The sequence below is a fragment of the Tyto alba genome, unplaced genomic scaffold (assembly GCF_018691265.1).
Source record: "Tyto alba isolate M040663 unplaced genomic scaffold, T.alba_DEE_v4.0 Super-Scaffold_1, whole genome shotgun sequence".
In the NCBI taxonomy this organism is placed as follows: Eukaryota; Metazoa; Chordata; class Aves; order Strigiformes; family Tytonidae; genus Tyto; species Tyto alba.
Genome location: NW_024881261.1, coordinates 11780691 through 11851644, shown reverse-complemented (window position 1 = coordinate 11851644; position 70954 = coordinate 11780691). Strand labels below are relative to the sequence as shown.

General features: G+C 43.1%; 2 protein-coding genes across 2 annotated transcripts; both read left to right on the top strand.

Annotated features, from left to right (window-relative positions):
* The first annotated feature begins 12599 nt into the window (after positions 1-12599).
* On the top strand, positions 12600-22995 carry DUSP5 (dual specificity phosphatase 5). Its single transcript, XM_032988773.2, has 4 exons — positions 12600-13124; positions 17442-17584; positions 18990-19209; positions 21348-22995. Exons 1-4 carry the CDS (start codon positions 12731-12733, stop codon positions 21746-21748), a joined length of 1158 nt encoding a protein of 385 aa, XP_032844664.2. The 5' UTR covers positions 12600-12730; the 3' UTR covers positions 21749-22995.
* A 14321-nt stretch (positions 22996-37316) lies between these two features.
* SMC3 (structural maintenance of chromosomes 3) lies at positions 37317-67419 on the top strand. The gene is made up of 29 exons (XM_032988551.2): positions 37317-37469; positions 42184-42259; positions 43891-43929; positions 44753-44820; positions 45196-45267; positions 45454-45533; positions 46064-46142; positions 47490-47607; positions 48167-48342; positions 48534-48614; positions 48856-49020; positions 49268-49389; positions 49806-50019; positions 51654-51757; positions 51976-52075; positions 52533-52693; positions 54062-54203; positions 55433-55583; positions 56563-56715; positions 58514-58665; positions 58876-59034; positions 59738-59845; positions 60221-60329; positions 60982-61229; positions 61344-61556; positions 62270-62461; positions 62628-62805; positions 63384-63490; positions 63796-67419. Exons 1-29 carry the CDS (start codon positions 37455-37457, stop codon positions 63865-63867), a joined length of 3654 nt encoding a protein of 1217 aa, XP_032844442.1. The 5' UTR covers positions 37317-37454; the 3' UTR covers positions 63868-67419.
* Positions 67420-70954: the final 3535 nt, after the last annotated feature.

Here is a 70954-nt window from a genome sequence, read left to right as displayed (position 1 = left end):
ATGATCTGATCCAGTGATTCCCAAGCCAAACCCAGTAACTCCTACTTGACCAGAGCATTTTTTGATTTGAAGACATCAAGAGAGGGAAACTCCACCACTTCCTTTGGTAGTTTGTTCCAGTGGTTAATCATCCTCACTACTAAAAATTTCTCACATTAAGTTGGTTGACTTTTGCTTCCCATCAACTGCTTTTTGTGCTGGTGTCATCCACCGTGTGCGGTGGAAGCGAGCCAGATGACTGAGAGCATTTCAAGTTCAAATTCAGTAACCCTGCAAAATTTTCTATGGGACTGCAACTTATTTTATCCAGGGAAGTGATGGGCAAAATATTCTGCAGCAGCTGGTGAGAAATAACCCTTCTGACTTGAAAGAATTGACCTCCACACTCTCCTCCCTTTCTGCCTCCAATTCTGTCACAGCTTTTTTTCTGCAGCTAATTAAGAGGGAATCCCCCGCTGGAGATAAAAACAGAAATAGAAAAATCCCTTTTCAGGAATAGGCACTATGAAACTAATCAAGCTGGGATTGCATTGTTCAGAGGAACCTTTCATAAATCAGGCCCACAGCAACCCACAGCAAGAGCATCTTTTTTAGTTCTGCAGAATAAGCTGGCTGACAGCTTGCTGTACAGATGCAATCCAGTTTTTATGTGTGAGAGCAAAAGAAAATGCCTCAATATGAGTTTAATTACAGTTGTTTTTCTAAATCCTTTGCGATGCACATTTCAGCTAAAACACCCTTGCAATTAATCTTGTAGACAGAAGCCTGCTGTAACCAAAATCTGACATCAAATGTGTCTCTACTTCCGTATCCTTTCTTGAACTCTGATCTAAAAAGAGAATTAAAAAGTTTAAGTAGCTGAAAGAGAGAATTCCCATATCTGGATGTTTTTGCAGTGTGATAATGAGGCTGAAGTTACAAGTTGGAGCTGTTAGTATTTAACAGCAAGGAAATACCAACACAATTGCTGCTTGCTGACGGGCTTCGTCTCCCACTGACCTGTGCTCACTGGAGAATTAACAGGATGGCATTTGACATGGCAGCAATGCACTCGTAATGTCTCAAAATCTCAAATGTCAGGGTCAAAACTCATGTCAATCTTTCTTCTCGTTTGTCTCTAATATATCCAGCTGACATGGGTACTTGAACTGCCTGGAAGGGAGGGAGGGAATCATTTGCAGCAAAGTGCTTAGTGAATGTCCACCACAAGACAGGGTATATTTCTGGCTGTGTGGCCACCTCCTCCTGCACTAAACTCAGCATGTCACATCACCTCCTGCCTCCCTGGACCACGTCTGCATGGTAGCCAACGTGACAGACACTCACTGTAACTTCTCCCAGGGTGTCCAAAATGATCCGATTTAGGCTGACAGCTACAATACACAGCAGTAAATATGTATTGTAATGATCCTGTCAGTCATGACTGGACTGGAGAAATGCCTTCTACCCAAGTACTGAATTTGCAGACAAAGAATGGAAGCTTCATAAATGGATAAAATTGCCTGCTGTGAAAAATGGTTGGTGCTAAATCCTGGCCCCAGTTAAGTTCTTTGGGGTTGGGGTTTGGGGCTGGGATTTGTTTTGTTTTGGTTGTGGGAGGTTTTTTGCGTCTTTGTGTGCTTGTGTCTAGATATGGCAGCCTGGAGGCTGTCAGGATCAGCCTGCCCAAGTCATTAGCTGGTGAGATAGAAAACTGCCCCATTTATGGCTGGAGGAAGGCATTTCTCACAACAGTTTCAAGACTTGCCCTAGGTCAGATGCCTGTGTGGTCCCCATCACTGCATGCCCTGAGCTCTTTCTTCTCTGAGATGTGCAAAGTGGTCTGTGGCTCCATGTTCCCACCTTCCCTCAGACAATGCCACAATTTTCCCCTTATCTTCTTAGGTTCAACCTTTTTCAGCTCTTTTAACTCAGAGGTGGTGGAACAAGGGGACCTTTCCACCCTCCAGGAGGGCAGTGGAAGAACTTTGTTGCTGTCACTGACTGGTATGACTTGTCCTGGGAGAGACAGTCCAGTGTTTGGTCCCAGGTATCTGATGGCTTTGGGCATGGGATCCCTCCTCAATCTCTGCAGGACTTCATATGCAATCAGAGGGATGTTTGGATGTCCCCACTAATTTCTGTCTTGGTTATCTTGCTGCATAGCAGGAGGCAAGAGTTTCTGGATGCTTTTGGAGTGCAGAAAGCATTTGGAAAGAACAACACGCTGTACGTTGTCCTCTGAAACAGGCAGAGCAGTACCAGCATCAAAGGGCTGGAGGATCACAGGTGTTTTTTCCAGACATCAGGCTTCATTTTACCTCTTGTGCACTAGGGTGGATGTGCAATGCAGGAGGCTTCAACTAAATGTCAAGTGAAACACTAAGTATGTTCATGTCTGGCTCTGGAGTATCTGGAGCACTCCTTTTGTTGATATATGCCATGGGAAATGGAGAGGACCAGAGCAATAAGGCCCCAACACCTCTCACTTTCACACTGTCCCAGAGCGTGTCCTGCTGAAGGCAGACAGCCTGACCCCCACTCCCCTGTGCCCGCAGCTGATCACCCCATTGTCTTAAAATCCAAAGTGTCTCAGACAGGGAGATGGGGGAGAGCGGCTTTGGCTGCCTCCAACCCCCTCCTGGTTTCCAGCTCTTTCACAGGGTAAATCAAGACTTTGTCCTGCTCAGCATCATGAGGCCGGGCTTCCTCCAGGCAGGGACAATGCCCTCTTGTTAAGAAATAAGGCTGAAGGGAGGAGACTGAGCCTGGCAACAACTTCCAGCACCAGCCCCAGGGTCATGATCTAAATAGTGTGAAGGTGAGTGTTAAATGAAGGAAGGATGCCTACCTGCTGCTCCTTCTGGGGAGCAATTGCCCCTGGTATCTGCACCATCTCCCTCTTGCAGGTTTCTGTCCCTGCAGGAAGAGCAGCAGAAGCAGACACATTTACCTCTCACTTGTTTGTTTTTTTTGTTTTTTTTTTTTACAATCAGGGTATTATCTTAAAATAGACCCACCTACCTCACGCCAGGGTGGATGGCCAGCATGAAGCAGACACACAGTTCCATCTCTCTAGGCTTAAAATTGCATTGTGGAAAGGGCAAAGAAGGTCCAAAGTGTGAGCTGATCAAGCTGAGCCCTCTGGAAATTACAGTCTAACCTGTGTCAATCAGAGTAAAATCCCACACTGAAATGTTTTTCCTGTCCCAAACTTACTGTAGGTCTGCCCTAGGCAAGGAGGACTCATATCTCTGCTCACGGCCCCTGCAAGTTGCTCTGTGCAGCTCCAGGCAACCTTGAGGAGAGGGCTTGGGCAGGTGTTGGGAAAGGGGAGCAAATACTTAACCTGCCTTTGGGAACATCATTGGGGTATTGCCAAAATGTTCAAATAGCTCCCTTGTGGTCTCCCTGCTGCCGTGAGGGTGGGTTTTCCCCTCTTTAAATGCATCAGTAGAAAATGCATGGACAGTCTTGTCACACTGACCTTGTGACAAGGTAGAGTCACCATATGGTGACACCATATGGGAAATACATGCTGAGCTATGAGTCTCTAGGCCTTTCTCATCCCACTGCTGCATTTCTGTGGCTACAACTTTCCCCTCCCTTTGCCTTCCCACCATAAGAAGGGAGCAGATGGAGGGAACCCCTGGTAAGCTCCATCCCTTCCCTTCCTGCCTCTGGAGGTTTGTGTCCAGAGGCATCACACCATGGGTGTGCTTCTTGATGGGACACCTATATGGTCTGATGGCATTTCTGGCTAGCTAGCAGCACATGATGTATGGAGGGTGCTGCTGCAATCCATGTGGTATAGGTATAGAAAAGAGAGCCCCTGTCACCATGCATCCATAGTGGATCACAGTGCCAGGCACAGCCCCAGGAGCAGGCTAGCAATATCACAAATGTGGTTTATTCCTTGAAAATCTTTAGCTATCCTTCATGGCTAGTCAGTTCCTGGGGTTGTTATGATTAAAAAAAAAAGAGTGGCAGCTTCAGCAGCCTGTTGTCTGTAGGCTCAAGTGGTACAACGGGAACACCACGGCTGCACAGTGACCAGTTTCTCTAGGACTGAATTCCCTTGGTGGAACAGTTTCTAAAGGCATAGCTGTTTCATGTATCTCTAAGTCCCATGGGCTCAGGTGCCCAAGACCTTTCCAAATCAGTCCACATAAATATTTTTTTTCCCCTTCCTGGTAGATAAGAGACGTATTGTAAACAACCAAAAACTGTCAGTGATTCAGCCAGTGGAATATGTGTCAGATGTCCCAATTCCCAGAGTAGCACCGCTAAGGTCTGGATGATGGCGTGGCCCAGTGACCAGCCTTCCCGACCAAGAAGCTGCCCCTCAAACCACACTGCCCAGAGCGCTGCCTCTCAGTGCAGCTCCCAAGAGGTCCCAGAAGTGCAGGGAAGGGAATGTGCATGTCTGTACCACACTCCTGGAGGAGGACAGTGATGGGAACAAGAGCTGAGCATCACTCATGGAAGGTCATTTCACCACCCCATCCCAAATTGGGCTTCCAGTGTCACCATGAGCAAGGCTGGACAAATCTTCTGGCAAGTCACAAATTATTTTCCAGCTCAGCCCCGTTGCATTCTCAACCCCTTTTTCCCTCTGAGTCAACTTCTGCCTACACAGATGCTTCCAGACCAGCCTGATTGCCCATTTCATTGCACACTGATGGGATGGTGAGTTTGTGCTGATGAACACTTTCTTCCCCTGGATTTCTACATTTTCCTGCATGTAGGCAGGGAGCAGCGTGACACTGTATGACTGAAGTCCCTGCTCACAGTTCATGGATAATAAAGGCTCCCAAAGCTCACAGCCCAAAAGCCATGTTTTGTAAGGCCTCCAGCAAACATCTGCAGTGATGTGAAATGTGACAGCCCAGTGCTGATCTTCAGCCAGGGCTCACACTCCCCACCCTGGAGTTGGATGAAGGGATGGTGCAGGATGGTCGAGCCTCGCCAGCGTGATGACCTCTGGCTCAGCTGGGACCTTTCTGCAGATAACCTAGCAAAGGAAAGCAAAGCAGAACCCTCTGGGTGCAGGAGGGATGGAGCGAGCAGCAGTTTATAGGGTTAGCATTTTCCTCCTGCTCTAGAGGACTGGCTGTTACTCACTTTATCAGGACTGTAGGATAGGACTATCTGGTAGCCGTGGGCTGTAAGGTAGCCCTAGAGATCCTTCACCATGAGCAGTTCCTGTCAGAAGAGGCATTTCCTAGGAGGAATTTAGGAAGGGATAGGGGAAGGGCCTGGCTTTGAAATTTTTTCTTTTTAATTAAATAAGAGAGTCTTAATAAACCTGGAAATCCCCCTTTTAAATTTGATACACCAGCCCCTTCCAGGCCCCCGAGCCCTCGGGGAGGATATCATAGGAATTGAAATTAAATGCACTTGAAGTTGAGGGACCAGAGAGATGAGGACCCAAGGCTTGTCTGCACTTGTATAAGCCAGTGTATCAACTAAAGGAGCTCATTTAAAAGTAAGCCCATATAGGAACAGCCCCTTTCTCAGAGGAGACCATCCTTTCCCAGGAACGTGAGCTAAATAAAAGATGACTTTGTCTGTACTACAAGGACTTGCCGGGGGTGCAGCCTGCAAACCGAGCGGCAAGGCGGTTTCTGTTGCAAGAGTTCCTGTGCAACAGGCCGTTTGCCATATCTGCAGAGGAAATCAGCTGTGTCACCCCACAGGCTCTTTTCTGCCAGAAGGAAACTGTGGCAAAGACCCCTACTATAAGCAGCAGCATTATATTGGGAAGAGTTTCCAATACAGAATTGACTTAAGAGAAGCCACGGTGCTGCACTGGTTCAGCTGTGTGTGTCTGACAAAAACAGTGTAAGTCAGGTCCTGCTGGTCTCAGATCATTCCCTTCCTACAGGACAAAGGTGGGCAAATGCATGGCAGGTGCCATCCAATTGTTTTAACTCTCCTGGTTTTAAATTAATGACATTTTTGTTGGTATTTACGTCCACATTTACATCAGCTTAAATATGGCTATGTATTTTGTGGGGTTAGTGTATGATACCCTCTTACTTTGCCTATGAAATACAGGGATGGAACATAGTCCTATTGGCCTGAAAGAGTTTGGTGCATGGAATGAAAACTCTAATGGGCTGAAAGTGATGGGGAAGTTCTATTTTCTAAAGATGCTCAAGTGGGCTATGCCATCAAAAGGATACAAAGTCGAAGCCACATCCTGCCCACTTGGCTAATCCATAAAAGAGCTTTCAGTGTTTTCCCTTGGAGTAACAGCTTTAAATTTTAATAAGCCGTAGTGTACTTTCGCCGGATGTCATAAGCTGATACAGAGTTTAAATGGGGTTAAGCAAGTCGGAGCCTAGGAGAAATTAAAATAAAAGACGTAAATTATTTCCTCTCTTTTACAAGTTTATTTCACTAGGCTTATTTTGGAAAAAAAATATTTAATTAAAATTATTTTTTTCTTCTCTAAATGATTCAGGTGCCTGGAGAGGGAGACAACACTTGAAGTAACTATAGAGCAACTTCAGCAGAAAGGACACACAGTACAAAGAAGTAAATTAATCACGTTATTAATTCATCTTACTTTGTCATTTAAAAGATTTTAGGATAGTTACCAAGTCACAGACTTGTGTGCCTGAACGTGATCCACACAAGCCTGTAAAACAAGGTCTTGTAGGAAGATTCCTTGGAAGGTTACCCAGCCCACCCCTACCACAGGGCAGGATCGACTCTGCGAGAGCCTTCCCAGACAGACTTTTGTTCAGCCTGCTCTTGGAGCCCTCAGAGGAGGAGAACCGCAGCCCGCTGCAGCCAGGGACCCCAGTGCCGGCCCTCTCTGCCACTGAGAAGCGCCCCTCCACCTACAGCAGGCGTGCCCGCCGTCACTTTGAGCCCACAGCCCCTCGTGTTGCTGCTGGTGGAAAAGGAGGTCTGGTTTATCTCTTTCCTCTTCGCAGCTCTGGGTGGCGTGTTTGCAGGCTGCTGTCACCACAGCCTCCCCATGCCCGCTGGCTCCAGCTGCTTCCTCTTTCCCCACAGCTGCCTTCTAGATACCCTGCAGCAGACCCAAATACCATCCAGAAAAATCACCTAGGGTGATACCCAGAGGGTAGACCAAAGCCTAGATCTACTTTTTGTTTGTTTTCTCTTCGCAAAGGTGTGATAAAGAGCTTTTCAGGCATGGGATGTGCAATGCCGTGCTCATGCTGGAGTAAGAGAAGGAGTTTGTAGTCTGCATCATGACCTGCTGGTTGCCCTGTCTGTGCTGTGCCTGGGGACTCCTGAAAACAAGAAGAGGGTGTGGGGTGGAGTTTTTTTGATGCTGACAATCCTATAGAAAACAAAGGTGGAATAGTTTTTACTGAATGAGTTTATTTTGTTTGCTTATATCTGTGTAGCCCACTGAAATGGCTCAAAAACATTCTCGGCTAAAAGCGTGAGCTGCTCCATTTTGAGCTTAAAAAGTCATTTCTGTACCCAGGAGCTGAACTCATTCTCAGTGGAGTGGGCATAGTAACACATACTGTGTGGTGGATTATATTTATGTGATTATACCCTCTAGGCAGCAACCTGGTGCTTAAGAAAGGAGTCAGTCAGGACCAAGGCAAAGGGAATCAGATTCAGCGATGATTAGGTTTGCTTCCAAAAGATCTGGACCAAAGTAACCAGTGTTTCTCTGAGATATACTTGCCCTAATAGCAAATTAAACAGCACATGTAAGACTATTTTATGTCATTTGATGGCTCCCAACAGTCTGAAGAAACAGTAACCACACAGAAGGACTAGGATTTTCAGCCTGAGAGGGTAGTTGGGTACCGATGGGCAGGAATAGCCAGGAGACCTTAGTGAAAACCCAGCTGGGCTGACAATGGCTGTGGTAGCAGGGGGAGATCTGCTGGTGTGGAACAGGAGCAGGTTCCTGGGAAATACATCCGGGAACAGGGAAGAGACAGGACGGAAAAGGCAAGAAATGCGTGTGGGGAAATAGCGGCAGGAAGAGGAAAGAACAAATGAGAACTGGCAAGTTGATAAAGGAACAAAAGGGCTTTGTCTCACATTAAAGGCAGCTAACTACACAAATCATGTTCCCATGTAAGCAATTACTGCAGCTACCCTGGGGTATGTGGCTGCAAATGGAAAGATGGGTTCTTTACATTTATAACTGGGTCTGGCAAGTGCTCCATCAATATGGCTCATGATGCTCTGGGCCATGTCAAGCAAGCGGAGAAATTGAAACTTGATTGTGCAGATAGCTGGAATCTCTGTTTTAAAAATTGCCTGTCCATCTGTACACAGGAGTAAGTAATCAGCTCATGGAGCAGAAAGAATAGTGGCTTCTAAAAGGAGGCGGAAGGTTTGGTTTATTCCTCTTTCACTCCTGACAGCAGCTGTTGACAGCAGCTTGAAGCAGTCAGTGGAGTCACGTAGGCATGAGTCAGGTAAAAATCAGACGTAAGTCTGAGATTCCCTTTCAGCCTGATTTTCAGAAATGCTGAGCGCAGGCAAGTCCCATTCAAGCCAATACACCATTTAGCTTAATTCTGTTTTACAGCAGCAGAGCTGGGAGTATAAACCAGGTCTGAGAGACACTAGGGCTACAATAAACTGCAATTTGGTTGGTTCTTCTTAATTGTATAGGTTGTTGCATACATCTTTTTCTAATTCTTTGGGAGTAGTCACCTGGGATTATGGATTTGTTACAGAATGTAGATTTGAAGTGAAAAATATATGAACTCTTTTTTATTGAAAATGCCCAAGCAGTTACTAATCTTTTAATTAGCTTTCTGGGGTAAGAAAAAACATTCCAGCTTAACATCAGGTCACATCTGTGGGGCCATTAAGTGAGGGGGGTGGTTGTCCTGCCACAGAATCTGATAGTGCTTTTCACCCTCTAGAATCAGCTTTTGGCAATATGTTATTCTGTTGAGACTGAGAGACATTCATAACAAAGCTAATGTTCATGATTTGTTTAGTTAGACTTTGTCTCAGGAGTGATCAAGTCATGACACCGATGAGGTCTCAGCTTGACAATGTCCTACTGCCACTGCTCAGCTGTTCTTAGCCCTGGGTGTAAATTTACCTGTCTTCCAGCTCTCCATTTACTGGCACAAACTTATCTCACTGCTTGTGCTGTAAGTGTTTTGACATCAGCCACTCCAAAATTAGAAACTGATGTTATGGAAAATTTAATAACATTAAAGAAATGCCAACCCGTCTTCTCTGCTACCTTGTGCTATGCTTTGTTCATCTGAGGAATTTCTTGCATTTCACAACCGACTGGAGGATGCGGGTTCGGGGTTGTGCCCCAGCAGGGATATGATGCAGCTCAAGCCCCAGACGGCATTTAGGTTTCTCTCTATACCTCCTTCCTGATCGATCTCCTGTGTGACCCTTGCTCTGCCTTCCATTCCATCTCCTTTCCAGCAGCCAGGGCTCACTGGCTTTCTCTCACCTTTAGTCTTGCTGAGATTTTGGGTTAACTCTTTGGGGTGACAAGCACACACCCAGCACAGGACATACTTTGTCTCAGCCCAGGCAGATCGAGCCCTAGAAACTTGGCTGATCCTGCCTCTTTTGCCTCCCAAGAAATGATGCTCATTTAATCACCTAAGCGCCTTTTTAAAGCTCCTTTTCAGTTTTATTCTCTCCAAAAGGCAGCATTTTGTGGTTGAGCAATGCCCGCTGGATGCTACCCCATGGATGCTGTGCTCTGGAAAGTTTTACCTGGGCTGAGGGTCCAGCTGTGACCCCAGGAGCTGGGGCCACCCCTCCCCAGCTGCAGCAAGCAAGTTTCCCTTTGCAGCACTGAGAATAGGCAGAAACAAAAGAATCTGGAGGAGATGGGGAGGGGAGAAGGGAAGAATGAGCTAGTTTAGGGGAAATACAGCCTGGAAGAAAAGGAAAGGACCAGCCGATCTGAAAGCCCCGATAAAAGCCCGAGACAAAGGACAAAAGAGCCTGGGAGATTATTAAGGGGAAGTGGGAGGAGGAGCAGAAAGATGCAGCAGAACCTAAATGGGAATGATGTAGTGCTGCAGGGAGGAGGGGAGTTTCCTACCTAAAGCAGAGGGTGGTTTAAGTTACTCAGCCACCTCCACTGACAGGAATCGAGCCCCTTTCTCCCTCCTGGCTGGGAGTACCTGGCAAATAGAGGAGCTGCTCCAGCAGGGAAAAGTATCCATGTCCATCCCACAGCCCTGACAGCATCCGCCCGGATTGCTCATCTATTTCCAAGTACAACCGAGTCATTTTGCTGGTGGGCAGAGAAGTCAGGGACACTCTGCGTCCAGTACCCTGCAGCGGAGGAAGCATTAGTACTGCTGTTGTTAGCCTTGTTATTTTCTTCTAATAAAAAGGTGGTCATGACTCACTCCATTAAGAAACAAAAGCAGAGCTGTAATCTACTGAAAGGCAGTTGTTTGGATGCTCAGCATTAGGTGTGTAAAAGGAGGAAGGTCAGCTGCAGGTCAGCTCTGGTGATATACACCCTGCTGACAGTACAGGCCAAACTTCAGGTATTCCCCAGAGAGTTTATTTTCTGGGCTGGTGTGATTTGCCCTCTCCTTCAGACTAGCACTTCAACCAGGAGGAGTGGGGGGCGGGGGGAAAAAAGCTCCCTTTCTCACCCCTCCACATTTCACTTGGGTTTCCTGAGAGGAAATGATGCTTTTGTGTGACTGCTCTGGCCCCCTTCTTCCTCTCGGGAGGGAGGAGCACGCTACCCTCTGCCCGAAGCCCCTCTTCCCCTCCCTGTGCCTCACTGGGACCAGTTCACCAGCTGGGCTGTTACCGGGAGCCGAGTCCCAAGGGAGCCAGGCCGCTTCTTGGGGAGGAAGAAGTGGATCCTGAATCTGTGGGCTGGGAGGCAGGAAAGGCAGGTTGTGCTCAGGCAGTGCAGAGGTTTCTTGTGTGAGCGGGAATAAGTCTCTGCATCCCTGTCCCTGCCAGATTCCCCACTTGGTGAAAAATAAAGGGGTGGAATTGGCCTGCCCGTGGGATGAGGGGAAGGTTTTGGGCATGGTCGTGGTGAAGCTTCTCATGGTGGGGATCCAGTCTGGGCAGGGACTGAGCTGGCATTTGGGGATGTCTAACACATCCCCACGGCTCTGGCCGTGCCCGGCTGCCTCCCCGGGTGGGCGCAGGGGGAGGGAAGGAGCCGGGCTGCCGTGACGGCTGTGGCCAGGTGAAGTCAACACCCACGCTAAGACGCTCTGTGAACATCTGCCCCTACCCACAAGCTGTTTCTATTCTTGTTCCATCTCATACCCTGACTGACTCAGAGGAGGGGCATGAGGGGGGTCAGAAGGAGCCAGCCAGGGACTGCAGGGGGGTTGAAAGAGGAAGAGGAGGAGGTGCTTCGAAACTAAGAGTTGCTCTTCTTTCAATCAGCTTGAACATTTCCCTCACACAGCCTCTTTCCTCCTCTGTTTCAGCTGCAGGCAATCCGAGGCAGGGACAGCACTTCCTGCCTGCCGTCGAGGTGAACATACTTTCAGGGCACCATCAGAATAAATGACACCCTGCTCTTAGAGAGCTCCACTGTAATCTGCCCGGGCTGTAATGAGCTTGGCTGGAGCTCATCCTTTTGCCTAACTTCTTCCAGGAATTTCCAGTTCTGTTTTTTGGTCACTTTGCAAGACTTATCTACAAGGAAAGGGCAAGTGCCAAATTTCCTAATTCCTGTGCGTCTTAGTGTCATGACTTCTGAACACAGGCTCAGCCTGAGAGCTGTAGTGTAAGTCTTGCAGGTCCTTGAGGCAGCCTAGAAATTTGCCACAAGGAAAGGGACATAAGACCCCCCCCAAAGAGTCACGCCAGCGATTTTGCTGTTGCAGGGGTCTCCCCATCTCCAACCCCCCTTGCTCAAAACCATGCGTTAATTCTACAAAAGCGGCACATCTTGCTTTGTCTTAAGCTATTAGTCCTTGTTTCCTCCTTTGCTGCCAGGCTGTAAACCTTGGGCCAGGTAACCACATCCTTGGGGGTGTTCCCCGGGGTAGCCCACGCTCATCACTCGGCTACCGGAGCTGCCTTGATGCAAACCGTGGCCCCGGTCAGGGGACCCGGCTCTTTCGGGGGGCCGGGGTGTCTAGAAGCCCCCACCCCCTGAGCAGCAGTGCCCACCCAGGCAGGTCTGCCTGCGCTCAGGCTTTGCTGGGGCGGGGGGGGTGTGCGTGGATATGTGAGGACGTACACAGTGAGGCGGGAATAAAGGGAACTGAAACCCCCTTTGCAACCTGGTGTGAGAAACCTGCCCCAGCGCTGCCCTTCCTCCCCTCCCTCCTCCTCCTCCTCCTCCTCCTCCCCCCCCCCCCCGCTCGGCCCGCTTTCCAGCTCCCCTTGCTGACTGGGGAGGGGGACCGGTGATGCTGGGATGAGCCTCAGGCCGATGACTGGGAGAATTTTTGAGGCGTTTTTCAGCTTCCTCTGCCTCCGAGCCTGACTAACGCTGCCTGCGCGGCCGCGGCCCCCGCCCGCTGCCGGGGAGGGAGGGGATCCCCGCCAGGGGGCGGTGCGCGGGGCGGGAGATGCCCATATTTGGAAGGCGGGCGCGTCACTCCCCTTATATGGGCAGTGTCGTCAGGGCCCGGCCTCCCATTCATATAAATCCCCGGCGGCGGCGGCCGGGATTCCCTGCCCGGGCTCGGCGCGCTGCTGCGGTGCCTCCGTCCCTTCCCGGCTCCGCTCTAGCACCGGGGCTGCCTCCTGCCGCTCTCCCCGCTCCTGCCCCGGCTGCGGCGGGGCGTGCGGCACGGCCGGCATGAAAGTCACTTCCCTCGACTGCCGCCAGCTGAGGAAGCTCCTGCGGAAGGAGCCCTCCCGCTGCCTGGTGCTGGACTGCCGGCCCTACCTGTCCTACTCGGCCTCCTGCCTCCGCGGCTCGCTCAACGTCAACCTCAACTCGGTGGTGATGCGGCGGGCCCGCGGCGGGGCCGTCCCGCTCCACTTCGTGGTGCCCGATGCGGCGGCCCGCGCCCGGCTGCTGCTGGGCGGCGAGGGGGCGGCGGGGAGCAGCCGCCTGGCAGCCGTGGTGGTGCTGGACCAGGGCACGGGGCACTGGCAGAAGCTGAAGAAGGACAGCACGGCCCAGATCGTCCTCAACGCCCTGCTCTCCAGCCTGCCGGAGGCTGGGGCCAGGGTCTGCTTCCTGAAAGGTAAGGGGGGGGGGAGGGGGGGGGAAGCGGTCCGGGGGCTGGATCGACCCCCAAAGCCCTCCCGGGTGGCAGCGGCCCCGCCGTGCTCCCGTCCCTTCTTCTCCGCCACCCCCGCCCCGCTTTTAACCTGATTATTGGCGGAGGGCAGGGAGGTAACGCCGGGATTTTGTTTCTTTTCCACCCACTGGAAATAAATCCCGGATAGGCTCTGCGAGGTGAGCCCAAATGCCTTTCCGCTCACCCCCGCCGCGCGTTTAAGAGGCTGATGAAAAGCAAAGAATATTAGGGACGAAGGGCTGAAGTTGAAGATTATCAAAGAGAGAGAGGGGACGAGAGAGATCGGGGCTGCGGGGAAGATAAAATCAGCCCCGCGGGTAAGAGGAGAGCCGAGGCCACCGCTCCTCGCCCTCCGCCCGCTGACATGGGGCGGCCCGCGTTGGGCTCCCGGGACCCCGGGACCGGTGCCCGCTCCTCCGCCCAGAGCGGAGAGGTTTGTGGCTCCATCGGGCACATCGAGTCTGGCAGGGGAAACCCACAGCCGAAACCCCGGGGCTTGTCGGGGGACAGAAAAAGCTACACACGCACACACGCACCCCCCCCCACGTGTATTACAGCCCTTTGCATGCGGTTCTTTGTCTTCCTTCCGTGTAACCTGACGGTAATAAAACGATAAAAAAAACCAGCCCGCCCTTTCTCTGCCCTCCCATCCCTGCCTCCCCTCCATTTCTTCTCGCAGCGCTTTTTTTGTCCTTTTGCTCTCTCTGTTTTGTCAGCCCTCCCCCCCCCCCCCGTGTCTCCCCTCAGTGGGGACCGTGTACGGCCGGGACGCTCCTGCTCACAGCACCCCACACGCGGCTGCCGGGGCCGCGGGGGCTCCCCCGAAGCAGGAGTTCCTAAACACCCTCCCTTGCCATATCTTGAGGTCATAGAAAAGCATAAATGGAGGGGAAAACCAGGCGGTGTTTCTTTAATAGACTCTGCCCCTGTGTCCTCACCGGCCAGAGTTAGTTCATTATTATTAAGGCTTTTATTACACTAGGTTTTGGTCTGATGCGCCAAAATTTGTGCCTCCTATAACGAACAGTGCCTGGAGGGCATCCCTGCCGAGGTAGAGGCACCTCCAGCTTGGGTATTGCCCAGTACCAACGGGGAGGGAGACTCCCAGGGTGGTTTGCCACCACCCTGGCTCTGTCCAGGCACCGCAAGCCTGCACTGGGGGCTGACAGTCACCCCAGAAGCACCAAATCTGGTGCAGGGCAGCGATGCTTGCACTGTGCTGGGCCAGGCAAATCCTTGGGGACCCCATTAAAGTAGGGATCTACTTTAATGTACATCTACTAATGTAAAGAAATGTCTCTAGGGTCACACTGGGAAGTCTGTGGCAAAACAGGGGCTGAATTAAGCTCTGCTGACTCTCAGCCTGTTTGTTTAGCCACAAGATTGTCCTTCCTTCCTCATGTACCAGTCCCACGCTTTGAAGTGGTGACTGTGGGCAGTTTATCTGGGGTGGGGGTTTCATGTAGGCTCAGCTTTGTACCTTTTGTTTATTGCAAAGTGTCTTATCTTGAAAACCTATCGATTTGAGGCTAAAAAGACACCCTCTCAGCGGATGAGAAAGTTTCCTCCTTTTCCTTACTACTGTTCCCCTTTGCTTTGCTAGAAGTGCTCTGAGTTACAGGATTGGGCCCTTGAAGTCCGCAGCTCTGTTTCAGATCTGGTGTGGCCTGAGGAGCCAGTGACTCAGTGGGCAGCGCTGCTGATTCACCAGGGCCAAGGACCCCCAGGAAGCTGTTGTGGTCCAGGGGAAAGATCTCGAGAATAGTGGGGATATAAATCACCCTGAAGCACTGGGCACTGCTCAGAAGAAAGTGTCCTCTGGAGGTCTGTAGCACTGACCTTGAAAATAATGGGCTGTAAAACCACCAGGAAGAAAACCCCTGAGGTTCTCCCTTATATTCCTGCTCTCCCTAGGTGTGGGGGAGCTGGGAGGAGGTACTGGCTACTTAAGGGCTAAGGTGGTCTTGCCTCGGAAGTTGCAGTGATAAGGTATGAGCAGGTCACCAAGAATCCTGGGGATCTGGCTCCAGGCAGGGCAGCTAGCACAGAGCAGTTGCAAGCTAAGTTTCACACCAGGCCCCATTCCTTCCCTTGCTTTCCGGGTTTCAGAGGCTGAGCGTGTCACATCTTTTGTCTGTGTAGGTGCAGTTTCATCCTGGGTGAGCTCAGCCCCAGCACAGCAGGAAAGAGCTTGCAGAAAGATAAAATAACGGATCCTCCTTTGGTGCTGACAAGGATTCTATTATTTATTGATTAAAACTGAGGCACAGCCCACCTCTTTGTGATGAGCAATCCAGTATTTGCAGAAATGACCTCAGGGAAGCTAGGTTGAGTGGGGAGGGGGAAGAGAGGAGATTGCTGGAGGAAGGGATGAGATGACTCACTGTAAGAGTGGCCTGCAAATATCCTGATCCCCAAGGCTTGTAATTAACCATTCACCAGCTGCATGTGTTAGCTGCCCCAGAGACATGAGACATGCATGTCTGTTCAAACACACGCTGACTTGGCTCAGGCAGATTTCTGTTCATTCAAGAATAAAAACAACAACATGGGGTGTAAATGAGGATCATGACTATTTATATAAACTGAACATATTTTTCTTATGTGATGGCAGTGGTTGGGGGCAGAGGTGAGATAAGGTCAGCTGTGCAAAACAAGAGGATCTAAAAGTCTACCCCATGAAGGGCAGTTGAAGATGAGAAGAGCAGAGGAGTCTGGAGAGCTGCTTGTATTTGTTGGCTTTTCACGCTGCCAGTTGTTAGGGATATCATTTTATCAACCCAGTTGTTGTGGATATCACTTTATCAACCCCCCCTCATGGTCTCCACGGTCACTTGGCTGCTTGACCCACTGCCTTGCACGGTGAGCTCTGGGGTGAGCTGGCTGCATGTGGCTGGGGCGCAGGGAGTGGGAGGAAAGGTGCAGGTGCTGAGCGCCAGTTGACTGCAGAGTCACCCTCCTGCCCTCTGTCATGGAAAATGGACTTTCATTGCATTCAGTGGGCTTTGGATCGTGCTGGCCACTTGCAATTCGAGGACCCCACGGCAGGACTGAGTGGGCGATAGTAGCACGTCATGAATTTGAGCACATATCTGCTCAAACATTGCAAACAACTGAGACACCGGCGTTACGGGGCTGAAATGTCAGAGGTAGCTGTAGTGGGCAGCCCTGGCAGCGAGGGTGGCAGGAGCCCTGCGGCTGCTCAGATCTTCAGCACTTCCTTTGTTTCGAAATCCTTCCCTGCACTGGGGCACCCGCATGGCTTATTGCCGCTTATCAGGGCAAAACAGTTGCAGGTGAACGAATCACATCGGAGGGTTTGCTTTCTGAGCCTTATTTACTTGAGGTCCACACTCTGAAGGATTAATTATTGAATCTAGCTGTTCAAGAGCTTTCACCGTTCATTCATGTTCTGAAAAAGCCCAGGTGGCAGACATGTGGCACACCACTGACATTTCCAGGCTGCTTCTGCTACCTGACTTACTACTCTCATTCATTTTGGAGATTGTATACTTCCATGCAGCATATTCTCAACCTGGAAACAGACAACAACTTAGCTGACAACAAACTTAGAGCAACAATGTAATAATAGGATTAATTCCTTTTCATTAGCAGTGCAATGAATGAAACGAATGAAGTACTTAACCATGCAGAATAGCTCATGTGGGGCTATTCAGTTGTCAAATGCTGTCACAGGATTTCATTAACTTTTATAGCTGTTACTTAATAGATTGGTTTCAGTGGGGCTGTCTTTGTTACTTTGCTGCCTAGTGCATTGTGGTGATTAATGACACGGTTGCAAGCACCCCACTCTTGTGCTTATGTCCATTCAAAAATGTAAATAAAATATTTCTTATGTTGTCACAGCATATAGAGTAATGACAGATTTAGAGAGGATGACTCCCGAGTACAGAAATCTGTCTCAAATGCTGGAAATAGTGCTCATATATAAAACCTGGGGGAGGGAGTTTAGTCCCTGCTGTACTGGAGTTAATGGTTGCTACACTCCACAGAATTACATTTGCTAAGAGTTTTAATCTGGATCCACCAACTTTTGGCAAGTTAATAATTGTCAGTGGTATCAAACCCTTTTCCCCAGGGGAGCACTATCCCTCATTAACTCCCTGGGGCCCATCACTCTGCAACACTATCGCACTGCATTGCAAGTGCTAGAGCTTCATTTCTCCTCTACTTTAAGTAAACCAGTTTTTTTTGGAAAGCACAAACATTCATGGTTTGGTTTTGTTTTTTTTTCCCTAGGGGGATATGAAACCTTTAACTCACAATATCCTGAGTGCTGTGTGGATGGAAAACTCATTTCCCCGGAGAGGACGGAGGCAGAGAGAAACTTCACCAGCCACTGTGAGAAGCAGAGTGCCAACCACAAACCCGCTTACGACCAGGTGTGTGTCACGGCTGCTGCGGTGTCCTTCCCCTCGGGCCTTTTCCTTCCTGCCCCCAGGCTCTGTTGGAGGCTGGCAGGATGCTGGTGGCTCTCCTGCTGATGTGGGCTGTCAATAAGTCTTCTCAGTCCAGGTTGACAGCCAGCCTGTGTGTTGAATAAAATGCCCTGTGGGTGCTGCTGGTCAGCACTGCCTCCGCCTGGTTTCAAAGTTAGGCAACAGGAGGAAAAACGGCCTGTCTAGCCCCAAAACTGTATTTGTGACCCGTCCTTAACACAGCTGAGCAGCATGAGCTGTGGCTCACACCTCCCCAGGAGACTTAAAACGGGCAGGGGAGAGGCTGCCAAGGCTGTCTCCTGGCAGATGAGGAAGCACGCTTTGCCCGTGCCTCCTCTGACACCCCAGGAGGGACCTGAGGCTGGTGGAGGGGGCCGGGGGGCCACTTCTGAGAAGAGGCAGTGGCTCTTGAGAGCTGCCCTTGGGCAGGGTGGAGTGGGGTTTCCATCAGGGAAAGTCATCGGTGCCCCTGCACCCCCCCGGCCCGGGGAATACGTGTGTGCTCCGAGATGTCAGCCTGCGGTCGGGCCGCTTCCGCCGGGGTGCGCGTTTCCTGGCGCTGGGGGAGCCCCCAGGTCATGCCCCTCTGCTTCCCCGGGAGCACTTCCCGCCCCAGGCTCTGTCCCACGCCCCCAGCAGCTCCCGGCGGTGCCCAGTACGTGGGACTTGCTGGGTGGGCAGCTCGGCGCAGTGGAAAGCCAGTTTCTCGCAGCCGGGGGCTGGCAGCAGCTCTTGTGCATCACGGAAAGTTACCCGTGATCTCGAAAACCCTTGTGTCAGGTGGTGGCTTTTTTTTCTTTTTGTGGTCTCATCACCCAGCCTTTGCTTGCGTTGAGGAAGGAGGAACTGAGATGACATTTTGGGGAGGGTGACGTGGTGGGTGCTGCGCTCCAGGGAGGTGCAGAGGGACACGGAACCTTGCTCCAATTTTTTTGCTTTGCTTCACCTTTGGAGGTGTGAGTGAAGGGGCTGAGCTAGAGCTCTCTTCCTCCCTGCTCAGACATGGCTCCCTGCCTTGCCTGTATTTTAGTAAAGCCTCAGAGGGAATGCCCTCAAATGTTAAAGTGTTTCAGGTGCATCCAGAGGGGCTTTAAAGAAATTCAGAAATATTCTGCAGGCAAGTGCACTGGATTTGACTTTGTACCTCGCAGATGTGGACAAGAAAAATGAAAAACCTGATTCCTGCATAGGCTTTTCCATTGCAGTGATTCACTGGCCAGCAGTGCTGGGGCCCAAAAACACCAGCGAGGGAGGGCATGGGCACCCATGCAGGCTCCCTCGCCTCTCAGGTATCAGGACTCAAATACCCTTGAAAAGAAATTACATGTTTCTTCTTCTTCTCTTCCAGGGCGGTCCAGTCGAAATACTGCCTTTTCTCTACCTTGGTAGTGCCTATCACGCTTCCAAATGCGAGTTTCTTGCCAACCTGCACATCACAGCCCTGCTCAATGTCTCCAGGAAAAGCTCAGAGTCCTTCAAAGACCAGTATTGCTACAAGTGGATCCCTGTGGAGGACAGTCACACAGCAGACATAAGCTCACACTTCCAGGAAGCCATCGACTTCATTGGTAGGTCCAAATTAACAAATTTCAAATACAATTTAATGTATTTTAAATTCATCTATTTGAAAATACATATTGGTGGGAAGGACACGTCATTTTCTGTATATTCCCAGATGTCACAGCAAAAGTTTAAGCTCCCTCCCGGCAGAGGGATTTCCTCAAGGAAGGAAGGAAGAGGGACATTCAGAGCAAGTGCTCTCTGATTCTCTTTAGGCTGGGAGGCTGAGAAAGGAAAATGTCTACACTTGAGTGCCACAAGGCAAGTGAGCTGGTTAGCTTTATTTTCTTTTCAAATCAAGCTCAGGTGTAACATCAGCATGACAGGGAGCAAGGAAGTATGGTTGAATGACACCTAAGTCTATCTATTGATTTTTGTAAAGAAGAAAACCATGTTCCTTGGACTTGCATGCCAGACCCTGTAAAATCCAGCTGAAGCAGAGTAAGCTTATTGCCTTGCTGAGATGAGATATCCCAAAGCCAGAGTCTTGGAAATCCAGTGTCTCCACTTATCACAGAGCTCTTTCTAGTTTTTCTTTTGATCATGCTGGTATCTCACCCTTTAATCAAACACCCCAAAGTAAAAAAAAAAAAATATATATGTGGAGGCCTTTAGAAAACTTTGGACCATCCCCTCCCAAATCTTCCTGTGCTAGGCTGCGTAGATGAGCAGCACACCAGCCATGCCTGGCAGAGCAAGATCTTCTCGGAGAGGCACAGGGTGGCTTAATGGGGTGGAGCAGCCCGAGCCTGGGCGGAGATAGTGTTGAAATCAATGCTGTTGCTCTCCAGGAACATTTGAGAGAGAAATGGAATAAAACCCCAGTTACAGACTTGCTGGACTCATTGCTCAGCTGAGTTCAAGTCCTTCGGTAGTGCAGACAGAATTACAAAAACCTGATCTGAGGGTGCCCTATGAGTCTTCACACTCCTTTCCGTGAAATGCTAATTCACAGCACTTTACTGTCCCATCCCCAACCCCTTCTGATAGTTGTAGAGTCCCTTGGAAATTTCCCAGATTTTCAGTATGACTTCAGTTTTCACTTTTTTTCTTAAAATTGGGTGTGTGGTGTAGATGCTGGGGATGACTCAAACCCATGTCTTCCTTATTTTGTGCAGTAGTTAAATATAACCGGTCATGGTGGCACCAGTCCCCCAGCAGACAATCGAAGACAGGCAAATGATAACTTGTTCAGCTCTGCGTTGTTTCACTGAGCACTACATTCAGCACAGTTATCCGTAAATTGGAGCTTGAACATATTGCTCAAGGCAGTAGAGCAGAGAACATCTATTTTTGAACTGTATTTTTGTGTGGAAAGGGCTTATTTTAAGCACATTCTCTTTAATCTAATAACAATCATTGTGTTGTGTGAGTAACCACAGTGGCTCCTGTTGTGTAAAATGGGTGCTTTTCATAAGCCTTTTATATCCTGACTTAAGTCCAGGCATCCTTTAACCAGGCTGTAATTAGCAACTCCCTACCAGTCCTCATGTGCTTTGTGGTGAGGCCCCAGGGAGTGAGCTCAGCCTCTCCACCCAAGGGTACCCACCAAGGGCTCAGCTCCTGGTACTGTCGCTGGTACTGCTGTTTGCTGCTAACTGGCCAAGCAGGGACTTAGGTTCAGACTTTAAACAAAAGTCCTATATTTCTAGCAAAACTGATGAGAGCAAGGCAGCCCGGCAGCTTTTGAAAGACCTGACAGTGGAGGGCTGGCCTTGGGTCAGTGCTTTGGGTCACAGGCAGAGAAATTCAAGTACAGCATAGAAATGCAGGTACAGCAAACACAAAAATTGCCCACATACCTGTTCTCTGTCTCGATGCTCTGCAATGTCAGTTGTTCCAAAGAAAGAATAGGCATGTGGGAAGGAGACGGGGAAGGATTTTCCTAAAAATTGCAGAAAGAATCAAATCAGGATCCACACATTCTGAAACCAAGTGTCATCCGCATCTCAGCTCCATCTCAAGCTGGATTTTGTTCCCCTTCTCTTTTAATCTTCATGTTATCCTTAGTACCCAACAGAAGATCAAGAGTCTCCTTGCTGGTGGACTGTCTGTGTGCCGTGCTCCAGCTCTGGGTGCATGTCACAGTGTCCTCTCCATCCCCAACAACAACTGATGTCTAAAATTACTGCTTTTTTTGCCCTAGATTATGTCAGACGAACAGGGGGCAAGATCCTGGTGCACTGTGAAGCGGGGATTTCACGCTCTCCCACCATCTGCATGGCGTATCTCATGAAGACAAAGAAGCTCTGCCTGGAGGAAGCCTTTGATTACATCAAGCAGCGCCGGAGCCTGATCTCACCAAACTTTGGTTTCATGGGCCAGTTGCTACAATATGAGTCTGAGATCTTGTCTTCCACTCCCAGCCCCCCTGTCGCCTCGTGTAAAAGAGAAGCTGCGTCTTTCTTTGCAGAAGAACTGACGTTAGGCAAAAACTTTGAAGGCTCATGTTTCACCTTTCCTACCTCAGTGTTGAGTTCTGTGCCCATCCACTCTCCTGTCCACCAGCTGAAACTCAGCCCAATGACGGCATCTTCATCCTGCTGAACACCCTGGGGAGACCAGAGCTGGTGTGGTCCTCTGATCGGAACTGTGACCCCAACAAGAACATTTCATGAATGTGCAATAGAGAAACCTCATCGACTTAGTCTGAGATGGAGTGGTTGTCGTGGGTCATACTTCCCGTATGCTGTGACTGTGAGACAAAAGTGCTCTAAGTGTGACAAGTTTTCTGAACTTTTATTGTCCTTTTTTTAAAAAAAAAAGAAAAAGTGCTTTTTTTAGGTTTTTATCCACAGAGTGTGCACCCACTACTGTACTTCCAGATTCCTGGGGAGCAATGAGAAATCTGTTTAGTGTGTTCTCAGTTCCCATCTCCTTCCCTTCTTATTTTTGAAAAGACCCTTATTTAAAGTTTCAAGCAATAAATAGCAGCAGTGGGGAAGAAAGCAAAACAAAAGGCACCACCTATGCAACTGCAGAGGTGGTGGGAGTGAATATTTGTTCTGCTTTTTCTCTGGCTTTCCTCCTCCCCTCTCCTGTGTCATGTTTCAGGGAGCAAAGGGCTGGGGTGGCGGGAGGGAGCTCCTTTCCCAGGACACTGTTGCGCAACCAGGTGAAAATCCCCTCTCCTCCTCCAGCCTCTGAAGTGTCAGGTATTGACCACAGTGTAACTGGATACCAATCCGGACCGTGGATCCATTCAGGTGTGGCATTTCCTGTACTTCTGCATTTGCCTTTGTACTGGATGTGCTTTTAACTAAAGCAGGGGACTTAACCTATCAGGTTAAGCTATCAGGCTACCCTGCTGAGCTATTATCTTCCCATCTGTTATTTAAGAACAGCCCCAGAATACTTGAATGTCTCCACAATCCTCATCTGAGTTACTTCCCATCAGATAACACTGTAACTGCTGGATTTTACACCAAAAAAACCTGACAAGCTCAGCTCCAAGCCAACTCTTCCTCCATCCCTTCCCAAGTGTTCCCAATGTGTATCGTGTGTGGTCAAGTGGTCTTGTTCAGTGTTATGTGGCTTGCTTAGCATGTGTGGTCACCTCTAGCCAGCATTTGTCCATGAAAACTGGTTTCTCTCTCGCTCACATTGGCTTTTGTGTCCACAGGGAGTTCGGAATGAGCAGCTCTCTTTGTCTGTTGACCTTTTTATTTTTTTTAATATATAATATGTATGGGAAATGGCAATAATTTCCAGGAGATCTCGTGAATGTGAAAGAAAACCTGCAATGGTTTTTATGGAGTGTAAAAAATAATAAAAAAAAATGCCAGGAAAAGAAAGCTGTTTGTACTTGGAGTGAGCTGCAAAAGTGCTTTGGCAGACCTTGGCGGGAGGAGAGGTCACCTGAGAAAAATACCATGCCCCAAAAGTGGTGTAAGGGGGTAGAAGAGGAGGGTAAGCATCCCTGGGCTCCGTGCTGAAAGCTTTCGAGGTGCATCTCTACAGGGGGGAGAAGGTGAGGGGGAGGATTGTTTTAAACAGAATGACATGAGTCATGGTGGCGTCACTTCCCAGCAGCCAGGCAGGCACTTCTGTTTTGATTCACACACGTTTTTATATAAGATTTGCCATCTTGCTGAAGATGAAAATCTGAACTAGGCACAGCCCCCACTTCCTTCCCAAGCATGTGCCATGGGATGCTGTATGCCCCGGTCCCTGGTGGGATGCTTGCAGGTGGCCTGGGACATGTGAGTAATGTTCATCTTCTCACTTTTTTAAATTAAAAAGATTAATTGGAAGTGTCAACATCACTGAGCCATTTCACACCCCTTTTCACCTGGAAGTTTTTAGGTTCTTCTGGCTTATCACTGCAGCACATTTATAATCTGCATTTCCAAGTTATTGAGTTGAAAGGTTTATGGTAGATGTCTGGGTTACAAGGCATCTGTGCCCTGTGGAGTTCAACCATTTGTAACTTCTTATCCCCAGGGAAGCAAATCTGATAGGTGAAAAGCTATCGTTGGACGTAAGCCTTGGATCTCTTCCCTGTGTCAGGCAGACATGGCAGCAGCTCTGCTTGAGCTCTGGGAAACCCAAACGTGGGAACCAGCAGCTGAGGATGTGAGGCAGGTGATCTAATAAGAGCAGATCAATTAATTTTCTAAGAGATCTGATTGCTCTGGAAACCCAAGGCCAGCTGCAGTGAAAAGACCTCTCAGTCCCCAAGCAGAAAGGCTGGCAGGCTTAGCAAGAGTGGCTGCATCCTGACCACGGAGACCTACAAACTTAGCAGAAACAGAGCAGCCAACAGCTCTCATCAAAGCAGCATAAAACCCCTTCTGGGGGAATGATCAGCTTTGTTTCTCAAGGATGAGGAAGCTGAAGAATTCTGCAGAGCTTATGTTTGCCATGGGAACCTGCAGAGCATGAGGCAGTGGGGTGAAGGGGTTAGCAGAAGGACTGCTGCCTTGGCAGATTTGACCACAGCAGCTGGAAAAGATCACAGGCCAAGTGGAGAATCCAGGTATTTAGCAGAACGGGAAGGCAGCTGCTCTGGTTTTGAAGAGGGGCTCTGATGCTGGGCTTTAGCACAGTGTGTTGGTAGATAATGTTGGCAAGAGGAGGTGTTGGGCTGGGATTCAGCAAGGAAGGAGGACCAGACCCCTGTGGGAACCTGAAAGGGGATGGTTGTCACACCTGGGAACAAGAGTTGGAGGTCTGTGCTCCTGCCCAGGGTACCGTTCCCCTCTGCTTGCCTGGTCCCAACCCACATCTCCTCCCCGCAGATGGAAGCCCTCCCCAGCACCCCGGACAGAGTGGGATCTAAGTGCTGCCTCCCAGAGGGATCTGCTCCCATGCTTGTGCTGGTGCCCGCTTTGCTGTTTCAGCAGTAAGACCTCTGCTCTTAGGTTCTCTCTTGGCCAGTTTGGCAGATCCCACCTTTCTGAGGGGACATCACAGCCATCTGACTACAGGGCTCTGATGAGAGTATGTGCCCTCCTCCCTCCCTGCCTGTCCATTCTGCTCCCGTGGGCAGGGAGGAGGTGAAGACCCAAACACCAAGGTGTGAAGGTGAGTGTGACAAATGAGAATGGCACCTACCTGGGACATGCAATGTGTGAGTATGAACCTGCATGGGCAGGAACCCTGGCTCTCTGCTTCCAGACACTAGCACACAACAGCTACCCCCATCCTTAGGGAAAGGAACAGCTCTGACTGTTTTGTAGCTGATGTGCTGAGAAAATTCACCAGATTGGGTAGGATGGAAGATTTAGGGGGCTTTTATAGCCCAGATGGGCTTGGGTTTGGGTAGCTTACTCCTAGGGATGGAAGTTCAGACCAGGCAGGTGCGTGGGTAATGTCAGAGCTGAAGGATGGGGGCTGACAGTGATGGGGGCTGAACTGGCTGGTTTCATGTGCCTGTGTCCATCTGCCAGCTAAGCTTGGTGGAGGAGTAGGGATCTCAAAAACAAAGTTCTGATGGAAAGTTGAAACCTATGTAGCTGTAACAGCAGGGGGAAGGCTATAGCAGGACACTTTCAGACATCAGAAAATGCAAGTGAGGGAAAGATGCCAGGAATGATGTACCCTTAGGCAAAATTTTGATTAGAGCTTATCCTTTATGATACCTGAATCCAAAGAGAATGAGAAGAAATGTCACAGAAGGGGATTTTGCAGGTTCTGCTGCCCATGGAAGTGCTGGTTCAGGGCTGCCTTGGGATGTGAGCGTCTCTGTCCATTGCCACTCCTGATGGTGTACGCTTATGTCCTGGACTTCTTGGTGTCACTTGGGAGATGTTTCAGATGCTGTTGTGGGACTGAAGAGGACTTGTGCCATGTAGCTTTTGATCCCTTGCTTTAGGCTTGCAAAGAACAGTCATCTTGCAAGCATGAGTGCTGTTGCTCAGTCCCTGTCTCTGCTTTGCACATGTTGCCTTTCCTTTCTGATTCCAAGACAAACATACTCTTCAAAAAACTACCACAAAAATTACATGTCTTCACATGGTTGCAAATCAGATTGTGAAGAGCTCTGGGGTGGGGGTGGATGAGTGGGTGTTGTCCTTAAGTGTCCCTGTGTGTTCTTTTTGTCCATACATTCACTGGTGTGACTTGCAGCCTATGCTGGTTACAAAGGCTTCTTCTTCCCTGATTAAAGGACTTTTGAAAAAGGCAGAAATTATATCCTGACCAGTAAAATTCAGATAAAATTCACCTGCTCCATGAAGAGTTTATATTGAGGTGCCCATCTCCAGTCCCTGAGCAACACTAAGTAGGTAGTTCTTCTTAGCTTCTTGCCTTCTGGTGACAAGTTTCTTTTTTCAAGACACAAAGTGTGAATGAACAAGGTATTCTGCAGACATTGTTATCTGTATGCTAAAAACAACACTTGCCTTGCTGGGAAGTCAAAGGTCCAAATGTGCCTGTAACACGGCAAAAAAAAAAAGTGGGGCTCTAGGCATGGTGAATTTGACATCTCCACTTTTCACAGCTTCATGCTAATTGGAGAGGAGACACGCTGCTAGCTCACTCTTTGGGGAGAAAAAGGCAGGAACCAATTTGCAGAGCCACATAAATATGGAAGTAGGATTTTTTTTGGCGTGGGAGGTGTTACCAGTACCACACATTACGGTTCCTTGGCTTTATCACATCGTAGGCTTTTACTGAGACATGAGTAAGTTCGCTAAATAAGGACTATGAAAATAGCTTGTGAAATAGGTTGAGTCATCAGAGAAAATCAAATGAAGTTCTGACACCAGGGCCTTAGTTGTAAAGTCCTACTTTGTTTTACCATTGCATTATAAACTATAGGATCATTTCAATCTGTTTATTTCAGCTTCAAAATTCAACGTACTCTGACATCTAAGTAGGGCTCACCAGATGGGTTCAGTTTGCTATCAACAGCGGTGCTGTGTCCCTATGCATCCCACCCAAGAACACTTGCAGAAAGTGTAAAGGCCACCAAGAGAAATGGCTTCTGTGGTTATAGCTGAAATGCTCAGCACTTCTTCCAGATTTGTCTGGTTATTAAAGAGGATTTATGGCCCCTAGATACCCCTTTCAGGTACTAGCCTACCCCATGGAAGTTACTGGCTGTTATTTGTAGTTCTTGGGAATCCTAGCAGTACCTGTTGTATGAGGAGCTGTATGAACACCAAACAAACCCAGAAACTCAAGACCAGGACTGACCGTGGTAGATAGAAAGGGAAAAGGAAGCTCAAAACCCCTTAGGGACAGCATTGCCCTTGGACTCTCCTACTTCTGTCAGGGATTTTTTGCGCATACCAGAATATGACCCATGCTAGGGAGACCATGGGTGGGAAGCACCTCTAGGAGACAAGCATGCATGGGATCCGTGGGACCCATTAAACATGCTGTACATGAGCAGAAGTGGGAAACATCTGTAGTATAAATCCTACAGCTACATGACACAGCCTCAGCCCACGCTTGCTGTGGTCACGACTAAGATTTCAAGACAGGCAGCACATAAATGTGTCTGATCTGCTGGGACTGTTAGACACTCAGAAATGACAGGCAAACTGACAAAGACCTCAAATCCCTTTGGCATAAGCATTTTTCCAGATTTGGTTTTACTAAGCTAATCATGTTAGTAAAGTTACTCACATGAGTAAGCGTTCATTGGACCAGACTTAAGTCTCCCAAGAGAAATTACAGTGTAGTTTTTCATGGGCTCTTTTTTTTTTTTTTTTTTTGTTGTGTGTATATGAATAGTGGTTTATTTCTGTCACACAGATACTCCATTTCTGAGATTCCTTTGTAAAGCAGACGGTGTTTGATAGTGAGTCATCTCTTGCTATTAAATTGCCCATACATTGCGAGCTGCCTCCAGGCCCTGATCCAAAGCCTATTGCCTTCAGCAGGGAGAACAGCTCCTGAACACAATGGGCTTCAGATCAGGCCCTGGTTGAATCTTCACATTAAATCTTTATTTTAAGGAACTGTTTGTTCTAATTGGAACTAAACTTGCTGCTGCATTGAAATGGAATATGAGGTCTACAGGACTCAAACAATGAGTATATCCTCTCTGCTCTAATGCCTCCAATCATGTTAAGTCAAGTTAACTGGAAAATCAATTGACACGAATTCCATCATGACCATTAACTGCCATCCAGCTGGGCACTGAGAGGCTGGCCAAGATGAAGCAGATTTCTAACCAGGACGGAGCAGAACTGTACGTGTTCACCTCCTAGAGATGGTTTCAACCCGAGGTCTCTCTAGCAATGCCCATGCTGCCCTGAGTAATTACTGTGGCTAACGGAGAGCCCGGGGGGTCAGGCAGTCTGGGATCAATTGTGGGCTCTGCCCTTGGCTTTCCAGGGCAAGCGATGCAGCTGCTCTGTACACTCCCTCTGGCACCATCACATTTGTCAAAAGCATAAAGGAAGTGAGTGAGACCTGGACTGACCGAGCTGACCAGACAGATCCCTTGAGTATATAGAAAAGGACTGTAGCAGCAAAACTGTGTTTTCCGCAGCACAGCCCATTTCTCCTGCAGAGGATGTTTCTGCTCCGTTGGTGAAAAGCAGAGCTTTGCTGATGCAGCTTCACTCACACAAGAAGCATTTTTCTGCTAGGGTGGACCTGAATTTCTCTCTAAATGTTTCTCGCAGGCTTATCTGTATGTCCCTGCATCCAGCCTTGCATCAGGGATAACGATATCGATCTCATTCTGAGAAAGGCATAAAGCTTTTCTCATATGTTTTCAATGCGCGTTAGACCCATGGACAAAGGCTATCCTAATCACAAAATCTCATTACCATGATATGTTTATTGTACTGTGCTTGTGAGGCAATGTGTTCCATATTACGAGAGAGTTTGTTGTGGTTTTTTGGTTTTTTTTTTTTTTTTTTTTCCTCTTTTCCGCCAAGGATATAATGTTTTACTTAGTTAAAAACAGAACCAATCAGGCTGCGCTTTCAGACAACCACCGCGGGGTAGAGCAGCCGCTCTGCCGGGAAGCAGGTGACGGGAGCCCTGGGTGGGTGGCAAGAAATCTGTGTGCTACCGAGTGCTAAAGCATTAACATGGTTCGGTTTACTAAATCCAGCTGTGAAGAGCAGCTGGTTTTCTGGCAGTCAGCTTGACATACGCAGGCGGACATGCTCGAGAGAATTGATCAGGGGCCACCAGTGGGGAGAAGGGGAGGGTATGTTATTCCCTGTGCTACTAAGTGCTAAAGTGGCTCCTGGCAGTTCAGTACCAAACCCAGCTGTGAGGAGCTTTTCTGGACTTGAGTGAGACACCTGATGGGGAGGGATATGCCTTGGCCATGGGCACGGGGAAGCGGGAGGTTTCTGCATAACCAGCTACTGCCCTGCTCGATGCTCCGGCTTGTGGGATCCTGTGGAAAGGTCATTGGGACAACTGGGGGATTTCTGCAGACGGCCGGGGAGGCTGCCAAGAGCCTTCAGACAGTGTTCCCATCTTAGTTTCTCCTCCCATTTACTTCTTTTCCTCCCTTCTCTGGGAGTGACCGGGGGACACCAAAGGAGGCAGCGGACACAGTGGGCCAGGGCAAGGGGAGATCATGTAGAAAAAACAGTGAGATGCTTCCTTGGAGGGTTGGAAAAGATTAAAAAGATGCCCGTTATCTGGACTGAACTGTGAAAAGCTGCATCAGTGAAGTCTGCCAGCTTGGGTGTGATAGGAGGACTCCTGCTGCCCCTGGGCTCAGTCTGGGAAGAGCCTGAGAAATGTTGAGTGCTAAAGGGAAGGGAGGTCCAAGATAATCCCTGGGGTAGTGATTTTAGTTTCCATGATAAAGCTGGAAGTTTTCTTTGTTTTCCTTTGATCTTCAAAGGACAGGAGGAAATTTCACACTCAAGGGAGGCCGCCCGGTGTCAGGTGAAGTTGTTGCAGCTTGTGAAAGTCGGTCAGATGCCATAAGGTCAGCAGCTCACCCACCCTAGTGTGAAGATGCCTCACAGAAAGGAGTCTGCCTTTTCCTGGGGCTGGTTTTGGTGCCCCTGTTAGAATGCCACATTTGTTTGTGGATCTGGAGGCTTGCAGATGCATGGCTCAAAGAGGTAGCAAAATCCAAGCAATGTGATTCTGATGTGATTTGTCAGTTTGGAGGTGTATTACTCTGTTGGATGGAAGTGGTTAGCCAAAATCATGATTTTTGTTCTAATCTAATTACAAATTTACCTTAGCTGCCTTCTTTCAGGGTGCTAATGAGGAGAAGAGGCAAGAAAAAAGCGATTTTTTCAGTATTTCAGGATGCTCTGTGGAAGTCAGATGTCCAGTCTGGCATATCTGTCAAACACAATATTTGTCTGTACCGGCCACAAAAACTGAAAAATCTGCCCTTAAATGAGGCAGCTTGGGTCACAGGCTCTCTCTGCCCCTTGCCCTGCAGCCTGGTTCACCGCGTTTGCTAAGCACAGACGTTCAGAGACTTCTCTGCATCCACCACCAATTCCCCCAGGGAGTCTCTGTGGCCCTTGGTTAGTCTGTGTCCTGGCACTGCTGGGAACGGGTTGCAAAATATTCCTTCGGCCAACGATATCATCCAACCAGCAACACCTCCGGGGCTAGGACAGGCACTACCACTTCCCCTTGGTCCCTCATCCACTCTTTTATAACAGGAAAAGATCAGTCTTTCTGCGGACACAGCTTCAGAGCAAGCAGCCAGTCCCGCAGATGGGATGCCTATATTTATGTCTGCGTGGCTCTCTTACTGCCAAGATTGCGTTTACTGCTCGCTTGAACACAAGGAGATTCTTTGGAAGTAAAATTGGCTGTTGTTAATTCAACTCCTGATCCGCCAGGCTTGCACTGCTGTCTGAGCTGGCAATCTTTCACCTGGAGTCTGGGATTAGGCAGGTCTTCAGAGATCACCCTTGCTTATGATTTGTTTTGATGAGAGCCAGTTGATCCTGTCCTCCCAGGGCTGTCCCCGAGTCCTGATGGTGGATGGGCAAGTTGCCCCCCCCGGGAGTGTCATGCAGCCCCCCAAGAGCAGCCACACACCCCACACCCCCCCTCCGATGCTGGTAAACTGGTGCCAACCCAGCCCTGCTCCAGGACAGCCCCCACTAAAGCCAAGGGAAGCAACAGCCCAGTGGGATCCAGGGTTCATCTGATTTGCTGCTTCTTCACACCTGACCCACCTGAAAACAGGTGGAGGGGTGCATCTGGGGGTGCCCTCCAGCACAGCTGATCCTATAAACAGCCCACTGTGGGGCCCTTCCCTTGTCTCGCGGTTAAAAAAGCTCTTTGTTGCATCAGAGCAAAGAAAAATATAGATGGTTTCCACCCTTCGGCAGGATGTGGCCCCTCTTGCCCCACAGCAGGAGCCGTCCCAGCCCACGCCGCCTGCCGGCAGCGCTCCCGCCACGCCACTCGGGTGTGTAATTCATTTCGTGTGTACGCAATGGCTTGCTTTATAAAATTAGCAAACCAAGGGAAATTAATTCAACCACAACCACATTTTAATCATACAGAGGCTCTGCTGAAAGACAATGAGCATAACAGCTGCTTTCCCTTAATAAACCTGCAGCAGATTAATTCATAATAAAATACAGCGTTTTTAAAAGGAACCTTTTTCTATTGTTCATTATAAGCTGTTGTTTTACCCTGCCACTCTCTTCTGGACAAGCATGGCAACTTTCTTAAAACGTTATTGGATGAATGGGTTTATAGATGAATATGTAACAGTCAACAGTAATTATTTACCTTTACACATTCAAAGGATCATAAAGATCAAGAGAAATTATATATATTTTTTTTTAAAAAGAAACTGGCTGACTGACTGTTTAAAGTGAATAGAAACAGAGACAGAAAAGAAAAAGCGAAAAAAGACTCCAGTGCTTTTCATGGTCGGCAGAGCACCCACTGTGAGGAAATAACAGGAGAGCATGGCAGATCTCCTGGGGCTTGCAGGATGGGTGCCCTTCCACCCCCAGCAGCTCACAAAACGCACAGCAGCTGCCTCTCAGGCAAACGGGTACCCACTGCCCCGCTGCCTCCCGGGGCTGGGCTGGCAGAGGCGATGGAGCGGCTACCGCTCTGCTCTCCTCCTCGGACAGGAGCCGTGGCCAGCACCACGGGATCGCTCCCAAATCAGAGGAACAAGCGCCGTTACCACCGACTGCATCATTCGCACTTTGTATATAGGTATACAGCTGCCTTATGGCCTATTGCCCCTCACAGCATATCACCCCCGGCACCCCTCGGGTTGCAGGCAGGGAGAAGGGGTGTCTGCTGCTTGCCGCAATATCAGCACCTGTTGGAGAATGGCTCAGAGACAAGGGTCCTGAGCCCACCGAGCAATTGTATGATCAGAGCCTGCTCTAGCTGCTGAGGCTGGGCCTCACTAGGGTTTGCCTGCAGCTGCTCGCAGCTGCTGATACAGGAGGAATGTCAAGGACGCTTCAGCCCTGTGTACCGTGGTGTGTCGAAAACAGGTTAAGGGGAATTAGGAATAGTGGTCTGAGAAACCTAGTGTTATGGTAACGGTGGTCTGAGAAACACTGTGTTACGGTACTGTCGTGTATCGAAAACAAGTCAACAGGAATCAGAAATAGTAGCATGAGAAACTTAGTGTTATGAGAAGCTTGTGCTGTAAGCTAACTGCAAGTAGGTGGACCGTGCGAATACGACCTTTAGAGCTTAAGCCAATCAGCTAGTGACTAGTAGGCATAATAATTATCATTGTCTTTATAAATACATGTACCCTGGACCAATAAGGACACAAGTTGATTGATGCTCTATCACCCACATTGAACCCGTCTCAGCGTGTCGTTCGTCCGTGGCTCCGCAAGCACCAGAGACAAAAAAGAGCAAGAAAAGGGTCTGTGTGTGGTGGAAACAGGTGCCCACCCTTGCAACACAGATATTACTTACTAACGCTGTGCAGCCAGCATCCACCTCTTAGCAAACAGAGCTTTTTAAGGGTTTTGCAGGCTTAAGGGTTCCTCTTCTAAGTTTTTTGACAGCCAGTTGCTTACTGGCAAAGATGCAGGCATTTCTGCAGGTTTGGTGAGGGGCCAGACTCTTGCAATGCAAGGCACAGGGGCGACTACAGGGCTTGAGGGCAAAATAGCTTGGTAACTTTTCTCAAGAAAAAGATTTTCTTGGTAAGGAGATCTGTGTGTGACTGGCTTTCATGTGTTTCAGAATATGTGCTCTTTGATCCTTAAAAGCCAGGTGGGTTGAGCACACTGAAACCAATGCACATGTCCAGGTCCACTGAGAAAGGGCTGTTTAACTTCACCTGCTAGAATCTCCACTGAATTTAATAAGCAGGAGAAAGATGTGCTGTGGCCTTGCTGCATTAGGATTCAGGCTTGACATGAGTAGTTTAGGAGGCGAGGTATTCTTGGCTGCCCCACAGTTACCTTGTTTGACCTTGGGCAAGATGCTTTCTCACTGCCTTTGTTTCACAAGCTGAAACTAGAATATCAGAGTATCAGGTTGTGCGTTCAGAGTGCCATTAAACACTGGTGTCTGTAGGGTCTAGCCAAAATGTCAGCTAAAGCCTGGTTCTCCGGTTTGCTCCTGAGATTCTGCTGCAACACCAACGGGAAGAAGTGTCCCCAGCAGTGCTCTGCCTCCCCTACTGACTTCAAGTGATGAAGCAGAAGTGATTGATGTTGTGGTAAGCCTACTGATTTCTACAGTCATTTCAAAATGGCAGTAAATACCTCATTGATTGCAGCCATTCACGAATGAAAGCAGTCTATACACATGTTGGTTCACAACTGAAAGTGGTAATAGAAGAGGTTAATAATACACTTAAAACGCTTTCCCCCCACACAATGTTTAACATGTTTTTTCTAAGAGAAATTTTAGTACATGATAAGAGAAAAAAATACTACAGACTTGAAATCCCATCTATATGCTCCCATTAAGCTTCATGAAAGAAGTGCCTGATGTATATTTATACCAATGAAGCCTAGATGAATTAAAGCAGTGTTCCCACTTTCTCCTTTCTAATGCTAATGTTGTATTCTGGAGTATTTATAGAAAAACACTGCTTGTAAAACAGGGCCATAGAAAAAAGCCCTGCAGCACCTACTGAATTGAGGTGAACTTCTCCTGTAGCAAGCACTGATTGCATGTTTGCAGGTTTTGAATAAAGTGCACTGTTTTGATAGCTGACAGCTTTCTGCACTCCTACTGTCGATTCTCAAACAGGGTTTGCTACCCGGTGTGCAAAAGTCAATCTCACACACAGAGCTGAGATATCAGTTTATTCCACAGTTGCACAAAAATGGGTGCTAGGGAGTAATTCCACAAAGCTAGCACAACCCACAAAGGAACTACAGCCTATTTATCTTGTTATATGATTAATAAAAACCTAAGTTTACACTTATTGGTCTGTAATTACCATTCCACCTGCTATTGGTTAGTTATATTTGAATTAGTCTCACTTGCTGTATAAACTAGCACCCATGCTCCTTACAGGTCGGGGGGCAAATTCACGCAGTTATCACAGATTTTTGTTGACTTCATGCTTCTTGGGTAACTATCCCACCTATGGCACCAACTGGGGAGGATGCTCATCTCGTATCAATCCTTTATCTCCTCTTCAATGCTGAAGTCTTTAGCAAGGCCTGAATTGTATCAGGCTTACACAATAGAGCCACTAGGTATTTGGATTACAAAATGGAGCCAGTGAGTAGTGCTCCTTGTGTTTGGTGAGAAACATTTGTATGGGCTACAAGGCTACACTGCAGCCACAGCAGCTTTACAGAATAGACAACAGGCATTGCCCCTGGGTTGAGTGTGTATTTTCAGCATGGACTACAAAACCATAAGAATAACAAAAAATATAATACCTACCCCACCCCTCCGCTCCCTCAAATACAAATCTTTAAAAGGCATGTGAAAAAACCTGTATGCAGAGGCCTGTATTTGAAACACTCTTTGAACTACACAGTCATTTGCTACTTAATCCTTAATGAATACAGTTGCTATTTTTGCAAGTACTGGTCACACTGGTGGAAATGTCTGTTGATGATATATCAATGAGGTATGATTTTATTCCTCTGAATGAATATAACCTGATGTGTGTGCATATCTGTACATATACATAAGTCATCTCCAAATTGCAGGAGTATTTTGTATATCCAAAGTCCTCAAGAGCAAGTGAACACCTGGGGATAAAAAAGATCCAAGGTCCTTATTTGTGACTGTTCATAATACAGAGGGTGACGCACTTCTTGGTACACCTCAACAACAGCAAGCTGTCTGGGGCACCAGGTGTGAACCAGGAGGTTGTGGGATCTCAGCTCTTGGAGCTTTGACTCGAGCCAGGGTTTTCAAGAGTACTTGGTGCATCCAGGCACAGTAATGTCAGTGCACCAGTCGAGAAAAGGCAAAATTTTCCCCAGCTGATAGTCACTCTGGTGACTCTGAACCCCCTCTTTAGGGGAGAAAGATTAAATCCTTGCTCTAGGAGTCTATGATTAAGTGAAAATATTTCTGAACCATAAGGCAAAGCGCAGAAACATGACTCGTGTCATCCTGTACCTCTAAAAGCAGAAGACAAAGAGGAATGAACTTTAGAACCTGTCAATTTAAAAACATTTCTATGCCTATTACTGCCCTGAGAAACAGCAATGAGTAACACAGGATGGTCCTTCAACCCGTGGTCTTTAGCAGGAGCAGAAGGCTGTTAGTGAGGAGATATCACAGCTGTTTGTTGGGACAAAACCTTCACTGACATGTTTCAGCAGAGGTCAAACTGCGCTCCCTGCTGTGCCCTGCCAGTGGGGACTCCAATGCATAAAACATTGCTGGTTTCTCTGGCTGGAGTGCTTCACGGGTTGATATTGAAAATTACAAGTTTATCTAGAATGTGTACATCTGTGCAATTTATTTACATGCAAATATTCACACAAAAATGTATGTAAATAATTCTTTTAACCAGGCAGAGGATTGGTTAAGTGTAGTGTGAGGAAAAGTGGGGAATTTGACTTCCCTTTCTTTTCTAAATTCTTTTCTCTACCCTATCAGTGAGTCCCCTTGCATGGGCCAGGCAGCTAGAACCTGGAGTACTAGCATCTGTAATCCACTTCACCGTGGAAAAAGTGAAGAATAAATTCCATTACGTAAACCAAGCCCAGAAAGGTTTTCTGAGACTCATTAAAGGATTTAAAATTCCCCAAAATCCTAAAATTAAAGGGATTTTGAAAGCACAAATGGAGAAAACATTTCCCCCCCCAAGTCCCATTGAACTGAGCTATTTAAAAGTAAGTGCAGAACAGTCAGGCAGGAAATTTTCATTCTGAATTTGTTTATAGAGCAATCAATAAATGGTTTAGTTTTTAAAGTGCTGTGCTTTGTGAAGAAACAGTGAACCATTTCTTTAAAGGTGCAGGTGAAATCTGTTACAGTAGCCTCCCGATGAGCCTTTAGTAAAACCATTTCATTACATGGCAGTTAAGAATGGTTAGGACTGGGGAGATCTTCTGGCTAAGCAAGGAAAGTAATTCATCCACCTATTATTCTAGGAGAGGTAGGAATGAGACCATTCTGTTTAAATCTAATTTTTATTAGTGTTAAGAGGATCAGTACATGAATTCTATTGTGTGTATAAAAATGTCAGCTACAGCTACATTTTTGAAGGAGTACTGTCAAATTGAAGATTGCTTTTTGTCTGACACATTGTGCCCCTACTGTTGTCACAATAACACCTGAAATTACTGTTAAGTGAAAGAGATTAGAAGAAAATTAGTGTTTTTCTTCCTTCATTTTGCTTATTTTGTTTGACAGCTTCTTCAGGGAGCTAAATAGTGGCTCTCCAGGAGATGAAGGAGTGGGTCAGGCTCAAGCTAATCTTTCTGTTTTCCAGAGAGTATTTCACATCATTCCCGTTACTCAGCTCACCCTGGGCTCGTATTTGGCTTTGCCCAGGGGTTTCGTGGCGGACGCGCAGCTGGGCCCCCAGACACACCGCCGAGGCTGCTCAGCCCTGTCCGGCGTGACCTCGCGCTGCCTCGATGGAGAGGGACCGGAGTTGGCACAGTGGGAAGAAAAAGCAAGAAGAGGTAAGTAAGATGAGAATTGGAGAAGGGACTGGAATCCACAGCTCACGGCCCTCCGCTCCCAGTCCTGCACAGCCACTGGGGCGGGCTGGGAGCCTCTGGCCTGGTGCGATGGCTGGGCAAGGGGGTGCACTGGGGTCCAGGGGGGCACGCTGGAGCACAGCCACAGGCCCTGACACTGCTCATTTTTTCCATTTTAAATCGATTAAAAAATAAAAAAAAAAAATCCCCCCCCGGGCCTGCAGCGCCCCCTGCAGGCGCGCGGCCGCGCCCCCACCCACCCCGCCGTTTCCCCCCGCTCCGCTCACACTTGCCTTTGGCGCCCAATCCGCCCCTCAAGGGGAGAAACCACTTTTCCCAACTCCCTGGGGGGACCCCTACTGCGAGGGGAGACAGCACCACCCGCCTTCTCCGCTTCAGAGAACATTCAAGAAGGCTAGTGAGGCACTTGAGCAGCTGAGAGAAAGGGGACTCCCTATTGTTCCTTGTGGTGTCCCTTCTCCGGCGGAGCAGAGCCGCCCTCTCTGATTCGTACCTCCCCCTCCGCCTGGTGCCGAATGGTTTGCGCCGGGACGGGATAGGGGGTGGCTCCGCCGCCATTTTGTTTGCGTGAGGGGTGAGCGGGGCCCTGTGGTGGGAAGTCTGGGGGGGCTTGAAGGGGCGGGAGGAGGCGGCGGCGGAGACCCGGGGTCGCGCCGAGCATTCGTGCCGGGAGGAGACAGTGAGGGCGGGCTGAGTGACAGCAGGAGGCACCAGGGCAGGCGCCTCCCTCATCCTCCGCAGACATGTACATCAAGCAGGTAAGCCGGTGGGGTCCGAGCCGCCCGCCTTGTGCGGTGCGGCCTGGGCCTGGCCTGGTCGGCTTGGCCCGCCACGCTCAGCCCTGTCCCGGCCCGGTGCTGGAGGCTTTTCAGTCTCCGGATGAGCGGCAGAGCCGGGTCCCGGCCCGCAGCAAGAGGCCCCGCTGGCTGGTGGCGGCGGGTCCCGGGGCCTTTGCCTGGTTCGCCGCTCCCCCGGGAGGGCGAGCGACCGCGGCCCTTGCTGAGGGGAAGCTTCCCCGCCGCAGAGCAAGTCCGCCGTGTAGGCTGACGGGTGCCTTTCCTCCCCCGGTTCCCGTGGCTGGTTTCATTCATTGCAGGTCTCGATGTTGTGGGGAGGCCTTCTTGGACCCGGGACTTGTTTGCGGGCTATGTGGGGACCCTTTGGAAGGGGCGGCCCTGATGCTCCGGCCCCTCCTGGCCCAACTCGTATCCACGCGGGGCTCGTACACAGACAAAGGGGTCTCCTCAGCTGTTAGGCGGCATCTTTCAGCTGTTAAAGTTGCGCGTTCTCTTCTTTTTTACTTTTTTATATAGCTGCATGTGGGTTCAGTGGGGAAATGTGACTGTACTTGGGGTTTCAATTCAAACTGCTTTTGTCTGGCCCTTCACCCGGGAGAAACAAGAGTTATTGTTTGTATTGGGGTGATGTTTTAGGCCCCCGGGCATGGACTATTATACTTCATCCTTGACAAGCAATCTGCAGCTAATCTTCAGTTAAAAATAAGGCCCTTGTATGGACCTGTTCCAAACAGTTTTTAAGATTGTGGAGGTCATTAATGTAACACCTGTAGTATATTTCTGCAGTCATATTGCATAGTATGGTTGATTTTTTTTTTTATGACTGCTTTCGTACTACTACCTATGAGCATTCACATAAAGCCTGCTAAGATTCTCAGTGGACTCAAAATTAACGTGGCTTTCTGACAGCCTACGGTTATCTTTATCAAGAAGAATACTTTACAGTGTTTTAAAGTGCATGTTTTACATAAAAAATCAGTTTTTTATCGACTATTTGGCTGATTAGGGGGTGTTTCAAATGCGTTTTGACTGTGTAAGGGAAAGAATGTTTTTGCATGACAAACCTGGTAAGAATAACGAGAGTGATTCACAGCCGCTTAAGTCCCTAGCTTACGGCAGGAGATAAGTGGTCTTTTTGTCACCTGTGATGACCTGGTGATTGGAACTAGTTTTAAGTGGATGGAGATACCGAAAGGCTTGGGGAACCTAAACTTTCGAACTTTTCATCTTAGTACGCTTGCGTGATGACCTCATGCATATTAACATCTCCGCCCTGGAGAGAGCTAGGGTCCATTGCCATTAACATGCGACCTATGAACACATACATGAGGGGGGGTGTCGGTGGGCAGTTTGGGATATCTATACGCCCTGTGGTACTCAGCCAGTGAGGAATCAGGGGAGGGAACTTGCCGTCGGGAGAAAGGGATATAAAAAACATTGCACGATGGCTGCTAGGGCCGTCCACTTGGTGGGACGCCTGGTCTTGCAAGAACATACTAAAAAGTGCTTCACAGTGAATCCTGTCTGAGTCGTTGATCGTTTCTCACAATCGTGTTTTAGTAAATCACTCTATCATTGCAGGTGCACACATTGCTTTAGAGTCTTTGAATAAGAATTCTCATTTTCCAGATTTGTACTGCACAAAAGTAAACAGTAGTGAAGACATACAGAAACAGAGTAAGAAGTCCAAATTAAGTCAGAACAGGGGAAATGAGTTTCAGCTGGGAAAAGAAATTTAGGTGGTCAATAACCAATAATGTGCTAAGGGCTACAGAAGAAAGCGTAACAATATGTGAATTTGAGAATAAAATGGATGAGGGTGAATTTGGTTCCATCAGTATCGCTTATTTTGTTGCTGCCCAGAAATTATTCCTGGAGTTTGAAGATAAAAATTAAGTCTTAATATGAGGGTATAAGAAGCAATAAAGAAGTTATGAGGTTTCAAAGTATGTTGGGTGGATGAAGTGAGAAACCATCTAGGAAAAAACTTTGAGGAGGGGGGAAAGTGATGTTCAAAGTCTGCCTGTATCATACTCTCCTGCTGCCAGAATGTGTGGGTTGTAAAAGTTTGTGCTTTTGTAGTAATACCCAAGTAATAATAATTGGTTGTTTTTACCTTTTTGTAGAGGCTCTCTGGTTCTTATAAGAATAAAGTAGATTCTAGTCTGGATGGTTTTAGAATATTATAGGTAAACTGTAGAAATACTGAAGACCACATTTTTAGGTGGTTGTTTTTTTGGTGGTTTGGTTGTTTTTTTTTTTTTTTTTTTTTTTTAAATCTGGTGAATTGGGAAGCAGCATTGTTTACAATGTTGGGGGCTTTTAAAAATTTTATTTATTTTTCAAAATCAGAGTGAATATAGTTGCTGTGGCCTAGAGTTGGTGGCAAGACCTGAATAAGACTTGCTGTTCATGTTTTTTTTGTTTGAAAGCCACTGGTACTGAGGCAGAGCTTGCTGTTACTGTGACTTGCTGTATTACTCTGGCAAATGAAGCACACTGTTTTCTTATGGGAGATGGGGGTCTGTGTTCACAGCCACAGTGACTGGGTAGTCTTCAGTTAACACATTGTCTTAAACTTGCTTTCTGTAGTTTGATCTGTTAAATTCTGAAAACCTTAATTACTCTCAATACAGTTACTTTGGATTTAGATATGAATACAGTGCAGGTACTTAATGAAAACTGTGTCTTTCCTGTGGAGAGGGAGTATAGACAGTTGCAGTTCCAAAGAAGGTTTGATAGGCAAAGCATTGGAGGAAGTTATTATTGGAAGACTCTTCCTTTTCCAGAATAGCTGCTGTTGCTCAGATCTAATGTTTGATGTTCAAGGATTAGTAATTTTCTGCCTACCCATATTCTTAGCTTTAGATTCCAGTAAGGAAATAATTTTGCAAAGAGGTTTTGACAAGGAGACTATAGTGCCTGGAAAGAGAATGACTCAGTGTTTTCTGACTAAAAGTTAGTTAATGCCTTTAAGTTGTATTTCATTTCAGTTTTTATAAACTTAAATATTTGATTTGCTGTTTGACATGTCATTTCCATTCAGTTTTAGTGAGATGGTTTTAATCCATTAGTACAAACAGGTGGTAAGAGGAGTTTTCTGTGATAATCCTTGATAATGGACTGCCACATAATGAGAGAAAGACTTAAGACTGAACTTGACATGAATAAATCAGGGCACTTCCTTCTCCTGATCTTTTGTCTAGTGAATTTTATGGACAGTAAATTTTTTCCCTCTGTTTGTATAGTGTGCTACCAGAATATTACAGAATATGAATGCCATTCTGAAGGTTTCCTTGATTTGCTCAGGTGTACAGTTAATGTAGGCAGCTTTTGTAGTGGGGGGAAAGGCTTGCTTTAATGATCACAGTGCTACTTCTAGGCTTTTTGCTGAAGTTTTGGATGTGCTTCTCGTATACCAAATACTGTGCTCATCTTCTGGACTGTGGGCTATTTTAATCCTTGAAGATGTTAGAGAAGGGATGACATGTTCAGAAAAATAAAAAATGGTGATGGGAACATAAACCTTACAATTTAAACAGTGTAAATAATTGCACATTCTGAACTTCAGCAGTAATAATATTGAGAAATATCTTGCAAGATGTCTTGCTGTCTTCCTAACAAGTAGGTCTTAGTTTATGATAGCTATCATGGTGAAACATTTGCGTTCTTTTCACAATATCTTGCTTTTGTTGGAGAACAGCTGGGCAAAGTCCATAACGATTAAATGTCAACTCTAGTCCTTTTGTAAGTGTTCTTGCTGAAAGATCTTCAAACATCAGAACTTTTCAGGTGACTGCTGTCTTTCTGATGTCATGCTGAGCAGAGAAAAGCTGCTGTGTAGTCTTTCAGCATGGCTTTAATGCTTGGAAAAGGTTACTTAATGTTGGAATGTACCTGCTGGAAGTTGTCTTGATTTCATTGCTAGGCAGAACTGAAAGATGAGGATACTGTCACACTCTACCTGGTGTGTTACTTGGTAGGGCAAACATCAGATCACTACTGAAATGGAGTAGTTGAAATTTGACATGGTGCTTCTAGATTGTTTGCTGTGTAGCTCCTGAAGTTAGTCGTGTCAGTTTGTATTTGTCTATTTAGGAAGCGAATTCATTAGAGCCAAGATAGCTTGCCTTTTTTTTTTTTTTTTTAACTTTTCCCATTAGGTTGCACAGTAAAATAAAGTAAGACTATTGTTTGTAAAATAGGTAGAGTCTAGTATACTTCTTGCAGTCTAATTGCTTTACTTGGAGAATTTGAAAATATTATTCTTATGCTGTATGTAGACTTCATTATAAAAATTAAGTATAAATCTGGCCCTACTAGGATAAGTGCTTGTTATATTGTGGTTTTCTTTCCTGTATGTAATATTTTATTCAAATATATATTTTTTGTGTAGTTTGTTACAGAAAGACTCTCAGAACTCTTGTTCAATGTGCTTTGGCCTAGATAAGTACCAGCGTGTCTTGTGGGGGGAAAAAATATGTCCCTAAAGTGATACTTAGGTGAGGGACAAGTTATAGAAGTTTCTGATCTTGAGCTGGAAGACTGAAGTGTGTGTGGGAAGGGCAGGGGAAATCAAGTATATTATAATCGATATATTCTGTAAAATCTAATAGTACAGAAACTACTCAAGAACAGAGAGAGCTTTGTTAAAATAACTCACTCTTCTCATTAGGTAATCATTCAGGGCTTTCGAAGCTACAGGGACCAAACCATTGTGGACCCATTCAGCTCGAAACACAATGTCATTGGTAAGTCCTGATACTTTTCTTTTAACACTAACTAGAGTTGCATGGTTACTAAAGATGATGTTTACATTAGTTCTTTATAGTTTTTAATATTCTACCTACATTTGACTATATTTTCCGTTTCAGAAACTTCTTTACACTTGTCTGTAATGTTTCACAAGGTATATTCCACTTAGAGCAAAGTTTTACTGTGACAGTAATATGTCCAAGAATTCAGAAATAGGATGAGGTCTGTAAATGCCTTCATATGCTCAGATCCCCTTTAAAGACTGTCCTTGCAGGAACAGCAGCAGAGAATTTCTATGGGATTCTTTTTTATTTTTGTGTGTTTATCATTTTTAAATAAGTAAGCACACTAGCTACTATAAACTGCTGCAGAGAAGATGATCCACTTTCTTCCAGCTTTGGAGGAATGAGTTTCTGGAATGTGGGCTGTCAAGAAGTATAATACAAGTTTCAAAGTGTAGTTTTACAAAGAACACCTAATCCAACAGCATGTTGTTTCCCACCAGTCTCACTCCTCTTCTTATTTTTGCCCGTGGATGCCTGGCCCTGCCTTTTAATTTGCATTGATTTTAGTGATTGTGCAGCAACATTGAGGCTGCTGACCCAACAGAAAACAGTCAATTTTGGACATAAGAAGGTAGTAGCCAGGATTTACTGTGAGAATGGGAAAAATGTGCGTATGACTTGAATAGCATGTTCTACTATGTAATGTTACTTCAGCAGGAGCTAAAACTTTATCCAGGTATTAGTTTTTTTGGTGTTTTTTTTTTGTTTTTTTTTTTTTTGTTTTTTTTTTGTTTTTTTTTTGTTTGTTTTTTAAAAAAAAAACCAAACCAAACAAAAACCAAAAACCAAACCACAACCTAGCTTCACTATTTTTTGCCTTTTTAAATACTTCATAGCAATCCCAAGTAGTTTGCGGCATGGGGGGAATCTGGAGGGCATGTAGGCAGGAAGGAATAAAAGGCCTGGGATGTTCATTGCTGCTGGAAGGCAAGCAGTTTTGAAATCAATGCAGTAGGTGCTGATCTTAAAGATAAGAGCCTTGCTGAATTGCATCAGAATAAACACTGAGATTACTGTGTGTTAGCATAGTACTGTGTTCTCATACCTTTATTTTTTAAATAGAAATAGTACTTTTCCCAGTCATTTTAAAACAAAACATTGCTGAATTAGCAAGTGGAGTATTAGAAAGTTCAAATTGTGCCTGAAGTTCATACCGTCAACTTGAATGTACAAGCATGTGATTTCTTTTGGTTAAGTATAAAAAAATTGATGATGGGACAGAAGAATTTGATTTAGGTCCTCTGTTCTTATCCCACTAGGAGATCAGTATTAAAAAGATAAAGGGTGGGTATAAGTAGGATTGGTTTAACCATTACTCTCATTGTGGAATAATATTGGAGTTTGTAAGTCATTGTAATGTGTTTGGGTGGGGGAAGGACTGCCCTCTTGTTCTCAGACAATGATTAAGTGATCCACCTGTGAAGTTGCCTCATCCCCTTGAGATTTTGTTTGGCTGTGTTATATTTGGGTTCTGTTCTTGAATATTTATATTCAACATTTAATGTACATTGCATTGTTAACTTATGTCAACCTGAGATTATACTTTGTGTTTCAATTTTCAGTGGGAAGAAATGGATCTGGAAAAAGCAACTTTTTTTATGGTGAGCATGGATTTCTTATTATAATGGCATGGGGATGCTGATAATACTAGGTTTCTCTGTTTGTTTTTTGCAGAAGTTGATTTACCAAATATTCCTCCTCAGTAAGGAGTGGCAGATGGGTAATTACTTGGCATGGATGAAAGACAGATTGCAATGCACTTGTTTAATAGTCACCTTCAGGTTTTTCCCTAGTATTCGTCTTTTCTTACTAAGGGCCTTCTAAGACTGTAAATTTTTTTTTGCCATTTAAGTAGGAAACTGACTCTAAAAGTCACCCACCTTGAAAGCTGATTGTGTATTTGTAGTTGCTTCAGACATTTTTAGTGCATAAGTTCTAAGGTGCTTCCATAGCAGTATGGCACAGCTTATACAGTGTTTTAACATACGGTTATGAGGGACATTTTGTTTAGTGGGAACATCAATGGAGGAGCAAAGATGCTAGTCAAAAGTGTTAGTGGCCTTTGTGATAGTCTTTATAAAATTGTCAAGTGTTAAGTATTTTAGCAGTATTTTTAACTTAGCATGTGTGCTGTGTATTTGTAGAAGAAAGCTCATGAATCTTACTTGTGCAGCATTGTTAATCCTTATGTGGTGAAGTAGTAAGGTGGTGACAGTGAGACTTCTGCAGAGATATTCTGTACAGCAGGTTGAGTGATAAAGATCCAGCAGATTAATGCTTTTTAATGAAGAAAAATTGTAAGGTATTAGCAATGGCGTGATTGTACTATACAACAGTAAAACAGTATGTTTTGGGTTAAAGAAATTGCTGGATATCTCCCTAAAGGAAACGATAAATCTTCTGTTCATTACTATTTTATTACAGCGATTCAGTTTGTCCTCAGTGATGAGTTCAGTCATCTTCGCCCAGAGCAAAGACTGGCTTTGTTACATGTAAGTGAAGGTGTATAACAACAATAGTAAAGAATAAGCTAATGCGTTTGAATGTTACCACAAAAAAGGTAAACCACTGGGCTGTGGATATTCTAAGCCAGTAATTTTAAAAGCATCCTTAAACATCTTTTGTTTCCCTTTGACAAAAGGAAATTTATGACAAAGTAATACATTATGCTGATAATGCACACTGGTGAATGTATATCAAAGATTTTCAGAAATAAAAATACATGTAATGGATCTAACATAGATGCTTTTGACTCGCAGATCTTTGGAAGGAAGGGGGAAGTGGGATTGATAGGGAAAAGGGGAGGTGAATGAGCTCAAAATACTTCTAAGGTGGAAATAATGTAACCAAAATATCTCCTTTCTTAGGAAGGTACAGGTCCTCGTGTTATTTCAGCGTTTGTGGAAATTATTTTTGACAATTCAGACAACAGGTTACCGGTAAGTTGAATACACTACTTCAGAAATAGATGATTATTTCAGACTCTGATAATCTCAGTATTATTGAAGTTTTCAGTACAGTAACTGCTTTTGAGTCAGTTCTGGTAAAAAGTGCCATAAACATTCTGGATTAGTTATGCATACCTACTACAAGCAGTTAGATTTACTGGGTTTTCTTTTCTTAAGATTGATAAAGAGGAAGTCTCACTTCGCAGAGTCATTGGAGCCAAGAAGGACCAATATTTCTTAGACAAGAAAATGGTGACGTAGGTACTTCTTTTCCTTAGCTGAATTAGAATAGTAATATTTCTGTAAAAATCTCTAGTCTGAAATAAATCGTGTAATGCTGAGTAGTGGTAGTTTGACAGCAAGGACATCAATCCTTGTGCAATAGGCATCAGGCTTTGAATTTGCAGTTTAATCCACTCGTTAATGTGATGTTTAACTGCTTACATAGTATTTCTTTCAGGGCTTTTTAAAATAGAAGAGTTGCCAGACTTTAAATTGTTTCATATCCTTCATTGTGATATCTTTACCTGTATTTGCATCCTCTTTGCTTTGAGGTGCTTCTTTCTTAATCTCTTTCCACCACTACAGTATTTTAGATATTTTCCATTTTTATTCTCTCACTTCCTTTTAGAATTAGCTATTATCAAATAAAGAAGTCTCTTCAAACAGAGCATGCATTGTACATGGTGATTATAGTATGTCATGTATAGTTGTAATACTTGACTGAATTTTTACAGCTGTCACTTCTACTGTAAGTGTTTTTAATAGATGCACAATAACATTTCAGGAAAAATGATGTAATGAATCTTCTTGAAAGTGCTGGATTTTCTCGCAGTAATCCCTACTATATTGTCAAACAAGGAAAGGTAAGATTCTTTTTCACAAAGTGGAGGAAATGATTATCAAGAGTATCATGTTTTATGGATAACAAACTTGGTTCAATTTTGGTTCAGTTATTGCAGAAGTAAATCAAAACCTAAATCCATTTTAGTTTGAAACAGTTCTTGTAGTTGTTTCTTTGGAAATAGTACTATTTTAATAGTTTATGTCTGTTTTAAGAAAAACGTTTTAATGTGTGTAATGTTAATACCTAGAAATTTTTTTTTTCGTGCAATAACACGCTTTTCTGTATACTTAAAAACAAAGAAGACTTTAATCTTATGACCATTTCAGTGTAAATTCATAGATTTCTGGGGTTTAAGATGAGGCAGTAAATTAATTTTAAGGCATTTTATGAGGCTAAAAATACTGTCAATGGAGGATGAATGGAAATGTGTGGAAGCACCAAAAATGAACACACAGCAAGGAGAGAGCTCACTGCATGGCCTGCATTAACTGGTCTTCAAGACCCAAGCATACTTACCAGAGCTTTCAAAGGACACCTAGATCTGGAGACAAAGGGCACATTACCTGTAATGGCTCACAGGGTGGGACACCATGGAGATACTGATAACGATCCAAAAGATTACTGAACCACATACTTAAAAGGGGAATGCAGGAGACTTGAGGTGCACTGGATGGCAGAAATGCTGACCCAGCAATACAGTCTCAAATGTGTATCAAGGTAAATTTTCCTATACATCTGAACGTGTGTATTTGGAAGAAACAACTTCAGCTGGAAAGTCACTTGTGTTTTGTAGTGGGGATTGGTGTATGTGACTTACAGCCAAAATACACATACTGGTTTTCATATAATACAAATTAGAAACAGTTAGCTCCTTATAAAAGGATGCAACCACTGAAATTCTGTTGAAGGAAAGTTGGGTTTGATTGTATGACTGATTTAAAGTTGGGTTAATGAGTGTTTCATGAACTGAATTTTTCTAAGATTTATAACCCCTACATTTTGGTGTGGTTTTATGGAGGCATTTAAACTATTTGGTTTAGCACCAGAACTTAAAAGCTCAAGCTTGAATTTCTCTAAACATAATTTTGAGCAGGTAGTGATTTCTTCAGTTTACATAACACTACTGTCTTGAGTTTTAGCAATAACAGGTAGCATTTGAAAACCAACAAAATTCATTACAAGCGGAATACTTGCCATCCTAAAGTAATTGTCTCAAAAGGAAAGCAGTATGGTGTATACTAGGCATCTGAATCTTCCTGCAAAACCTCTGGCAAGCAGGAACATCAAAAAAAGGGTGATCTTTGCTCTGTTGTGGTTAGCTGTGCATCCAGAGCAGGCATTGAAATTGTAGATCTTGAATTTTCAGATCAACCAGATGGCCACAGCTCCTGACTCTCAAAGACTGAAGCTACTAAGAGAAGTAGCGGGTACCAGAGTGTACGATGAACGTAAAGAAGAGAGTATTTCACTAATGAAAGAAACAGGTAAAAATATTTTAAGAAATTAATATTTTATGCCACAATAATTCTGTCAACTCTGAAGGTTTATGGCTTTTTGAGTAAAGCTAATTACTAGATAGATTTTATGTGTGGTATGTTAAATAATACAGAGCATGTCATTGTTTCCTTGAATTTTAAATATCTCAAAAAGGTTTAATAAGTGACTTCATGTGTGCTTTTAGTAATAAAAGTTTAGCTAGGCTAATAGGGATATTTGTATGGTTCAAAACACGAGTAATGTTAGCTGCCAATGATCCAAAAATCAGAATACCTACTGCTATGCAAACACTAAAGTTTATGTAGTATAGTCTAAAATTATTTTAAGTGTGTGAGCCAAGAGAGTACATGCTTATGTTGCCTTACATAACTAGTATCAACAGTTCTGCTGTTAGGGTGTTTCTTTGGGGAACTTCCAGATATGGGTTCTCCTTTTCACATTTCAAAACTTGACAAATAGTTAATCACTGGAGAGTCAGTAGCTTTAAAGGTGTAGGAATATATTCCAGCGTTTAACTGAACTTGAATCTTGTCATCTTTCCTAAAGAGGGCAAGCGAGAGAAGATCAATGAGTTGTTGAAATACATTGAAGAGCGACTGCATACCCTAGAAGAGGAGAAAGAGGAGCTGGCTCAGTACCAGAAGTGGGATAAAATGAGGAGAGCATTAGAATACACCATTTATAATCAGGAGCTTAATGAAACTCGAGCTAAGCTTGATGAGGTAACTATCTTCTTGGCTTGGCTAATGTAAAATATAACACGAGCTGTTGATTTGCTTCTTGCCAACATCTTTTTGCATTGCTTGTTAGAATCTGTCAATGTTCTTAACTAATTTAACAAATTATTTTCTTTCTGGAGCTATTGCTAAACCAGAATCTTGCTACTTAAGCTATTGGTGATATTTCTGTACAGCTTTCTGCCAAACGAGAGACAAGTGGAGAGAAATCCAGGCAGCTGAGAGATGCACAGCAAGATGCTAGAGATAAAATGGAGGTAAAAACACTTTTCTCCAGAGGTGTGGTTTGCTTTGTGGTTTTGTTTTCTTCGGGGTGGGGGGTGAAGGGGTGGGGTTGGGAGGGGTGGGGGTGTTCCTGAAACGGTGTTAAATGGTATTTTACCAAAGGGGAGAAGTTTTTCACACTTTTCAGTATATCTTGTTTTACATAATAATGATCTTGTGAGTTTTGATATGTGAAATGTGCATGCAGTGTTTAATATACTAAAATTTGCACAGGAAATAGAACGACAAGTTCGAGAACTGAAGACAAAGATTTCTGCAATGAAAGAAGAGAAAGAACAGCTAAGTGCTGAAAGACAGGAACAGATTAAACAGAGGACTAAATTAGAGTTGAAGGCTAAAGACCTGCAGGATGAATTAGCTGGCAACAGTGAACAAAGGGTATGTAACAATGGTGAAGTCTTAAAATGTCACAGGCACAAGGTATTATACATTGAAGTTTTGGTATTTGGACTGTGGCATTTCATTATTTTCTTAGGTTTGCCAGACAGATACCTTAGTTTTTTGGGATGTCTTCAGTGTGCATCCAGAGGATGTAAATGTAGACTCCTGTGTTACGATCCTTTATTTACCCTAATGCAGTTCCTGATACTACCTAACTTTAAATACTGCTTTGTTTGACTTTCAGAAAAGACTGTTAAAAGAGAGGCAAAAGCTTCTTGAAAAAATTGAGGAGAAGCAGAAAGAATTAGCAGAAACGGAGCCGAAATTCAACAGTGTAAAAGAAAAAGAAGAGAGGGGAATTGCTAGGTCTGTAGCATTCTATAATGGGGAGTCTAAGCACTACTTTAAAAAAAAAAAAAAAAAAACAAAAACAAAACCAAACAACAAACAAATAAAAAAACCAAAACAGGCTACTATCAATACTATTCATATGTGCAATTCTGAATTGTACTTGTTGCTTGAGAATGGGGTAGCTATATGTACTTACAGATGGTCTGTAAAAAGCCTCCTTCATTGTTGGGAGGGAACAGTATTTGGTGAAATTAATTTCTAAGCTTAACCACTTTTGTGGGCTCTAGTTGAATTTTTTGTTTTGTGAAGTGCTTAAATTTTAAAGCTTGATTTGACTCTTTTTAAAAATTCTTATGGTAATTCTTAATGCTTGCTCTTAATAAATTCAGGAGTTCTTTATAATATAACATGTCTTTTCCTTCTCAAAATAGACTTGCACAGGCTACACAGGAAAGAACAGATCTTTATGCAAAACAAGGTCGAGGAAGCCAGTTTACTTCCAAAGAAGAAAGGGATAAGTGGATAAAGAAAGAATTGAAGTCTTTAGATCAAGCCATCAATGACAAGAAGCGGCAGATTGCAGCTATACACAAGGATTTAGAGGATACAGAGGCAAACAAGGAGAAGAATTTGGAACAGTACAGTGTACGTTTTCAGCTTACTACTTGTCAGTATTTTTGAGAGAAGGGTTAAATACTCAATCTAATCTTGGACAATTTTGACTTTAGTGCCTATTTATAAGGAAGATGAGACTTTCTGGTTAGGTGTGGTCTTTTAAAAATGTGTTACTGCAAATATCTCCAGATAAACTCTAAACTCCCTTTAGCACTGCATCTAAAATCACTATGTTGACTTACTTTCTGGTTCTTTCCCTAAAGTTTTTGGCCTGAGTTTTCAGGAAGAGTCTTAGATCTGCCATGAACATGGCCATTTCATATAGATAACAATTTGTTATATTTTTATAGAGGTCTGCACTGGTTGTTTTCACTCTTATTTTCCCTAAACAGAAGATCTTTTAAACTGTGTTTCAAGCACTGCACCTCTGTACCACGATTGCAGCTGGTTAGAAGTTGAGTCCCTATCCATGTTAGAAGACTAATCTGTCTCCGTATTATCTGCACAACTTTTAGATTTTAATTTCCATTCAGAAACAGCTCTTACACTGCAAATACAGCAGTACAATCAAAAAATACCACTCCTACTAGGAGCTATGGGAGTCAAAACCCCTGATCATATGGTGGGAGAGCATCTAGTGCCAATGCTGCTACCCTGCATGTGCTGATAGAGGTTCTTGGTCTTTGTGTTATAAATCATCTGAAATCAAGGATCAGTCTGCCAAAATCTAGGAATGTGGTTGTACTGATGATGGTGTTCTGTTAAAATATTGTTTGGGGTTCACATTAGCAAAGTAATGATTCTCGGAGTTGGTGAATGAAAGAAATGGCATTTACTGATGTCTGTAATTGTAATGCACTGCTCAGTAGGAATTCTATAGAAGTGAAGAGGTTAAATTTGAGGTGACCTTCAAGACATGTTTATAAAGGAATTAGTTTTCTTTTTCTCCTTAGGGAAGGTTGATTTGTGCTTATGCTTAGAGTTGTATAGCATTTTGTTATTCAAAGAGGAGGTGTTTTGGGTTAACATGATGGAAAGCTTGCGAAGTTATGTTGGAAAAACTTGGCTATGTTTTGAGAACACAGCTAGTCTTCCTGTACACAGATAACTAAAAATATCTGAGTGCTAGCCCTGAGCTGCTTTGAAAATGGAAAATGTTAAATGAACAAGGGGGGAATGTGCATTGGCTTAAACAGTATGCTGTTGACAGCAGCTGTGGTAAACTACTAGTTCTGCTGGAGAGCAGGCTAAGATTTTTGACTAATCGCAGTATGGGCATGGTACGCAAGACTGATATGTATGTTCTTATCACAAGTGTTCTTTCAGAGTATGATTACACGTAACTGTGTATGATAGTTACTGTTTTGATTCAGTTTCTTACTGTGACTTAGTGACCCATTTCACTGTAATACTCAGATGCACAGCTCAGCTTAGTGATTGCCTTGCCTACTTGATAACTTCACCTTGTTACTGCTCCCTTACAAAGATGTATTTATTCTTAATGCTTTTGCAGTTTGCTGTAAATTGGTTAAAACATTTGTAAGAATTGTTTCTGAATTTTGAGTAGTAATTAGTATTGAATAAAAGGAAGGGTGTTTTTTTATTATTATTTTCTCTTTTTTAGAGCAGAGAGCTGTAGTTTCATACTATTTTCTTTATGTTAGAAACTGGACCAGGATCTTAACGAAGTGAAGGCGCGTGTTGAAGAACTGGACAGAAAATACTATGAAGTGAAAAATAAAAAGGATGAACTACAGAGTGAAAGAAAGTTAGTAATTAATTGAAATATGTCTGAATCTCACTTAATGTGAAGGACCCCAACTGTGTAGTTGTTAACATGTCATGTAGGTATGTTTTTTAAATATGGCCATGTATGAACTCCTGCACTTCGCCTTCCTGTTAGATTCACAGTCTTTGAGAATAATAATAATGAAACCTTCAGACTTCATTCACAGTTAAAATATTTTAATTATTTTTGTTCTGTAGTTATCTGTGGAGGGAAGAGAATGCAGAACAACAAGCTCTCGCTGCAAAGCGGGAGGATTTAGAAAAGAAACAGCAGCTTCTCAGAGCAGCAACAGGAAAGGTAAGATACCTTGTATTTGAGAATTTCTTGTGGAAGCTGTTCTCATTCTTAGAGGACTAGCCATAGTCATATCTGTGAGATATAACAGTTATTTCTTTCGGTTATGGTCTTACTATCATAACTAAGGTAGACAAATTATATTTGTAAGCTGATTTTTTTTCAAATACAGCTGTAGAGTTTTGTAACCTCATGATAATGGAGGAGAGGTGAGGAGACCAGGTAGAAATTTAATACTTCTAAACTTCCTTCTGATACCTTTTTGCTTTTAAGGGGAAAAAAAAAAAAGACCCTGAGTAGTGGCAGACTCAGATATTTAGGTGTCTTTCATTAGAGTGGTAGGTTAGTTAGGAGGAACTTGGTGAGAAGGAAGGCTATGACTTTCACAAAGTTAAAGGTAAAATGGATATTATTTGTACATCTTTTAATTGCACTACAATAATGAATTACATTTTAACAGGCCATTTTGAATGGTATAGACAGCATAAACAAAGTCTTGGAGCACTTCCGTCGAAAAGGCATAAACCAACATGTTCTAAATGGCTATCATGGCATTGTGATGAATAACTTTGAATGTGAACCAGCTTTCTACACCTGTGTTGAAGTTACTGCAGGGAACAGGTAATTACATGCAATTTAGTGTTACTTAAGTTAAAGTAGCTGCAGTATTACAATTTAGTTGTTGGTACTAGTTGCTACTGAAAGTTTTATCCTTTTGAACTTGTTCTTATCCTTTTTTTGACAAAGTGCCTTCTATATAGCATGATCAAACTGCTATTCCTTTGAGAAGGAACTATGAATTCTGTCTATTTAAAAATTAATCCTAGGGGCTCTTGATCTTGTTAAAAAAAAAAAAAAAAAAAACAAAAAAAACCAAAACAAACAACCTAAGACAAAACCACACAGACGCTCCCAAAAAAGGCCCCAGACCCATGCTCCTGACATTTACCAGAAGGGTTGGTGGTGAGGCTGAGCTATATTGAATGAAGTGGATGGCATCTTCTGGTGTGGAGAATTCTACAGTAAGCAATGCTTATGTTTCAGTGGTAACAGTAAGATTTATTTCACTTATGCCAGAAAATCTCATGGGTGAGGATGATCCCTAAACTGTTAAAACCTGCAATTTAAAACCTATCTGAAAAGATGTTAAGTGTTAATAAGTCTGCGTGAAATGTGTATTCTAGAAGTAGTAGTAAGTGATCTACTACTTCCTGCAGCATCTGACGCTTCAGATTAATTTAAATTGTTTTTTTGTGTGATGAGTCTCCTGTTCCAATTCATGAATAGTCATATAAATTTTTGTTGGAAATGTAGGTAGTTGTATAAGGGCAGGAAAGAGGACAGAGGTGACATGATCTTGCAAGCTATCACATAGAAATGTTGAAGCTACCACAATTTGAAATATAGTCCCTCATCTGAAGTATCTGTGTCTGCATGAACAAAGGTGTCCCTTCAAAGTATTTCACAGCCCTGAATCCTGTTGTGCCCCATAGTTTTGAAAAAGCAGTAACAAGCAAACTGTAGTTCAGTTTGCAAAAGAAAGATTACTTATTTCAGTCCCTCTGCTGCTAGTCCCAGTCATGCACAGAAAGATATATGTGGTCTCTGTTTCTGTTGATTGTGTACAGACGCATAAGACACAAACTCTGTAAATCCATGCAAAGAGGGCTGAACGCTATATATTGAAATGGTATGGAGAACAGGTTTGCAGTTAAGGCAAAAGAGGCTGTCTGCATAGTGACGCTGGATGCATACTGAGCTGCTCTTGTGACTGGAGGGTGGAATGTAAAATTCTTGGCTGATGCCATTTTAATGAAAATGAGTAGAGTGTATCCTCTATATCCAAAGGCACAGACTTGGAAGAGAAAATGCAATGCAACTTTATATTGATGTTCTTTAATGGTATATGCATGCTTACTGTTTCCATACAAATATATTAGTCCTTTTAGCACAGTAAAGTTTTGCTTATTTGTTGGGCTTGTAAATTAGGTTGTTTTATCACATTGTGGATTCTGATGAGGTCAGTACAAAGATCCTTATGGAATTTAACAAAATGAACCTTCCTGGAGAAGTTACTTTCCTCCCTCTGAATAAGCTGGATGTTAGAGATACTGCTTATCCTGAGACTAATGTGAGTTAGAATTCCTTTTGAATCTTCCTCTACTTCATAATTACAAAGCCTTATATATTGATTTATTTGTGTATGTTGCTTATTGCCTACCACTTTGCTGTTGAATGTCTGCAATTAAATACTACTTCTAATGTATACTTCTCAACATAAAAAATTGTTGTAGGAAAATACATACTTTCCTACCATGTATTTGCTCTTCAAAACTTAACTTCACCTTACAAGTAAATAGGTGGTACTAAAAAGTAGTAAAATTTTATTGTAACATGATAATCAATAATTGCCTGAATTACTGAATTGTAATTCCTTAAGCTAAAATGTTGCCATGGACAGAAGCTGAAGAGTTGTGTTACATATTACAGCTGTGGAGAGTTTCTCAGAATTATTGGAAATTAATTGTGTTTTTATATTTAAAAATGTATAAACAAATATTCAGTGACAGCCATTAAAAAAAGTATGTGTTCTTATTTGAACTTTTAGTAATGAATTAATGGTGTAAATGTTAACTGCTTCCCACAATAATCATAGTAGAATAAGTTCTTTTAAAAGCAGATTTTTTTTTCCATGTTTTTCCTCAGATCAACATAAGAAAAAATAAACAGGAAACAATCAAACTTCTAGTGTGCTTATTTTGGGAGGGTTTTACTGGTAAAACCGTGTTCATGTTTGTGTCCTGCTTTCTACAGGAAGGAATGTTTTTTTTCTGAGGAAAAAAAATTTACAGTAAATTTATGATACTTACTCAACTTGTTTCAGTAGCAGTTTAATACTCTGAGATCCTGTCAGACTCTTAAGGCTCAAGCTTAGCTGTTAAAAGCTAAAATTGCAGAATCTTGCACTTGATTTCCATAGAGTGTTTATGTGTTTGTCTTGGTAATGTTCAGTCAGTGTGTCATCCTACAAACTGACAGCTGTTTATTTCTAAAGTATCAGTCACAATATTGTGCTTTTGAGTTCAAGATTTGACATCTGTATGTAAATAATGACACAGCTCCAGAAGTCTTAATTCTATAGGTTTATTGATTGTGGAACCAGTGTAAATATTCAGTGAATTTGAGGTATGCTACACTTTTAGAAATTCTTGTTATAAAGCTAGAGTGTATTCTATTTTTCATCTTGATTGTAGCTTCTTTTTTTCAGGGCTCTCTTGAATTCTTTGTATGAATTAGTTTCAGTGTACTTGCCATATTTGTATCAATATGTTTTTCTCATTAAAATCACTGTCACTTCAGGATGCTATTCCTATGATCAGTAAACTGAGATACAATCCAAGATTTGACAAAGCTTTCAAACATGTTTTTGGCAAGACTCTAATTTGTCGTAGCATGGAAGTGTCTACCCAGCTGGCCAGAGCTTTCACTATGGATTGTATTACTCTGGAAGGTAAGTGTTGCAGTTCTCTATTTTATTTATTCTTCATTAGATATGGTCTGTTAGTGTTGTCAAAATATGATTATTTTAAATAATAGTATACTTGACTGAGTTGTACAGTGTTACACTTGCTTATGTACAGTGTTTAAAAATACAGAATCTCTTCACAGCTGTTGAATTTTCTTATGGTTTAAAAGTTATCAGCTATGTATCTTCATCCTCAGAATTGTAAAGCAGATTAGATTTGTAATCATTGAATTTGGTTTATCCAGTTTAACAGGTGTTTGTTTTCCTGGAGTATTTATGGTGTTTTCCACAAAATTAAACCAGTATTAGGGTGGGAATATATGGCCTTAATTATTGATAAATTCAAGGTGAATTCTTCTGCATACCAGACATGCTTACACATTGTGTTCTCTGAAATAATCTGTATCTCTTGTTAATGGGATGCATATTCCCTGCAGGTTTACTGTTGTCTTTTTGTCTCTTAAAGTTAATCTGAAAAAATACCTAAGGATGCCTCGAGGAGGAAATGGTTAATTTTTCAGTAACGGCATACTCTACAAGCCACAAAGGCAGCTAATTACTCAGCCTCTCTCTTGTTGTCCCCCTCACAGAAGACCTGAGATTTTTTTTTAAATTGGTAGTGCTAGGCATTTGCATTTTCCCCTTAATAGAAGTACTTTTCTCCCTTCAAGCTCTGCATGGTTTCAGAAGTTAATTAAAAACAAAAAAGAAATCAACTAATACTTAGAGGTGATCATAGCAGTCTGTGTTGGTCTTTAGAAAGGAAGTGCACTTTAAATTGAATACAGAAATAAACTTTTCCCTAATTACTATAAACATACATACATGGTTCCTGATACTGATGCAGTGTTTCTGTAGGCTAGTTGAAATGTTCTAGTTTGCTAAGTTGTATTGTAGAAACTGCTCTGAACATCGTGGAGAGCGTCCAGTGTGCAGTTTATAGTCTCATTTTGTTGCACTTTAGGTGATCAAGTCAGCCATCGTGGTGCTTTGACTGGAGGTTATTACGACACAAGGAAGTCTCGGCTTGAATTACAAAAAGATGTTAGAAAGGCAGAAGAAGAACTTGGTGAACTTGAAGCAAAACTCAATGAAAACTTACGCAGAAACATTGAAAATATCCTTTTGTTGTTCTTGGAGAAAGGTTGTGTGATGCTAAAGCTTTTGTTTTGCAGTTACAGTAATAGATAAAAACCAGGAGACTAACTTCTATTAATGTTATGTATTAGCTGTGGAGTTCGTTTTGACTGTGCAGTCTGGTTCTGTGTGTTACTGTAGGGATTTTAGTAGCAAAAAAATCAGTGGTAAAACAAACAAAACATCTGCATGTGAAAATTGATGTACAAACAGTGAGAATAACTGATTTTAAAATATATCCGTTGCTTATGTGCCTGAATTGCATTCTTTTCTTCAATATAATTTTTAGAGCAATGCAGCTAGTTGAGAAATAGTTTCTGTACCACTGCTGTTCATTTTTTGGTAAAACTTCCATACTGGGGAAGCTGGACTGAAAAACAGTAATTGAAGCACACCTTTTCCAAATAGTTTGCTTCAGAGAATGGCTGGCATTATAGGCTTCAGGAAAAAGGAGCTTCAGTAGTCTGTCCCTGTTAGAATTTGATTTTTGAAGCTTAGAGGTGAGGTTAAACTCTAAATTATGAGAGTTCTCCCTTCTGGAGTTTGTTCTAGTAAGTGCTATAACCAGATATTCTTGTTATATGTGTTAATCTTCACTACTTCTTTTGACTCATGCTATATTTTTAGTACTTGAGTCCTGAATTGGTGTGTTACATAGTCCACTTAAGCTGTGGGGAGGAGATGGAGAGCATTATATTATAATGAAGCCCAGAAGTGCTTGACAGTCTTAGTCTTTTCAGTCTCTTTGTACAAAAATTCAAGTAGCATGTTTTTCTCTAACCCCTTTAATGCTACAGTGTCCTTTTGAGATCCAGTATCTAGAATTCAGGGGCAAGAGAGGTTTATACAAGTTTCTCCTCTGTTATCCAGGTCATTCTGTCATTTGATCTGAACTCCTTTGTTTTTTGACCTGCAGCAGGGCATTAGAGACATTTTTGGGGCAGCAGATGAGCAGAACACTGAAGCCACAGAACACTTAGATCCACAGCTCGATTAGCAAAACTTTAGAAGTATATACCTACATCTTGTTATGTCAGTGGAAGAACGTTGAAATGGTCTGTTAAATGTGACTTAAATAGTCTGAATTTGCCAACTGGCTTTACATGCACCAGCAATAAATATTTTCCACCCTTCTTATTGTTACCTATAAGTAAAGTGCAGGACCCAATTTGTGTATCAATGATTAAATATTCTACTGTGGCTTTTTCTCCTTCCTTAGATCTTCGTAAAACTACAGATATGTAGGCATATGGTTTTAAAGGGATTTGTGCAGAAACTAATTTTAACACCAATACCAGTGTGCATGGTACAGGTAGCCTCATTTTTGTTACTAGGAATGGGAGCTTGAATTCCTGCTGCTTGTAGTTAAACGTCCTAATTACCTGTTAAATTACACTTTTTGCTTCAGACTTGAGTAAGAGATAATTGTATTGTTCCAATATTTCTTTTTATATGTAGGCATCTGCTCTTCTATGTTTTGTAAGATCTGAGTTTTTCTTACAAGTTCAGATGTATCTCTGTCTTCTGAGTGCCATGTTGTAAAATTAACAGCTAGATGATGCTTTTCTGGTTTGTTCTTGGTGTTAATAAGGGTGCTCGAGTTACTTTTGTTGATGGTTCTTGATTTCTCCTGTACAACTGAGTATTCTGGGTTTGTGGGTTTTTTTTGTTTGTTTTTTGATGGCAGCTGAATATGACAAACAGAATAAGAATTGAAAATGATGGTAGGTATAAAATACCTTTAAAAACAAGGGAGAGTTTTCCTTAGCCCACTGTATGGATTAATAATGAGATTGACCAGCTAATGAACCAAATGCAGCAAATTGAGACACAGCAGAGAAAGTTCAAAGCCTCTCGAGACAGCATTTTGTCAGAGATGAAAATGCTGAAGGAGAAGAGGCAGCAGTCTGAGAAGACATTTATGCCTAAGGTATGGGGCTGTTGAAAGCTGTTACTGTTTTTATATTAATTGTTTAATATTACTGATGAATTTGCATTCCTTTCTGGTTAACATCGTAAAGCGAGATATGAAGAGATGACTAGAGATGTCACAAAAATATGTTTATGTAAACAGGGAAGTGATACTTATGTAAATCTACAGATCACTTTGAGGAATGATTCTGTCTCATCTGTTCCACAGCAACGCAGTTTGCAGAGCTTAGAGGCAAGTTTACACGCTATGGAGTCAACTAGAGAATCGTTAAAAGCAGAGCTGGGGACTGATTTGTTGTCTCAGCTAAGTCTTGAAGATCAGAAACGTGTGGATGCTCTCAATGATGAAATTCGACAACTACAGCAAGTAAGGAAATTAAAAATGTCTTGCCAAAAAATGTGGTACCTTTCTTCCCAATAAACTTACTTCTGTCCTTTTGTGTGAAAAGTCACTTATGAATATACTGTAATTAAAGTAGCGTTCCATCAGTAGTAGGTAGACATGTTTGGAGTTTTCTCATCTGCAAAGTATTTGCATGTTGTTCTCAAGTGCTGGTGAGTTTTACTAGCTGTACTGTGTGAGAATTACAGCTATTTATGTTGGAATCGTTACAGTTTTCATGCTACTGCTCTTGGACTTTACAACGATAAATACAAATAGGTATAATCTAAAAGGAATGATGCACAGTGTGGGAAAATAAAACAGTGCCTTAAAGCACATGGTAGATGACACAAAAACTAAGGTTTTGTCTGAAACACGTTCGTGAAAAAATACTACTTAAGTATGCTTTTCTGGGTTTAAGAATTGGATTCAGTTGCTAATACAGTTTCTTAAAACTTACTGATTTGTGTGGTTGACTCTTACACTAGACAGCTGCAAAATAATTCACATTTGGTTCTTTCTATTTGTTAAAATCAGAGCAGCAGTCCAAAGAATTGTGTGATATTTTCATACACAGAATTGTGTCATGAGTGGGTTCTTTTATCTTCGTTCAATAATTTAAAAATTGTTGTTTAGCAGTCAGTTAAGGCAATTGATGCACTTTTTTTTTTTTTTTTTTTTTTTCCAGGAAAACAGACAGCTTTTGAATGAGAGGATTAAACTGGAAGGCATTATCACAAGAGTTGAGACATATCTCAATGAGAATCTGAGAAAACGCCTAGACCAAGTGGAACAAGTAAGGATTTTCTCTTAAATATACTTTCGCAATCCATTTTTGGTTTACTTCCAGGGCTTTAATGTATGAAATATTTTGATAAATGTTCATTATCCTGCATTATGTATGGTGGGTTTTGCTTCTCTATATGCAAGTTGAGTTAGGTGTTTCACTTAAATTTCATCACAGTATTTTAGACATGTGAATTTTTGACTGAAATCCTACTCTAAATACACGCTTTATGACCATCACAGTGACAGATTTGTTTGAAAGTTTAACTTTAATAAAATATTTAATACAGTTGTATGTAGAGTAGCAGAAGATAACTTGTTTGTCTGGCTTATACTTTTGTTCCCCTCCATGCTGAAGCTTGGTGGCATTTACTTTATCCTATAGGAACTGAATGAGCTTCGAGAAACAGAAGGTGGCACAGTTCTTACTGCCACAACATCGGAACTTGAGGCTATCAACAAACGAGTGAAAGATACACTGGCACGGTCAGATGGTTGGTAACTTAATTTTTTGGAAAGAAAATTCTCCAGTGTTTTGAAAGCTTACACATACCACATTTTGGTTTAGAAATAGACCGTAGTATGAGAAGTAATCATTAATTTCAAATATGCTGTGGTAGTTACATAGTATGGAACAGATCTTTGTAACACTCCAAAAGATAAGTGAAATAAGATTTTGTGCATGTTGTACATAAAAGAAAGTATCCACAATTGCGCCCTGTAATACCAGTAAGTATGTGTTGGTGATAACTAGACTTTGGGCTTCAAGGCATCGTACTCTTGAAGCAACCTTCATGCAAGCATGATCTTGTATAGTTGTTGAATTTTGCCCAACTTATCTAAAACTAAGTTGCTGTCAAATAGGAAGTAGCATTTGTATGGCTCAAACTTCTTGCTTCTCTCTTCCTAGACTTTAACAACATGACCTTAGTATGCTTGTTAAGGCTTTTTAAAAGCCATGTACTCATGGGTAAGAGAAGAGGAATTTTCAGCTTTTTGTCTTAAAATTAACTTTCTATGCCTTAACAGGTCTTTTTCTTTAGATTATCCTTTTGTTGCATAAGTACTTGACTGGATAATTGCCGATTTTATGCAGGCGTGTAAGACTTACCACTTTGGGTTTTGTGCTCTCATCCAATATCTCAGATCTGGATAATTCTATTGACAAAACGGAAGCAGGAATTAAAGAGCTTCAAAAGAGCATGGAACGCTGGAAGAACATGGAAAAGGAGCATATGGATGCCATTAACCATGATACAAAAGAACTTGAAAAAATGACTAACAGGCAAGGCATGCTTCTCAAGAAGAAAGAGGAATGCATGAAGAAAATCCGAGAGTTGGGTTCACTTCCACAGGAGGCTTTTGAAAAGTACCAGACTTTAAGTTTAAAGCAGGTAATAAGCATGCCTGGCTTCATGACCTGAAATATTAGTGTCACGTACATATTGAGTGTCAGATGTGGCTAGAATTGCAAGTCATTTTGATATGTTAATATTTTCCATTTACAGTTATTCCGCAAACTGGAGCAGTGTAATACGGAACTGAAGAAGTACAGTCACGTTAATAAAAAAGCTTTAGATCAGTTTGTGAATTTCTCAGAGCAGAAAGAAAAATTGATAAAAAGACAAGAGGAACTGGACAGGGGCTACAAATCCATCATGGAGCTGATGAATGTCCTTGAGCTGAGGAAATATGAGGCTATTCAGCTGACTTTCAAACAGGTAACAAAATGGCAGTGATTGTAAAGACACTGGTGCTGAAATATAGTTGTCCCTTTATGAAGGAGCTATATGGGAAGAAGCAGATAGTAAGTACATTTATCCTATAATAATAGAAGGCAGTATCATGTAACTTGAGGGTTGTGGGGTTTTTAAATACTGAAAAAGAAATAGGCTAGCATTTTAAATAGGTGCTCATATTGGCTGTATTACAACTCTAGCTCTGCTTTAAACCTCTTAAATACTTCATTTCTGGTGAATCTGGACTACACACAACCCTTTCTGGGGAATATCTGGTAAAAAACTCTACTCCAAAAACTCCAAATACATTCTCCAGATTTATTGAAAGTAATTTCTAACATTAACAAAGGATCTCAACTACTAAGTATGTCAAGCCTTTTCTTAAGTCATTTGCTTAACAGAGATCTCTTCAGTAAACTTCAGATATAAATCATACTTGCTTTTGCTGCTGTTCTATGTTTTAATTCTACAATTCTTTAAAAAATTTGTGAAAATTCTCATACAAGAACAGTTGGCTTAGATGTCTTTAAACCAAGCTCTGTATAGTGTCTGTTTCTCACTTCTATGTCCACTTAAGAATAAATGTGAATCTCTGCTTTGAAGCTGATACTTGGTGTGAGTAAAACCAGCTGTTGTCTGCATTTGATTTCACTGTGTAAAAATGAGCTGGTGTATTGACTGTGTTTCTCTTTCAGGTGTCAAAAAATTTCAGTGAAGTATTCCAGAAGTTAGTCCCTGGTGGCAAGGCCACGTTAGTGATGAAGAAGGGAGATGTGGAGGGCAGTCAGTCCCAGGATGAAGGTGAAGGCAGCACCGAGAGTGAAAGGGGATCTGGATCGCAGAGCAGTGTTCCATCTGTAGACCAGTTCACTGGAGTTGGCATAAGGGTAAAGAAAAAAAATTGTTTTCCAGTACTCTGCATATTTGTTTAGATCGCCTTTTAACTATATTCTTAAAAGGCAACATTTAATTGGTCCTGTTTATTTGCTAAATAGCAAGTGATGTTGTGGTTGAATATTTTGAAATCATCTTGCTGTTGCATTGTTTTCTTAGGTATCGTTCACAGGGAAGCAGGGTGAAATGAGAGAAATGCAGCAACTTTCAGGTGGACAGAAATCCTTAGTGGCCCTAGCCCTGATATTTGCTATCCAGAAATGTGATCCAGCTCCATTTTACTTGTTTGATGAAATCGACCAAGCCTTGGATGCTCAGCACAGAAAAGCTGTTTCAGGTAACTGTCTACCTTTATTAATCTTCACTGGGGTTGAACATGATAGTCTGTCTTCTCCTCCCTGATGTTTAAGATAAAAGCTTCTAATCAAAAGGCACAATTTTTAATATCCCAATATGTGTGTTAGAATTTAAATTTTGTGCCTTCTGAAGCTTTCATTAACTTAGTCTTAGGTAGAAGCTCTGTGTTGTCTACTGCACCTAAAGGGTTTCCTTACTACACTTTAATGTGGTGGAAATAGAACTATTTTGAAGTGTAGTTTGATTTTAAAAATGAACTCTTAGCTCATTGCATTGTTGGGAAAGTGCTTACTCTGTTTTCATCATAGAAGTTTAATATCCCACTGATTTTGCTGAGTGGCTGGATTTGTCAAAGTTGATACTGAAGTTAACGATAATATTTAAAAACCTCATATTGATCCCTTCTTGATTTGTGAGTGGTTTTGGTTTTTGTTTTATTAACCAAAACCTCCTTTTGAATAAGGAATAGCAAACTCTTTGCCTGTCTCATTCAGACCTGTCCTACTTTATTGGAAGTATTACATAAATAATGAATTTCTGTGTTTGTTTTTTTTTTAGATATGATTATGGAACTAGCTGAACATGCTCAGTTTATTACAACAACTTTTAGGCCTGAATTGCTCGAGTCAGCTGACAAGTTCTATGGTGTAAAATTCAGAAACAAGGTAAATAATATGTTGCAGCATTTACTGAGAACCTTGTCAATTTGTGCATTTGAGACTTGACTAACAAGAGTTCAAAGTGAATCAGCCTTATTTCAGTGATGGTTTTCTAGGTATATTGCAGTCTTGTGTAAAAGTCCTCTTCTTCCTGAAAAATAAATATCTACAGATGTCCCTTGTCATGTTCTTTAAGGGAGATTAGAAACTGATAATTGACCTGTTGCAGAGTCCTGGAGCCTTCAGAAATAAGTCTGTCTTACTCTGCAGTAGATACTGTAATAACTGTATACTTCTTTTTGTTCCACCAGGTTAGTCATATTGATGTGATCACAGCAGAAATGGCCAAAGACTTTGTAGAAGATGACACCACACATGGTTAAATGCAATTGTACTTACTGCTTGTTTGGAAGATGTGTATAGTGCTATGTTTATGCCAGGGACCTGTAAATTTAAAGTACGAAGTATTTAGTCCTTGTTTAAAATAGTTTTTGAACACATTTTAACCAAGACCCCAGAAGGCTTAGTTTCAAAGAAGTTTGAGTATCCATTTTGTCTCTGTTGCTGTATTTTATAAGATAATTGTTAATGCTACCTTTATACAGTACCTGTAGTTTGGAAATTTTATTCTTTTCCCTCGATCTTTTGTAAAGTGTCTGTTGCTGTTTTAAAGCTTTTCAGAAAGTGCTGGCTATTCCTTCTTAAGTATAATTTTACCATTTATATTGCCTCACATTGTTTTGTTTTGGTTTTTTTTTTAATGGCTTCAATTAAAATGATTGGGTTTATCGCTGTAACTTCTATACATTAAGTTTCTGGTTTATATTGTCTGTCTTTAAAGGATTCCACTGAAATGGAGTAAATACTATTTGGTCATATTGGAGCTCCATATATCAGAAGTATGAGATGAAGCAATTCTTTTAAGTTATTCTTAATTCTCTTTTCCCCCTTTTTTTGCACATTGCCAATGCCAGCAGAAAACCACCCAAAATCTGTGCTTGTCCAAATTCAGTGTTCTGGTTAATGAACTGAAAAAAAATGTAAAAATCAGAAGAAGCTGAGAAGTCTGAAAAGACCCTAGAACTGTATCAAGACAAATCACAGACCCCACTTTTTTCCTGGCACCCTGGCCAGTGTAAGAATTCCTCCATCATATCCCTTCATCTTCCCCGCGAGACCAGCATAACTTGAGCCAAGTGACAGTCACCAGTTTGATGGGGCTTCATCTGCAAGCACTCTTGCTCCCCACTGAGAATTTCAGGAACTGCAGGAAAGGAGGGCATGAACTGGTGGCAGGTCTCCCCAGCTGAGAGTGCATATACTTGCTATACAGGGCAGGATAAGAGAAGAATACTACAGTTAGTATCGAGTAACTCCCCCAGGGAATGATAATCATGTAGGAAATTACTACCTGCAGTAAGTTTTAAGACAGAAGGAGGAGAATGTTGTACCTGACATAACAAAGCTTTCTATAGCAGGGAGTCACTAGCTACATGGTAGACTTTCTGTGAACAGAGGGTGGAGTACAGAACATAAAACAAACTCTTGAGTAACCCCAACTCCCCCAAAATGTCTAGCATGGCAGTAGAACACCCTGAATAATTGGGAATTTGTCCTATGCACACAGAGCTCTGAATTATGCATTTAGGGTGGCTATGGAGCAAAGCACTTCTGAATTACAGGTGAAACAAGTGAGTTCAAAGTCCAGAGAAGGACCTAAAGAATCTAGCCACAGATTCATGCCTAAAGTTACTGATTTCAATGTGTTTGATCTGGTGCATGTAAGGACACACTTGAAGTGTCTGTGATCTGTTGGCCTGTAGTAATAGCTGGCTGTGCTCTTGGCTAACTCATTAGGGCATCAGCTTGGCAGTTGTTTGCTTAAATTTTGGAAGAGAGAAGCCATGAAGCTAATTACTGTGCTTATTATGAAGTGCCATGATCAATCTTAGATGGATTTACTATGAATGAATTCTATCAAATAATTCATTAAAATAGGAATAGATTAGTAGAGTGGTAGGTGGTTTGAATTTTTTTTGTACTGAGCCTAAATGCAGCTGAATAACTTGAGTAATTTCAGCTGTGTTAGGAATTTTCCTCTGGGTTGAGTCTAGCATTAAGTTTGTTATCAAGCACAGTAGGAGGATGGGTTACTAGCAAACTGGTGGAAACACAGATGAATACTGGGTTGATACTGTGCAGGGTATGAATAGACAAGCCTTTAGCTATCACTTCTATTTCTTGTCTGCTAAAGACCAAGGTTTAGAACCAATTGCACAAAACTTGAGAAATTTATCAAGACTTTCAGAATCCCTTGTTAAGTTTGGGGGCTGGTGATTATTTTTTGTTTAAATGACTACTAAACTTTATTCTGTCCTTTAAAAGTGACATTTCTAGAGAGGCTACTTCCTAAGATGACACCTTGTTTTCCTGTGAGCGTACTTCTTCCCAGGTGCTCATCCGCAATGCTGTGATGTCTCTCTGCTGTGCAGCCACATACTACAAGTGTGAAAAAAACTTAATGGCATCAGTTCCTTCATCTGATTCAGCAAGTTGAGTGTGTTAGCAGTAATGCTGGCATGCATGGGACTGGAATGGGAAAGGCTGAAATAACTTACACAGCACCTCTAGATGTCAAAGCACTGTGTGCAGTGCTGCAGATGCCCTACAGTGAGCTTGGGTTGCTGAGTTAGAAGCTGTAGTTAGAATTGAAGAGGGATGGAGTAAGGTGGGTTATTTAGCAAAATCTATGCCAGCTTGCTATATTGGAAAATAAATGGGATGAGTGGGAACTGCACGAAAGTAGGAAAACCAGAAACTCATCCCTTGCTGTATGTTTAAGGAAAGTGCTTGTACAAAGGAGGAAGAATTGTCTTTAAAATGCCAGTACATACAACCTAAAGGAGGATTTGGGGTTTCTGAACCTAAATTTGGCCAGGAGTGGCAGAAAAGTTTTCACTGCTAATGATGTACATCAGATTTAAGTGGCAATCTGAAGATGTGACACAGCTGTTGCAAAATGCAGTAATTGAGGTGATAGGTTTCCAAGGTCTATGTGTGTGTTGTATTCTGTTTGTGATGGTTCATATCTGGTCCACTCAACACTGTAGTTTACAAGTTGCCTTTTGTGTCTGCCAGTGCTTGAAATTCTGTTTAGAGTCTTAAAAATAAGCTTTAAGAGTTACTATGTCCTTGAGCTTCTTTGTAGCTGTCCTGTTTTTTCCACCAGGAAGTTTAAGGCAGAATTTAGTGAAGCTATATGCTTGCTCTGAACTGTAGGATATCCCAGAAATTGTAGAAATCCTGGGTGCTGCATAGTGCATCTACTCTTTATGCTGAGGAAGATTTGTATAGTGGCTCTGGTAGATGCTGCTCAGAAACGTGGCAACACGGGGCTGGTGGTTGTATTCTGGGTCAGTATCAGGGGTGCTGCTTCTGCTGCCCAAGTGTACTGGGACAAGATCACTCGTGTATGATCCAGAAACACGAAACTTGAGAATGTTACCATTTTATCCATTTTATTTTCACTTGTTACACTTACCCTTCCAGTAAAACACAACCCTTTGTTTTTTGGATGTCCAACTGAGGCTGTGTTTCCTACTGCAAGCTAGGAAGTCACCTGGGAAACAACAATGTAATGTAACTGCTGAATGTTTCCGATATAGGTGTTCAACTGTTCATTTTCTTAATTATCAATATGTGAAACTTACCAGCTGAATGGGTGATCATTGCTGATATCTTAGGATGGATGGTTTTCATCTCTAGTAAATGTTCTTCAAATGCTTTGTAAGATTAACACCTTTGAGTTTTCTATTTTTAATCTTATGTAAATGTTACAAGATGTAGTTTGTAGCTTTGGGCAGCAGATGGAACCAAACTGGACTAAATGCAAAAGTGAAATTTGCTTTATTATTAAAGCTGAGGGTAAAATCAAAGGGTTTTTAATGAGGTTTTTGAAATTCCAGAGACTTACAGTGGTCATGAGGATCATGAACAGACAAATACAAATTATAGATAGTTTTACATGGACAAGAATGTAATAAATGGGAATAAATCACACTTCTTGCTTAAAAATGTATAAAACCTTTAAGATTTTAGTAATTTGCTGAAACATACTTATTGGGTAAAACTGCCATTCCAGAAAAAATATATGCACAAATTTATGTAAAAATAAACACTACTGGTTAAAAAAAAAAAAAAAAAAAAGTGAAAATTGTCACAAAAGTGATAAGAATCTGGTTTCTCTATGAGAAATGACTAATAATTCTCTGTAGTGAATGAAGTCATCATTCTCTCCTTGTGGCTGAACCTGTTGGCATGGGAGGTGGTGATTCCCAGGGCAGGGATGAACAGAGGGGATCGGCTGCTTCTCTTTAAAATTCTTCCCTCAGATTGGAGGTACAAAGTGAGTTCCCCTGACTGCTGAAGGTGGCAACTGCCGGGATCCTCTCAGCTGCTCCCATCCGAGGGTATTTATCCCCCGGCACACTTCTGAAGAACAGCTGCTCTGCTTCTGGAGTGCCAGCTTCTAATAGGTAACGGCTCTTCACCTGGGGGGGAAGGCAATTTTTTATTGACTCTTAGTTGGAGCCCTGCTGATTTTACAAGCTGAGAGTCTTCAGATAATGGTTTCAAAATATTTTCTTAGGGAAAAGTAACCTTAGACCCTGGAAGGTCTTTATTTCCAGCATCTGCTTTCATTCCTCATTAGACACAATGGATGCTTTTACTATCTCCCTAGTAGTCAATAAAAGCTTTTGCAGTAACAAAATCTAGATCTTTTCACATGTGCAATTAAGTTCATTTCACTAGTGATACTGTCTTATTTTTCAGAGAGGGTTATAAAATAGTGGGTTTGGTTTTATAGAAAAGCAAATACATTTCCTTATAGTGCGATCATAAGCATATTTGGGGATTATTTTAACTGGAGGCATTTTTCTCCTTAGTCCTGGTGTGATGTCTTTCTTTTTCCTCTTAGAGTCAGCTGAAGTCCAGAGAGAGGCCAGTTGGGCTGACATCCTTATTTCTAGTTATTCAGCTTTGCTCTTCCTTTAGTGTAGTTTTTATTCTTCCCTTTGTCTTTCGTTTGCTACGTTTGACTGTAACCACGAGGGGGCATCTGCTGTTTTTGTTAGCTTTGATTGCCCCAAGTTCAGCTTTTCAATCTTCGGTTTTTGTCTATGTATTTTGTCTCAGACAAAAGTTTCTTGTATAATGCATTCTTGTATAATGTATAATAAGGATAGATGAATTCGTTCTTCAGTAGTCCTTGGATTCTGCTGTTGCCGCAGTGTTAACTGTGTTCAAGGAAGATACATTTAAACTAAGAATTTTTGTAACAACACTGAGACCAGCACCAGTTTTTAGTGCTACTGAATCAGCAGCCCCTTCATGTTGCACTTCACTTCTAGGAGAATTACATTGTTGTTCTGAAATACCTCCAAACTTCTCTTTGCCAAGGCAAAGAAAGTGTAATTCTTACTGTTTTAATGGCTTGCATTTGGGATAGCTTTATTCCTGTGTGTGAAAATGTAAAGATGAAAAATGACATACGCATTCTCAGGTTCTGCTGCCTGACAGTTCCCACCATTCTAGAAATTAGATTTACATCGGTTAGGATCAACATTTAGAATCCACTTCTGCAAGTATGCCCGAGAAAATGCATTGGTAAGATGTTTGTTGGGTTACAGGGCCTTGGTGATTCAGCATCTCTGCTATGCTTTAAATAGGAGGCGTTCCAGACAGAGCGCGTATTTGAGTCAGAACTACAACGTCTGATTGCTGTTGATATCACTAAAGGTTGTAGACAGGTGCCGCTGGAGCTTTGAGCTCAATGAAAATCTGCTTCTCTCCAGAAGAACTCAAGTTTTTCTGCTTTACAGATAAAAATGTATCCATGACCTTCAGTGTTCAGATCACCCAAACAGCATCTAGCCAGCTGGATGCAGGCCCTCATAGTGCAAGGGAAAATACTTTACCTCTTGCTTAAACTGGGGGGAAGTCTGAGCTTGTAAATGAATTTCTGATCAGTTTTAGAATTCAAACTTGTAAATACTGAGTAGCTGGAATCTCTCAAGTACAGCTGTAGTTTGCAACACTGGCTACTTGGGAATAAATTGCATTCCCACTCCTTTGTAATTACCTACAGACTGACAGATAAGCAGAAACCAAAACGGTACTAGGTTCCTCTATGTAGCTGCTATAGCAGCTAGGAGGGATTTATAAATTTTAGAATATATAGGTACATACAGTATATTACAATACATTATTAAAATAATATAATACGTATCTTTATATATAGATGTATATTAAGGAAATACTCTTCTACTTTAGCCTAATGGTATATTAAATATTTTGTCTGAATTGGAACTGAACAACATGGGTTTTGCTTGCTTAGATGATAAAAAGCACTGTAATGTAGAGGAGGTATTTGCACACAGTTTTTACAGTGCACAGTGGTGATATCTATTTTAAATACCTACTCTAAAAAACACTTTTAAATTTTTTATATTGTACAAAGGCTCAAAAAACATGTGTCCAGGACAGTTCTGGAGTCCTAACATTTTTTTCCCAGTTGCACTTGCCTGCAATACCATCATCTAGATTTGCCAGTAGATAATATTTCTGTGTTATTTGTTGGATTATAGTGTTGGTTGTCTTGAAAAGATACCAAGGAACCCATCACTGTTATGGTTACAAACCCTTTCAAAAAAACAGTCTTTTTCCAAGCCCCTTCGTTTAATGCATGACAATTTTTGGGCCACTTTTCAGCCAGTGCCCCAGTATTTTTGGCCCCCAGAGTTTTTTATGAGCCTTACTGGAGGTGGTGCAGGCTGAGGATGAAGTTCAAGCTGATCTTCCTTGACTGGTGCCAGATCATGGGCATTATTGGTTTTGTTCTCTGGTTCATTCAAAGAACAAGCTTCCAAGAGAAAAATGCTGTGGTGGAACAGGCAGCGCTCCTGAGCCCAAGTTTTAAATCACTCAGCCTCTCTTTGCTTTCCTGAATCTTCTCTTTCCCCACAAATATGTTGAAGCTTGTAAGATGGCTCTGATACTAAAAGAGAATCAGATGGGTACCTAGGTAGGTAGATGGATGCACAACTCAAATATGGCAGCATTTAAATCCCTTGTTTAAGAAGGGACACTCTAAAAGATATGTTCACAACTGTACTTATAGAATATACGTAAAAGCTTTCAAGCATATTGTTCTGTGTGTCTAGATTAAGTCTGTAAAAGGTCTCTTGCAAATTTCAGGGTAAATAAGAGAAGCAAACCCACACACTTGTGCTTCTTCAAAAGGTGTGGGGGAGTAAAATAACTGAGATTGTATCAGTGTGACTCACCTGAATCCCTAATGATCATTTGGAGTTGTCTCCTGAGGGAGACATCTACATCTGGTACATAAGACATCAAGGGTCCAATATCACCCCTAGATTAGATGCCTAAGGTAGATCATGTAAATACTCC

Excerpts from the sequence above, each read along its gene's own strand:
- DUSP5 (XM_032988773.2), top strand. The coding sequence starts at position 12,731 with ATGAAAGTCACTTCCCTCGACTGCCGCCAGCTGAGGAAGCTCCTGCGG. Across the intron at positions 13,125-17,441 it reads CAGGGTCTGCTTCCTGAAAG|GGGGATATGAAACCTTTAAC; the intron begins GTAAGGGGGGGG and ends TTTTTTCCCTAG. Across the intron at positions 19,210-21,347 it reads GGAAGCCATCGACTTCATTG|ATTATGTCAGACGAACAGGG; the intron begins GTAGGTCCAAAT and ends TTTTTGCCCTAG.
- SMC3 (XM_032988551.2), top strand. Across the intron at positions 48,615-48,855 it reads ATGCTAGAGATAAAATGGAG|GAAATAGAACGACAAGTTCG; the intron begins GTAAAAACACTT and ends AAATTTGCACAG. Across the intron at positions 61,557-62,269 it reads TTCAGCTGACTTTCAAACAG|GTGTCAAAAAATTTCAGTGA; the intron begins GTAACAAAATGG and ends TTTCTCTTTCAG.